This window comes from Calliphora vicina, chromosome 2, assembly GCF_958450345.1.
Source record: "Calliphora vicina chromosome 2, idCalVici1.1, whole genome shotgun sequence".
Lineage (NCBI taxonomy): Eukaryota > Metazoa > Arthropoda > Insecta > Diptera > Calliphoridae > Calliphora > Calliphora vicina.
The window spans coordinates 115,941,738-116,013,826 of NC_088781.1; the positions used below are offsets into that span (position 1 = coordinate 115,941,738).

Sequence of the window (72,089 nt, forward strand, 5' to 3'; positions counted from 1 at the left end):
ATTATTATTTTTTTTAAATCAATGTTATTATAGTTTGTAATTATGTTTGATTTTTCTTAAAAAAAAGCATGGCTGGTTTTTCTAATTTTTTTTTATATAAATTAATGTGTTTGTTAAACTTGCCATTTAAAGAAAAAGAAATACAAATTAAAGTTTACAAAAAAAAAAAAATTGTAGAAGTTTGTTTTTTTTCTGTTTTGTTTCAATAAAAATTATTTTTTTATACGAGTAAAAAAGTATATGTGAAATTGGATATTTTTTATAGATGGTTGATGTAGGTGTTGCTGTTAAAAGTTTTGAGGCATGGTAGATTAGTATTGTAGTAATGATTGATTATAAATTGAGAACAGTTCTGGGATACGAACAAGATATATACAGCCCAATTATGAATAAAAATTCCCCGGGAGTTTTTTCCCTTTTCTCATTTTTCCTATTCAAATTCAATGGGAAAAAACTCCCGGGGAACAAACTCCCGCGGAATTTTTTATTCATAATTGGGCTGATAGTGAATTTGATTTTGAAATATGTGTGTTAACTGAAAGTGATTCATGAAATTTGCTAATTTAAAACTTATTTTAAGTCGTATTAATATATGAATGAACGAATTTGAAAAAAACATTTCAACCATTCCGAGGGAACGTAGAGTCTTTGAAAATTTAAATTTTTATTAAGTCTTCTTACTACAAATAAAATGTATGGCTAATAAAATGATTCAGTCTAAATGACGAAATTTGTCTGCTATGCCTGAACAATTCTAGTTAGGGTGAAAAAAATTTGGTTATTTAACGTTCTTTTTCTGTGTCAACTGATTTTCAAATCACAACGAGTTTAGTTTTATCTGTTCAGAAATTATACTGTAATTTTAAGAAGAAAAAATATTTTAGAAATTCCCGATTAGGAACCCTACTCCTGTCACAGAATTCTCTGCTATCAAAAGTGAAGAGGAATTTATTCCGCAACTTTTCGTTTTCTAAATGGAATAGGCGTTTTTCAACAATTCCGTTTTTCTTAAATTTTAAACAATTTTAGCTTTGCTATGCAAAACGTTGCAAACTCAAAAACAGAATTATCAGGCCTGTCACAGAATTCAATTCCGTTTTTTGCTTTTTCAGAAAAATTAAAACGAACATTTCTTTTGGAATGAAACCACTTTCAGTTTTTAAAGTGGAATTTATATTTCTTTGTAATTATTTGTTTTTCTAAAATTTTTAATCAGTTTCTGAAGCAAAACTTCAAATTTGCTTTAATATAAAAAACGCTGTTCAAATTAAAATCAGAAATACAGAATTATTAAACATTTTTGGAATTAATAAATTACACGGAATCTGAGGAACCTCAAAAGAAATCGATCGGAATTGTAACTACGGAATTGAAACAATTCCGAACAAAATGTGTGACAGTCCTGTATAAATATTTCAGTATTAACATATCAAATGGAATCTGAAAAAGTTAAATCTAAATTGAATGGAATAGTTTCTACTGCAACGAAACCATTCCGAACGGAATGTATGAAAGGTCTCTACACCCAGCTAACAATAAACTTTGATATAAAATCAATAAGGAGAAGAAATCAAACCCTTTCTCAAGTGTTAAACACGTTGGCGAATAATTTTAACATTTCAGAATACCACAAGCGGAGTGAGTATATTCTCAATTTGAGTAATATATTTATTTTCAAATTGTACTCAAGAGATAGATATTTAAATTTTGGATTACAAATTGTAATTAAAATATGAGGAAAACGCTTTAGCTAGCGTTATATACCCCCTATTCTGTAAACCGAGTAAAGATTTCGTTTTTATATCGAATTCATATTTTTTGGTGTTCTGTAAATCGAATCCACAAGATTTACTCGTTTTACTTTCCTAGTAAATAAACTTATTCAATGTAAAAAATTAAAGAACATACATTTTTCAATTATTCGTTTTTGAAAATCGCTTGTTTTTGAAATCACTCGATTTAAAGAACGGTGGTATATGAACATTTGCTGTAGCGAACCTTTCGCGATACAACAATGTTAGATAAATTACAAAGAATATATTCGTTATTGAAATTCGCACCTGTTCTGTAAACCGAATCCGAGTAAGGTTTTCCTTTTTAAAACAATTTGTAAATTTTACATTCATTATACAAAAACATATACAGGCCTGTCACACATTTTGTTCGGAATGGTTTCAATTCCGTAGTTTTTATTCCGGTCGATTTCTTTTTATGTTCTTCAGATTCCGTGTAACTTATTAATTCAAAAAATATTTAATAATTCCATATTTCTGATTTTAATTTGACAAAGTTTTTAATATAAAAACCAAAGTAAAGTTTCTGGTACAGAAATTGATTAAAATTAGTAGAAAAACAAATAGATACAAAGAAATATCAATTCCACTTTGAAAACTGAAAGTGGTTTCATTCCGAAAGAAATTTTCGTTTTACTTTTTCTGAAGAAGCAAAATGCGGAATTAATTCCACTTTCGATCGGAATGGAATTCTGTGACAGGTCTGATAATTACACAGAAAAAAAATTTCTGTCAAAACTACATTGATTTAAACATTCTAACTGTTTAAACAATGTTCAGATTGATCTTACTTTTTTAAAATTTGTTGATTTTGTTTTGTAAATGGGAAAAAAAATATCTGGGGTTTTCGAATTTGTTCGAATCCGTATGCTTTATACATTGTATTTCGAAAGTGTTTCGTTTCGAATCGAATTACATAATAACTCCCCTGTATTTCTTTTTTCGATACTCTTCTCAGTGATTTTTAATTTCGTATGAAGTCACCAACAAAAAAATAAGTAAAGTCTGCGAATCATAGTAATTTTTAAAAACTCTACGGTTCATATCGAAAATATTTTAAACTACATGAATTATAATGAGGTTAAAATTAGTATAGAGCTTCATATGAAGATTCTTAAGAAGTTATAACAATATCAAGGGAATGTCTATTTTCAGCTCTATCTTTCGAAATAAATCCCATTGATAATCCGACGAGACGAATGTACTATTTAAAAATTACCATCAATTGCAGGCTTTACTTCTTTTTTGTTGTTGTAGAGTTAATGAGATGCCTAAAAATATGCTTCGAACTTTAATTATTTATTGAAGTCTTAACTGATGAATTTTGGTGTGATGAAAGAACAAAATTTTTCATTGAGATACTGCTATAAATTTGCAATAGTCTTTTTAAGATATTTAAAGAATATTACGAGGAATTCAAAAAAAGAACTGACATAATGAGGTCAGCCAAAACTTTGCCTTGTCGTTTTTGTCATCGATCCAGTAAAAGGCCGAATCATCGCATTCGATATCAAGTAAACTTATTTGAGATTTTGGCATTCGATATCGAACAAGAAAAACTGTTCGACTGTTAATTGGTCCTTCGAATCACTTAATAACTATTTTACTTAAAAATCTTGCATATTTCTTCTTGAACTAAGAATGATTTTAAATAAAACAATATAGTAGATCAAATGAGTTGTGGTTTTAAGGAACGATATGATTGCCTAAACTATTTTTAACTGATTAATGCAAGATTTTCAAACTACTTACAATTTTTTTAATTTAATTTAAAAACCAGCCATTTTTTTAAAAATATTTTGTATTATTTTAGATTTAAATCATAATATCTCATCAATTTTCAGTTTATTACGAGTTACAAGTAAATAAGATTGAAATACTTAACAATCTATAAGTATTTCTAAGTATTAAGTCTATTATTTCCCAAAACTAAGTTTATGTTAAATGTTTTGTTTTACGATTTTGCGATTTAAAACAAGAAAACATTAAGAAAATAATGATTCTTAATATTGCACATATTAAAACTGTTAGGCACAATTTAAATTAGGTATAAAAACATAATACTAGACATATACTATTTTTAACAAAATTGTATGTTTTTTTTTAAATTTATTTTAAAATATATAAATAAGTGTATGAATTTTTTAAAGCAACGGGACACAAAACATATTGAATTCCATTTTTATTATTTATTATTTGATCAAGCTATGAAAATTTATATATATATATTTTTATATATATTCCAACAATGAAAAAAAAAACGATAAACTTATAAAATTAATTAAAAATTACCAGAAAAAATAATAAACTTATTTTTCTATTTAATAAAAAAGAAAAGGTAAATGTAGTAGTTTTTTAAATGTTAATTAACTTAGTATTAAAGAAAATAAATTAATATTCAATAATATTAAATGAAAATAATTAACAGAGTTACACAGACAACCACAGAAAATAAGAAATATGTATGTGTTTTTGGAGAAATATTCAAACAAAAATTTAATAAAACAAATTATTTTGTCTACAAAATAAAAAGTTTAACTAAAATTGAAATCGTAGAAATTTTAAGAAGAAGGTTTAATGTTTATATTAGAGTTCGAAGTACCATTCAAAAGAAAAATTGGACTAAATCATAAAATGTATTAAAGAATTTTAAAAAAAAGTTTCAAAGAAATTCCATTGTAATTTCACTGAAACTTTTTGAAAGTTTAGAATGATCTCTAATAAATGATCTTTAAGAAACTTCTTTGAGCTCTCATAATGAATTAAACCTATTTCGAATAATTTACGATTTGATTTTGGCAATAACTTCATTTAAACAAACAAATAGGACTCTCAGTGACTATTGCAAAACAAACTCGTTTCTTTACAACTTAAAATAAAACAAACAAAAAAACAAATAATATTTAATAATTACATTCCTCCGCATATCTTGTTAAACAAAACAAAAAAATATACAATATTATATATTTAAAAAAAACACCAATTTTTCTTCTTTTTAAAATATTTATTTAAATGTTAAAAACGTTTTTTACTAAAAATTTTGAAAAGCAAACAAGTAAAACATAAACTAATTAATTAATAATTAAAACAAACATTTAGACTGTGCTCTCCTCTCTTCTTTACCCCCCTCCATTCTCTCTCACAAACTTTCTAAACCAACAATTTTTTTTGGTATCAAAACTGTTTCCAAACTCAGAAATCAAATCGAATAATTATTATAAAACAAGCATTTGCAAATGATCAAGTTTAAAAAAGAAAATAATAATAATAATATAAAAAAGCAGCCCCAAAAAAAAACATAAAATTTAATAATAAAATATATTAACAGAAACACTTTTTTATATACATACATACAATAATAATGAAACAATTATGGCCATAATTATACATATTGTGCTTTTTATGTGAATGTTAAATATTTAAAAATTATAAACCAACCAACAAAAAAAAATAAGTAATAATTACTGAATAAATAAAAGGGAATTATTGTAGCAATTTATTTATACATACCTATATTTATTAACGAAACTCAAAAACCAGAACAAACAATTAATAATTATTAGCAAATAATTAACAAATATTTTTAAGTAATTAAGTTGGAAACAAAGGTAGTTGTTTAAATTTTGCTAAAAAAAAAGTCCTTTGATTTTGAAATTCAGTGATTCCTACTATGTCTCTCTCTCTTTATAATAAGTGATCTTAATAATATGGTCCTTCGAACTGAATTTGATATAATGAGAAATATTTATATTACTCTCTTGTATTTCGGTCACTTTTCTTTGCCAATTGCTGTATTATGTTTATTAATTTCTTTACTGAAATTCTGTTAAAAATTCGCTTAATAGATGCCGTTCTATGTATTGGTCCTTTGAACCTAAGTTATAATAATAATAAATATGTCATTGTTTAGTATTTTGGTCAATCAAAGAACTAATTTTCTTTGGCAAAAGCAGTATTTTGTTCATTGATATCTTTACTGTAGTGCTGTTAAAGTTAACTTAGTATTAACTAGTTTAAAAACTAGACATTTCTTCTCTTTGGTCCTTCGAACCATAGCATACGTTTTTTTTTAAATTTTTAAAAATGTACTTCTTTCAAATAGAGCATATTTTCTATATTCTGTATTAGAATTTTTTTCTTGTTGGTCTTTTTAAAATATATGTAGGATTTGCCTAAATCTCACTAACAATTTAATACTTAAAATATTATATTTTTTTCAATGTTTTATATAATATTGAACTTCTCTATTACATCTTCTTATTGGTCCTACGAACCATTGTTTTCCCTTCAAATTTGTTTCCAACTTATTTTGTATATGTAAAAATAAAACAAAAAACCACAAATTAAATAAAAAAAATACAATACACAACTCAATTTAATCTAATCCTTACCACCACATCATGTTTTCAAAATACAACTTTTTTTAATTGTTAGGCTCTGAGAAATGTTACTGTAATAAATTTGCAAAACTCAAAAATAAAAAAAAGTGAAGAAAAGAATTAAATATTTATCTAAAGTATTAAATTAAATATCTACATATACTATTTTAAATGAAAAAAAAAACAAAAAATTACAAAATATATTTAAATTTTTAACTGTTCTCAAAAAAATATTTTTTTTTCAATACATATTTACTATACATACATGTTTCATAGAAAGTGAACTGAAAAATCCAAAAATAAATAAAGTTATGACGGTTTAAAGTAAAAAAAATGTTTGTTGGAAAAAGAAAATGTTTTAAAAAAAGCACAAAATAATAAAAGAAAAGTATTTGTTTTAGCAACAAAAACGAAAAAAATACATGTGGAATAATGTTACCAAAAAAAATGTAGTTTATATTTTTGATAAATGTTGTTAACCAGAAAAAAACTAACCAAAATTACACCATTTTCTCCCACAAAGAAGGCAAAATTAACAAAGAAAAAAGTAGCTAAAGGACTTTATTTCAAAACAAAAAGACAAGACAAGAGAGAAAAACGCATATTAGAAATTAATAACCGAAAGTGATGTTTGCATGTGAATGTTAAAATAAAATTAACTAAAATAATTATTTACCTATTCCCAAAACAACCGCAATAAATGTGAAAATTGTTAATAAGCAAGAAAAAAAAAACAAAGCTTCCTTTAAAAAAAAAAACAAAATTAAAACAAGAGAAGGAAATTTGCAAAAGTTTTTAGATTTATGAATAGGAAATATCTATGTATTTGAAATGAGAAAGAAAATTTTCAGCACTCAATTTACTACTACAGAAATGTATTGTTATATACAGTTTTTTGTATTTAACATATTTTTGTATAGAAAAATGTATAACGGTTTTTTCAATAAAAAAATTAGTTTTTTTCTATAAAAAAATGTGTGTATAAAATTTTTTTCTACTAAATTGTGTGCATAACAGTTTTTTATATACAAAAATGTGTGCATAACAGTGTTTTCTATTGAACAGTTTTTGTATAACAATTTTTTAAATAGAATTAATATATATATAACAGTGTTTTCTATAGAAAGATTTGCGTATAACAGTTTTTTGCTATAGAAAATTTTGTGCATAACAGTTTTTTATATAAAAAAAATTTTGTATAACAGTTTTTACTACAGAAAAATTTGTGTATAACAGTGTTTTCTATAGAAAAATGTGTGTATAATAGTTTCTTTTATAGAAAAATGTGTGTATAACAGTTTTTCCCAAAGAAAATTATTTTGTGTAACAGTTAAACTTTGTGTATAACAGTTCTTCTATAAAAAGAATTTTGTATAACAGTTTTTACTACAAAAAAAATTGTGTATAACAGTTTCTTCTATAGAAAAATGTGTGTATAACTGTTTTTCCATAGAAAAATGTGTGTATAACAGTTTTTCTATAGAAAAATTGATGTACAACAGTTTCTTCTTTAGAAAAATGCATGTTTAACAGTTTCTTCTATAGAAAAATGTGTGTATAACAGTTTCTTCTTTAAGAAATGTGTGTATAAATGTTTTTTCTACACAAAAAATTGTATATTAAAATTTTTTCTATAAACAAATTTTGTATAACAGTTTTTACTACAGAAAAATTTGTGTATAACAGTTTTTTCTATAGAAATATGTGTTTATAATAGTTTCTTTTATAGAAAAATGTGTGTATAACAGTTTTTCCCATAGAAAAATGTTTTGTATAACAGTTAAAATATATGTATAACAGTATTTGTATAAAAAATTTTGTATAACAGTTTTTACTACAGAAAAATTTGTGTATAACAGTTTCTTCTATAGAAAAATATTTGTATAATAGTTTCATTTATAGAAAAATGTGTGTATAACAGTTTTTCCCATGCTGGTATAACAGTTTTTTCTACAGAAAAATGTGTGTATAAATGTTTTTTCTACACAAAAATTTGTGTATAACAGTTTTTCTATAGAAAAATTCTGGTATAACAGTTTTTTCCCATAGAAAAATGTGAGTATAACAGTTTCTTCTATAGAAAAATGTGTGTATAACAGTTTCTTCCTTAAGAAAATGTGTATATAAATGTTTTTTTCTATAGAAAAAATTGTGTATTAAAGTTTCTTTTTTAGAAAAATGTGTGTATAACAGTTATTTATACAGAAAAATTAGTGTATATCACTTTTTTCTATATAAAAATGTGTGTATAATAGTTTTTTCTATAGAAAAATTCTGGTATAACAGTTTTTTTATTAATAAAATAGTGTATAGCTGTTTCTTTTATAGAAAAATTTGTGTATAACAGTTTCTTCTATAGAAATATTAGTGTATAACAGTTTTTTCTATAGAAAAACTTATGTATAATAGTATTTTTTTTATATTTACTATAGTATAAAAATTGTTTCTATATAATAATTTGCGTATAACAGATTTTTCTATAGCAAAATTAGTTTATAGCAGATCTTTTCTATAGAATAATGAGTGTATAACAGTTTCATCTATTGAATGATTTGTGTATAAACGTTTTTTTTTCTATATTTACTATAGATAAATTTGTGTATAACATTTCTATCTAAAGAAATATTTGTGTATCAGTTTTTTCTATAGAAAAATTAGTGTATAGCAGTTCATTTCTATAAAAAAAATTGTATATAACATCTTCTATTAAAAGATGTGTGTATAACAGTTTTTTCTATAGAAAAATGTATGTATAACAGTTTTTTCTATATAAAAAATGTGAGTATAACATTTTTTTCTATAGAAAAATTTGTGTATAACAGTTTGTTTTATGGAAAAGTTTGTGTATAACAGATTTTTCTATAGAACTATTTTTGTATAACTTTTTTTCTATACAAAAAATTGTGTATAAAAGTTTTTTCTATTGTTATACACATATTTTTTTTCCATTCTGGATTCTAAATATGTATTGCAAATTTCCCTCAAACGTTTTTCTCTTTAGTTCTTAAATTTACAAAACAAATTGCGATTAAGCTTTTGAAGCTCTTTTAATTATGTTTATCGTTTTTTTTTTACCAATTTTACTTATTATTAGGAATTTATATTAAAAATAATAATAAAACAAAATCTAAGTATTACTAGCTTAACATTTATAAATAATATTTAATTATGTAATTAATAAAACCAAAAAAAAATAAAATTACATATAAGTGAACTAGTAGTATGTTTTTTGTAGGTATTTTATGTATTTTACATGTTATGTACACAATCATATACTTACTTATTAAATATATATATATTTATATACATAAATACATACATAATACTAATATATATATTATACACTTACATACACACACCAATTTTTAAACAGAAACAAAAGAATTAACCCTAAAAAGTTAATATAAAATATGAAAAGTCCGTCAAAATATTTGAAAAATTAAAATAATTATAAATAAAAAAAACCTACAAATATAAAACAAAAAAAACATGTTGAGGAATTTTTAAACAAACAAGTATTTAGTATTAAATAATTAAAACAAAAAAAGAAAAACAGATTTTTAAAAACAAACAAATGCTTACGAAAATAATTGAAAATAAGAAAAACCAAACTAAACAATTTTATAAATAGAGAAAAAAGTTTAAAAACGTTTTATTTTTAACTAAACTTAATAAGAAATATTATGAAAAAATTGCAAAAAAAAATTAAATAAAAAATAATTGTTGTTCGAGTAGTATATTTTTTTAAAATCTTGCGCAATTAAAACAAAAACTAAAATTTCTCTAGATTTCTGAAAACCAAATTTTCAAATTCATGTTCTCTTTCTAAACACTTTCCTCACACATTACTCACCATTCATAAAACATCTTTAAACCAAAAAAAAAAAAAATACAATATTTACATACATTCATCTACATAAATATTAATCAATCAATCATCCTTCATCTTATAATTAAATTTATTAAGAAAAATCATTGAAAACCCCAACCAAACCAAACATTTATGGCAAAATATTAATAATATTAAAAATAAAAATAAAAAAAACGTTGTTGAAATCCTTTTTAGTATGTTGTGTAGTTCGATACTATAAAAAAAAATCTCTATATATAAATGTGAATTATAATGTAAAACAAAATGAATGCATTTTTACTTTTGTCTCTAAACTTAAAATCAGACTTCTCTATACCCATCACCACAATTCATCATCCAACACCACTTATATATATATTTATATATACATACATACATATATACTAAAAATATATAATTCACTACTCTTGACTGATTTTTAATATTATAACAAATATATATTAAATAAAAAAAAAAACAAAAAAAATTAAAAATTTAAAAAAATGTAATATTTTTAATCAAAGAAAATTACAACAAAAAAATGAAATATGTATTTGTAAATTTAAATGTTACCTATATATTTGTATTTGAAAAAAAAAACGCAAAAACAAAACTTAAACAAAAAAACAACACTATTTTTATATTGAAAAATTTCTGCAGAAAAAATAAATTTACACATTTTTTTGTTACCCCAAATGAAAAATAATTTTTAAACATTTTGGCAAGATTTTTAAGATTTAAACTTTCATATTCAATCACTAAAGTTCCTCCTAAAGTGTCGCCACTTGATCTTGAAAAGAAAATCTTACAATAAAACATTTATTGTTTAACATTCCATGGAATAAACGATATTTGATATTTGGATCTTTAAAAAAAAAATTCCTAAATTGCTACAAATCTTCAGGCCTTTTAATAGGAGTACCTTTGTAGGCATTGTATGTAAAATTACTTGACAGTTCTGATTACAGACCTTCAACGGAATAATCCTTCCTAGGTAGGCCTTCTAAACGATTTTGCAATGTGGCTGGATGTCCTTGTGTCTGAAAAATAAGATCTTTTGAAATGCTGGGTATTGTTATCGGTACGAATATAAATGCTGCCACTTTGACTAAACAGTGATAGAAAAGTTGATACGATCGTAAATTTTTGGTACTATTTTATATTAAAAAGTACCATAATATTCCTGCGATTCATTTGATACTTTCAAACTATTTTCAGTACATATTTGATAAATTTAAAATTCCTTTTGACCCAGAATGATTTTCTGTTATAGCTAAAGTATTTTATATAAAAATATTGTTTATAACCGTATTTTCTATAGAAAATCTTAAAAATTTCTATAGAAAATCTTCAGAATAACAAATTTTCTATAGACATTTTCAGTATAACACTATATTCTATAAAAAATCATCAGTATAACAGTATTATACGAGTACGTAGAAAATATGCAGTATACAAGTATTTTGTATAAGATCTTCAGTATAACAGTAATTTAATTTTTTAGTATAACACTATACAAAATCTTCTGTATTACATTACTTTATAGTACTTTTTGTATAGACATTGTCAGTATAACACTATTTTCTATAGAAAATCTTCAGTACAACAGTATTTTCTATAGCAAATCTTCAGAACAAAAGTATTTTCTATAGCAAATCTTCACAGTGTATTCTATATAAAATCTTCAGTATAACAATATTTTCTATAAAAATGTTCACTATCGACACTATTTTCTAAAGAAAATCTTTAGTATAACACAATTTTCTATAAAAAAATCTTCAGTACAATAGTATTTTATATAGGAAATCTTTAAAATACGAGTATTTTCTATAGAAAATCTTTAACACAATTTTCTATATAAAATTCTCATTAGAACACTATAGAAAATCTAGCTGAACAGTTGACACACTGTTCAGCTTGCTAAATTAAGAAGCCCCTAAAGTATGCTAATGTTTTTTCAACTTTCAAAAGATACTTTATATTAATGAACTGAAAATCTTGCATCACAAAAAAAATGTTTACAAATTATTTTTCTGAATGCTTTCTTTAATTTTAATTTTAATTTCCATAAAAAAAAGAGAATATGAAATCTTTTCTTTCAAATAGTCTGTTGGCTCCAAGTTCGAGTTTATAACAGAACACCAGGGTGGATTTTATTTGCTCTATAAAAGAAAACTAAAATTCGTATTTAAAATTTTTCATTTTCCATAAAATTTTAGTGTTTGGATATTTGTTGTAAATGGTGAAGTTTGATAAAATATATTTTAGATTTTCATACCTACTAGCTTTTACAATTAACGACATTTTCAGAAAGAGGCATCATAAAATTTAGCAAAAATATAACTATAACTGCAGGTACTTAACCAAAATGCCAGGTTATCCCACGTCTATTCAAGTATGTTTTAAGTCGACCTATGTATATTCTTCATATAGGAAGCTAGAACGAATAACGAATAAATCTTTAGATTTTTATAAATAGTTACAAAGGTACTCCAGCAAATTTACAAAACGTGACAGAAAGAGAGCCAAAATTCTCGAATTAAAAAAAAGCGTGATTGATTGTCCTTATGAAAGAAAGACAATGACTCGCGATTTTTTAATGAACCCGGACCAAGTTTCCGAACACACTCGTATTCATCGTATCGTATGATTATACGATACGATTTGTACACTCTGCAAGTCTTTAATAAAATTATTACTCGTAGATCGTACTTATAATAAGTAAGTCGAATAGATTTTTATGAAAAATAATTTTTTTCGAGGAACTGCCAGTAAATGTATCGTAGTTCGATTAAATTATTTGCATCTTTCTGTAATATTGATCTTGATTTTTAATGTAAAATTTATAAACGATGGGAACAAAGATTTCTGCAATTTGTTTAAGCATTATAAATCAAAACACTTGACTTTTAACATTTTGAATCTATTTCAATTTCGTCTTTAAAACAGTTGCATAGTCGGGGGAATTTAGAAGATCCCACAAAAAATGTTTAACAGCGTCAAATCACACGATCTCGGGGGCCAGTTCACATCTATACGTGAGATGATAGTGAAACCACATGTCGTTGGTGTCCATACCATCCAATTCAGGCCAAAAGAAGCTGGTATTCATCGAAAAGTGAAGGACCCATGTCAACGCCAGCTCAAAATCCAAACAGTGATTTTTTCAGGATGCCTTTTATGCTCCTGGATCTCATGCGGATTGGTATCGTCCTAAATTCGACAATTTTGTTTGTTGACGTATCCATCCAGTCAGAAAAGGGGTTCATCGCTGAAGATGATTTTTGATGAAAAACGAACAGAAACGAAACATCCATTTTGATAAAACTATTTTATCATTTGACCGCTATCAACTTTCAAAGTTCGGAAGTGCATATTGGAAGATCATTTATAATGTTGTTTGTATTTCAAGGAGTTATTATCTCTTCTGTTCTTCCTTTACATTCTCAAAGAAATGTGAGAATTATGGTGTTTATTCGTAAAATATAAGAAAAACATGACGCCATTTTAACTGAAAATAGCTTTTAATTTAGTGCAGATTTCGTTTACATTTTAAGTTGTCAAAACTTTTTATGAAAAAGCGACTTCATACCGGTCCGCAAGCTTGTGTTTCTACACTTAGTATATTGGTGGTGGGTATATAAGATTCGTCATAATCGAATTTAACACTCTTACCCCCATTAACACGAAGTCTGGTTAGGTAACTAGTAGTTATTTCAGACAGTTTTCATACTAAAATAATTTTAATCGACAATATAATTATTAGTTAACATATAACCAGACTTTGTGTTAATGAGTTCTGAAATTGAGTAGTGAACGTGAATTTTTAAAATTATTTTCAAGGAACATTAAACATTTTCTTTAATATTAAACAACAGACTAACTGAAACCTTCAGATGTAAAAAATACGTATAAAATTTAAAATGTTCATATATTTTTTCCTAAATTATCGATTAACCACAAACATGTATGGATAGTCGTCAAAACTCTATTCTTAAACCAACCATGGTGTTCTGTTCTTTATTATAACCTCAAACATATAATTTTCTCTTCAGCCTATTCTAATTCTGAATCTCTACTATTTTCTTTCCCTTTAAATCTATTACTTTAACTTGATCTCTTATTTAGCTTTCATTTTAGCCAAAAATTTAACAAAAATATTTACATAAAATATAAATATAAAAAAAAAAAATATTTCAAATTAGATTTTTTTTAGTAAATAAAAAAAATGTCTTTATTACAACAAACGTAAACATCTAGACTGCTTAAATAAAACAAAAATCTTAAAATCAACCAATTATAATTATTAACCACAACAAAATGAGTATGTGAAAAATAACATTTTTTGTATTAAAAACTTATTTTTTCAATTATGATTTTAAATTAACAAACAAAAAAAATCTTGTGAACATTGAGACTCGTTTAGGGAATTTTTCAAATTCGAAAAATTGAAAAAATGAAGCAAAAAAATTAAAAAAAAACCAAAAAACTTTTTTTAACAACTTGAAACTTTTTTATACATACCAAAACAAAACAAAAACAACCAAAAACACCATTTTATAAAAGCTGAAACCAAAACAAAACAACACAATACGGTTAACGGTAAAAACAAAATGTCTTCTTTAACGATATTGAGAATATCCACTCTTAAAAACATAATAAACAACAACAAAATAATAACGGAACAAATACAAACACTGACTCACACTTCTACTCTTTAAAACACACACACACCGAATTACAAACAAACAAAAACAAATACAAAAAAAATGAGTAATTAAAGTGAGACTTGAAAAAATTCACACTTGACACTTTTTTTACATGCTTAAATACGAAAAAAACAAAACAAACAATTCTAAAAATCTTTTTAAAAAAGTTAAGTTTTTATATTTTATTTTTAATTTCTTTCTTTTCCTAACAATTTTCTATAATTTTAATAACAAAAAACCAAACAAAACTTAAACATATTTTTATATGAAACTTGTAGTATTCTTAAAAAAAAAACATAAAAATTAAAAAAAAAAAAATTATATTAAATTACTGTTGTTGTTGGCTTTTATATATTACAAAAATAAAGTAAAATTATTAAACAAAAATCATACTTATTATAATTATTATACATTTATATACACTTTGCATTTGTATTTTTATTATTATTAAACAAAAACAAACAAACAAACAATTATTATTTTTTTATTTAGTAGTTGTAATTATTAAATATTAAATTTTAAGCATTAAATGTGTAAAACTTAACAAAAAACCAAACTTAATAAGAATTAAAAATCATTGCAAAACAAATCTATAACCTCTATACATATATTTTTTAAGCTGATATAAAATAAAAAAAAACAAAACAAAAAACATTAATAATTAAATGAATGAACAAACGCCACCGCTTAGTAATTTTTTTTATTTCTTAATAAATTGTGAAATATGTAATTTGAAACAAAATACAAACAATTTCCTGTGTCCACATGCGTAGTTAAGTGTTTTTTTTTATTTTTTGTTAAATTCAAATATTTTTCAATCAAAAATTTTAATTATTTAGTACTTTTCCAATTGAATTCATATATTAAGTACCATTATTAATTAGTTTTCTTTTGTTTCATTATCTTGTTATTACTAACTAAAAAATGTATGACGTTGATTTTTTTTAATTCACTTTAATTTTTTACTATCTTTTGTGCATCTAAGTATTGTCTATTATTGATTTTGATTAACTAATTATGATATTCTTTAATATTTTTTTTGTAGTCATAGTTAAAATAAATTTGTGTGTCATATTCAGTTCTCATTAAAACTTGCTGGGTACAAATTCCATAACATAAACTTTAAACTAACGGAAATAAGGGATTTTAAAAGGCTTTTTGGGATTTAAATCGTTGAATGGCCCTTAAGCCCATTAAGACTTTTGTATTTCTCCTAAAAAGTCTTTATTTAGTTTTATCAGTATTTATTTAAAAAATTTTAATTTAACTGTCTAATATTAAAAGAAATTAAAGTAATATTTTGTTTAAAAATATATTTTTTTATTTGTTCAATCTTTTGCTTTTACTCTGTAGCGATTTTATTAAGATATAATGTAGTAACGTATTTAACCTCAACGAAAACAAGATTAATTTTTATAAATATTTCATTTTAAGAATATAAGCATGTGAAAACTAGGATGGTATGAACCAAAAAAGTACTTTTTGTTAAAATAAAATGTACTAAATTATGTTTATGCCTTCTTAAGCCCTGTTTACATTGTCCCAAGTAATATGATCTGTCAAATGACTGTGTTAGTCTAAACGTAATTTGTAATGAAACCATTATAGTCTAAAGCTACCTATAGGCAGGCACGGTTACAAGTCAACCATTTGCGGGGAAAAGAAAGTAAAATTTATTTTACATTTTACTGTTTTTTTTCCCTTTATTATATTATAACTTTTCGGTTTTAGGGGCGAAAATTTCTTTTTGCACAAGGCAAACATGTAAAAGATGAGCAACAATTTAGATCTTAAACATTATTTTAAAGAAATTTTGAAAAATAATCTACTTTTCAGACCCAAAACATGATTTGAAAATATTTTTGAGAACGTCTTCTGATAATTGACTTTTTATATGGTTAGTGGAAGTTAATTTTGGTTGTCAAATTACATGCCGATCGAATTTTAATCAATCTGTAAACTTGATCAAAGAAAATATTTCCTAGTATTGGCATTGATCTTTATAATATTTTGTTCACAACAACATTTGTCAAAGAATACAAATAAAAAATTTCCAATACCAAAGTGTTCAATCAAGTATTAATGGAGTAAAAAAAAATTAGTAAAACATTTGAGCAAATGAAACATATTGAAATTAAGTCTTAGATTTTTATTAAAATCGTAGAACAAAAAGTTTGTTATTTATCAGTTTTCCAATTAATTCCTTCTAAGATTTATTTTGATCAGTATTTTTAGAAGTTTTAAATTCAGAAAAATCTTTTAATATGTCCCGTAGTTTCTTAAAAGTACTAAAAAAGTACAATAGTACTGAATTTTTCAACCCTGAACTAAATTAATTCTAAATAAAGATTGAATGAAAAATATGCAGTAACGAGGGTCAGAGGTGCTATAAAAATGCATGTTAATCTCGGAAATATTTCAGAAATTCTTGTAGTATTCGTACGGCGAAAAATTATGTTCAAATTTAAAAGTCTCTTTTTATAAAGACTTTGAAACTTCCACTAAACTATAATTATTTCTTGCCCACATTTATAGAATCATGGCATGACAAATTCAGATTTTGGAGAAAAAAGTACTCTTTTTTATACCCTTCACCTTCGTGGGAAGGGTTTGTCATTCCGTCTGTCTGTTGAAATCAATTTCCAAATCTTCAATAATTCTGTCAGACATGCTTTCGAGAAGTTTGTTATTTAAAATCAGCAAAATTGGTCTACAAATGGCTGAGATATAAGGAAAAAACCAGGACAACCTCGATTTATGACCTATATTTGGATTACTAAGTCATTAATATAGACAATATGGATATCTAATGATAGATATTTCAAAGAGCTTTGCAATGACGTATATAAAACCATAGTAAGTTCGACCTACAATGGGTCAAAATCGGAAAAATATTTGTCCGATAATATTTTGTAGAGCTCATCAAAATAGGTATTTGTTTGTGAGATGATTTCATCGTTGGAGTCAAATCTCTTTCCATCGAGCTATTTCTTGAGGTTTGGAAACAATAAATAGTCTCTAGGTTCTAAATCCGGAGAATAGGGCGTTTGAGGGAGCAATTCGTAGCCTAATTCATGTATTTTTGCCATGAAAACTGCACCCTAGCATTATCCTGGTTTTCTTGACCAAATGCGGTCGATGTTTTTTCAAATCTTCGTTGAATTGACCCCAATTTTTGAAGATAGTTAATGTGGATTACGACTTTATTGGCTGGCAAACACACCTTGGCCTTCTTTGTCGTCGATTGGTCTCTGGTGCGTTGTGGTGAATCCAAGTTTCGTCCACGGTTACAAAACGGCACAAAAAATCGTCCATATTGCGATTGAACAATGCCAAACACTCCTACGAAATTGTCACACGATTGTGAGCGGAACCCATTTTTATCATTCAAAATTGAAACCACTGAGCCATGTGAGATGCCTATGGCTTAGACAGTCTCTCGCAATTTCAATCACCGATCAGCCAACACCATATCCTGAAGTTGTTCAAATGTTCGGATGTAGAAACTTCAGGCATCTTCAGTGCTTGTACGGTCATAATGTAATTCAGTTTGTAAGACATCTGGGTCCTCACAAGATTCTAAGACGATCTAGCTTTGTCCGTCTGACTGTCTGTCGAAAACACGATAGAGTCCAAACGAAAGGAGCTAGCTGATTGAAATTTTCCACAATAGCGGTACTTGATTTCACCCAGTGGTCCATGATTTCAACCTAGCCCCCACACATATGTCCCTCCGGAATACAGTTCTATTGTGCGGAAATCCTGATAAAATTTTGCACAAATTAGTTCTAAGTTCTCTGAGATTATACTATAAAGTGTGGCAAAAATCGGGCAACATTTGTCTCCAGTCCCCATACAAGGTGCAACTCAGAAAATTACATTCAAAATAATTGTCTTATAATAATTAATATCGTGATGAAATTGGACATAAATAAGTTTTATATGAACCTAAATCTTTCTAGCAACTTTTGTGAGGATCGGTCTATATCAGAATAACATTTTATTGTCACATATTGATATAACACTTGTTTGCCATTGATTTTCCATTTTCTCCTCAAGTCACGTGGTAGTCTGCTAGCAGAAGGTGCTGTCAAACATAAACTAAATGACACAGCTTGTTGTAATTTTGACAGGAGTCAACTGCCAGATGACGGTTGATAGGAGCAGTATTGCTATTTCAGTTAAGAGACGGTAAATTCGAAATGTCGTATTAAGTAGAGGGTTATTTCACTGTTTTAGATATTCAGCAATTGTATAGCGTACGAGAGTAACTTACTTTTATAACGAATAAAACTTGAGCTCAACTTAAATTAAACTTTCAATATATATTTTTACTTTATACTATTTTATTTTTTAATTTCATATTTTATTACAACGTCGTACATTTTTTAGTGATTTATAACATTTAAACCTAAATATTTTTTTTTAATTCAAATTGAAAACTTTATTTTCAACTATATTTTAAATATAAACAAAAGATATCGAAACAAAACACGAAATTTTAAACATTTACAAGAAAACCAAACTAGTCATTTCTTTTAAAGTCTAAATTAAATTTTAATTAAATAATATTAACCATTATTATTATTATGTATTAATAACGTTATGTTATAATGATTTCTTTTTAAGTTTTTTTTTGTTATAGTTAAAATTATTTAAATTGCAATAATTGCGTAGTAATACAGGGTGTTATCGAAAAAAAAAAACAAAAAACAAATTAAAGAAAAGAAAAATCTAAAACATTTTTGTTTTTTTGTTAAAACAGTTAATTATTTTTATACATTTAATATGCAAAAAAAAACAAGAAAAAGAAGCTAAAAATATATATATATATTTAAAATGTTTTTTATTTCTAATTTCCAAAACAAATATAAAGAATAAAACTCAAAACCCCACCTTTTCAACGAAATAAAATTTTTAACATTTTAGGTTTGAAAAACTGTTTTTTTTATTTTAACTCAACACCCTTTAATTAACAAAACATAAAAAAAGCATGAAAACTTAATAAAATAAATAAATATATTTAATAATAAAAAGGCATTAAAAACCCTAAACAAATAAATGTGAAAATTTTTTAACTTTTTAAAACGACATTTCTAAAAGCCACTACTTTAGTCCCTTAAAGGTTTAATTATTAAAAAGAAAAGTATTAATAAATTATAATAATAATAAAACAAACAAACAGAAATTAAATATTAAATTAATATGAATTAATTCAATGTGTGTGAACTTAGATCAAACATGAATATTTTTAAATGTTTATGGTTAAAAATATAATAATAAAATTAAAACTAAAACATAAAGAGCAATTATTAAATTAAAATTTAAAAAATATAAAACAAAAAAACAAACATATTTTGCATTTAGTCATTGTGTATAGATTTTTATCATTATTATTATTATAATATTATTTTTTTAATAAATAAAAACCAAAAAAAAAAAAACAAAAACTCATTAAACACAACATAAATGTGAACGTTATTATTGAATATTATTATAAAAATATATTATTGGCAAAAATTAAAAAAAAACAAAATCATACAAACATACATATTTTTTATACCTTAAAATAAAACAAAAATTCACATAAATAATAATTATTATTACAAAACAAAAAACTCATTATTATTATTAATTATTATGTATTATTATTTATACATTATTATAATTATAATTATTATTATTACTAATTAATATAATATAAATTTGTCATCAAGCAAAACATCATTAAATCACATATTAAATTTTGATATTAAACATAAAACCAAACATCAAGAAAATAAAACTAAAACAGTCTTTTTTAATGCTTAGGGGCCACAATTTTCCAAAAAGAATAAATAACATAAAATAAAATAAAAACTTAAAAATCAAGATCTTTAACAAAGTCTTAACAAAAAAATATATATATAATAACATAATAATAATACAACAAATAATAATAATAATTAAATACATAATTATAAATATTGTAAGTATTTCTATTTCCATCACAATAAAATTATTTTGTTTTTTAATAAAACTAACATCTGAAATTGTTTCATTTTATTACAACCGAGAAGAAGATTTTTCTATATTCGGCTATGACGAATTTGGCTACGAAAAGAAGAATTACAACACGAAGAACCCAGCAGTTCTAGGAGACAGTGCCGTACTAGTGATTTTACCCATCATTTAGGGAGCTAGTTACTTCAATAGCCACGTGACTAGTCATTTTAACAGGGCCATGTCCTAAGCAGGGGATCAATTGTCTCTTTTTGATTACAATACGACTGTCTAATAGCGGGTCCAAAGTACACAAGGCATTGGCTTCACATACTGGTTACATAGCGCCAGTTACCTTACATTGTAACTGGTTACTTGATCAGCTACTTGAAGAGTTATTTTAACATGTGCATGTCCTAAGCAGGGGGTCAATTGACCCTTTTGATTACAATGTGACTATCTGATAGCTGATCGATAGTAGTCAACGCTTCTGATGGGTAAAATAAAGTGCAGTACAAAAAAAGTTTGAAGTGACTTCTCCATAGGTTACTAAGAGACACTAAAGTGACTATTGACTTCATGCTATATTACATGGGATATCAGTATACTTAAGCAAAAATAAAAATAGACTGTATGAGAATTATATCAACACAATTTGTAAAAAAAACAGTTTGTACGAATTACTCACAAAACGTTTAAAGTGACTACACTCCAGATTACTTAGATACACTTAAGTGGCAATTGTCTTCACGCTAAATTGCTTGGGATGTATAAAGTAACTAATTGTCTTGTCTCTGCACTACAAAATGCACACACGTGTCAAATCACCAAAATATATAAATTGGAGTCAGCCAAGTGAAAAGACATTTTATTATAAGTCTATAAGGGATACATTGACTACTTGCTTAACTGCTGGGATATCATGATCATGATCAAGTTTTTGGATAAAAAATTATTTTATTTCTCAACATAGTCTCCTTTGAGCTCTGTACTGACAGTAAGCTCAAAGGAGAGTCCTTAAGCTCAATAGGCAGTCCTTTTTTTGCACGGGCTAGCTGATCTGTCTACTGTGGATGTCAGAAAGCACTGAACCCAATTTCACAAAGGGACCAATTTATGGACCCAAGTGAGGAAACTGTTGAACATCTCCTCTGTCTTTGCCCTGCTCTATCGGGGGTTCGGACGGCCACAATAGGCAGTCCTTTTTTTGCACGATCTAGCTGATCCATCTACTGTGGATGTCAGGAAGCACTGAACCCAATTTCACAAAGGGACCAATTTATGGACCCAACCTCCTTTGAGCTCTTAGCACTTTGTCCAACGTTGCTCCAATAAAAAGAAATATCTAGGTCATCAAAAAATATTTTGTGAGATGATTTCATCGTTGGAGTCAAATCTCTTTCTTCAGGTTTTAAAACAAGAAATAGGGCGGAGTAGGGATAACTCATGGAGTTTTGCATTTTAAACTGCACATGTGTGTACCCTTTTTGTGAACCCGATTGTGAGCAAACAATAAGAAGGCTTTCCGCAAGAAGGCTGCAGTCTTGCGGAAAGCTTTCTTATACCCAAGTTATCATTCAAAATTGAAACCACTGAGTCATGTGAGATTCCTATGGCTACCACGATCACATGCACTTTCAATCTCCGATAGGCCAACACCATATCATGATTTTTTCAATTGTTTCGGGTGTACAGACATCAACTGTACGTCCAGACGGCTAAAGAACGAATTTCTCGACACTTGAAAAATGTGTTTAGACCAGCGGACATCACATTGTATTCTCATGCCCAGAACATCAAGAACGTCTGATTCCACAAAATTTACACCACCCATAAATACAGATGAAGCGACACTGAGTCTTGCGAGCGTTGAAAGCGACCCTATTAGCACGACCCCATTCAGAGATTGTCAGAATGTCCCGATTAAGGGAATCATTAATTTGCTTTACTTTCGTAACAGATTCTAATGATATTCGCGATTGTAATTGTTTTTTATGGTATTAGAAATATTTAAACAAAAATCAATCCCAAAACTCATAATCGTTGTTGATGTTGCCGAAAGTTATTTCCTGTAAAAGAAGATCTGGTTGATAGATTTATTGCAGGGCAGACAATATTTGGGCAGGTGGGACTCGGGTCGTTCCAGCGCACGATGGGGCCAACGACCAGTTTTGAGGCAACAAATCACAGGAAACAGCTAGACCTTTAAAACTTCGCACATATGATAATAATAAGTTTCTAAATCTTCAGTAAAAAATTTAAGTCTATCGGGCAGTGCCACGCCTATTTCCAGTAGGTGGATTAAAGTGCAACTGCGGATGAAGATCACTGGAAAATAATAAGTTTCTGACTTTCAATTAGGTCGCATAAATGTTCACCAAAGACTTTAGTAATCATTTCAAGTCTATCCGCCCACTGCCACACCCACCTCCAGTGACAGGAAATATATGCATGGCAATAGGCGGATCGTGAAATTAAGCGAGGAGCTAACTAGTTATGGACAAATCGCCCTAAAATTAGGTGGCATGTTTTCTGTGTATATGAAACTTATTTGTGTTGAATTTTATTTTAATACGAACATCTGTAAGAAATCTATGCTCGTTAAAATGATTTTTGGAAGTGGGCCTTATATGGGAGCTATGACTAATTATGGACCGATCGTTATAAAATTTGGTGACATGAATTTTGTATCTATAGAACTTATTTGTATTGAATTTTAATGGAATACCCACATTTTTAAGAGATATATGCTGGTTAAAGTGGTTTTCGGAAGTGGGACTTATATGGGAGCTATGACTAATTAAGGACCGATCGTCACAAAATTTGGTGGTGCGATTTCGGCTTATATAGAACTTATTTGTGGTGAATTTGGTTTGAATATCTATATAACTAAGATTTTTATGAGAGCTTAACTATTTTCATATAGGGCAATCGTATGGGGGCTAGGAGAAATAATGAACCGAGTCTAACCAAATGCAATAGGCTTTGTCCCTGGGACAAGAGAAATGCTTGTACTAAATTTTGTTGTATTATCTTTAAAATTGCAACCTGTAGTTTAATTACAAGGTTTACATTGACAGAAGGACAGGTGGACGGACGGACATCGCTTAATCGACTCAGAAAGTGATCCTGACAGATTGGTACACCATAAGGTGGGTGTTGGGGCAATATTTTTGCTCGTTATAAACATCAGCACTAACCCAATATACCCTCCCCACTATGGAGGTTTAGGGTATAAATATCCAATTTTTTAAGTTATACGCTATCTGGAAATAAATTTTTATAAACAGCGGCAAATGGCGGCAGATGGTTTTTCCAAAAAATTATAGTACACATTATTACCTTTCCCCACACATATATTTTTTCACGGATACGCTCGGATAAACAAAGTTCTATTCCAAAGAATATATGGACGACAGCAAAAATTTCACAAAAAAGACAAGACAAGTTGACACAAAAAATTATTTACTACATCTAACTTTTTTTTGAAATTTTAAATAACATTTTAATTTAGACACCTTTACAAGTGTTTTCCATTTTACAAAATTTTTATAATCTTAAAAGTTTTTGTTTGACGACTAAAATTCCTTTGTTGTTTCATTATGATTGAATGTCGGAAAATGTAGCAAAGCAAAACTTGGCAACTTTGGCAGCTCGCCATGTCGCCATGAGTTGCCACCTGACTTTAATTTTTTAATATTTGAGTGTTTCAAAGTGTTAAATATAAAATTCCGTTATTATTATTTTTAAATGGTTGACTTGAAAAAAGGACTTTTTGCCGCAAACCCTGTCATTGGCCCCATCGTGCAGCGTGTCGATCCGGGAACGCATACATGTTATTGTTATAACAGATCCACTGTTGTCGAAAGTTCTTTCATGAATGATAGACAAATTATTAATTATTTATTTACGTTAGTGACATTGGGTAACGGGAGCTGGATAAACTGTTCCACCTCAGTCCGTCTTAACCAGAGGTCAATGAAATAATGTGCAGTATCTTAAGGGTTTGTCGAGTTAGGGCCGGAAACGATCAGTTTACGATAGCAATTAAGGATACTGAAACAACCGGCTCTCAACTATGCAAGAATGGATCGTGATTGCCTGTGGAGTTCCCTCTGACTATCCGGATCGCAGGGGTATTTCCATACAATTGATTTGAATGTTGCTACAATATCTGTATTCATGACCCAAGAGGTACCAGCGGCAGCTTTCAGAACCTTATTTATGTTCTTCATCTTCAGGTTGACGTAGGTGGCGTAAGAGGAAAAGATGTAGGAGACTGCCTTCCACTTACGAACTTCCTTGCTGCAAGAGGTGAAGAGGGGCACTGTTAATTTTATTTTCGATAACATAGATTTGCGTTTCTGTCCGTAATGGTGGCCAGAAACAATATTTCCTCGACACTACCTTCAGATGGTTGACAATAGAGAAGAGAAATATCAGGGACCATTAAATACGGAATTTTGAGACACTACCTTCAGAAGGGTGATAATGCTAGATTGTCAGAAAATTGAGGCACACATACAACGTGAAACCTATGTAAATGCGACAGGTTGAATCAAGTACTCCATTTCACTAACATCTGGACTTTGGCTGGTTTCCACCGATCTCATTGAGTGGTGTGGTATTATCAAAACCGAATTATATAAATTCTACTTGAATACATGCGTCCAGCGAGAATAACTTGTTGGCTCTTCAATAAAACACAAAAATATTTTTACCTTAACGTTTGAAACGACTCATGATAGAGCAGGAGTCATATGTTCAATCTTAACCTACAGAATTATGAATTAATTTTAGTTTCTACATATTCATAATATATTTGTAATTCATCCACATTAAGGAAATTACTACATATTAACAAATATATGTAGTATATTGCTGATTTTAAACTAAATATTTACTATAATACTCTAGTGATTTTTATCTCTCAACTGATAACAATGTGAATGAAATGATTTATTTACTTTAATTATTTTTATTTAATATTTTTACAATGGTAATATAAACATTACGACCAGCAATTTTCATTTAATAAGAATTTAATTTACCCACCTTATTTGTTGCTTTCAGATAGAAACGCAAACAAAAATTTTATTTTGGACTTTTATCAACAGCAAAATGTTTTTTTTAACTTTCAACCAAAAAGAATGACGTTGTGGCCACACTTTTTAAATAAAAACGAATAATTCTTATCTGTAACAGCTATTCCGGAATTTAGTATGTATGACCAATGTTTTAAATACCCTACAGGTAAAGTAAAATTTGTTCAATTGATTTGTAACAGTCTGATAGGTGTGTTGCCATTTAAATATTCATATAATTTTTAAGCAATAAAATCAATCATATGCAATTTTTTTATTACCAGAACCATAATATTTTGACACTTATTGGGTGGGTTGTCTAATAAAAAACACACCCTTCACACCTCGTGAAAAAAATGTTTATTTAATTGATATTTTTTAAGACATAAAACCAAAGCAGATGCGGCTCTTACGGTAGTATTTAAAAGGGGGATATATATTCGAAATTTACTATTTATAGGTTTAAATTTCTTTTGGGGTTTTATAAATTTTGAACATAACAAGGTTCTTGAGTGTAGGAAATTTTCGAATTTACAGTCTGAATTTTGGACTCAGATCAAATTTTTTAGATAAAAGAAGTGTAGATGTTTTGGAAAAAAATTATGTAATGTATAGTTGAACTGTTTCGTACTCAGCCTACTTGAATCCACAACAAAAAATTATAATTTATAGACTAGACGATAGTGTACTGGACTATCAATCCAAGGATTGAGGGTTCGATTCCTGCAAGAGACTCTGGGTGTTTCTGCAGACAAGCAAAAAGCTTCGCAGTTTGTGTTTGTTTTTTTAAAAAAAAAATACAGAGCAGTCAAATGTGATGGAGAAAGCGGACTTGCCAATAATTCTAGCCGAAAATGAACTCGTTCTTTTTGCAAGGAAGATCCGATCTATCAATTTGAATAACGCCGATATCAATCTTAACGACAGACCCAAATATATGGGTAAGTAGAGCTTAAAACTGAATTCTTCGAAATAGCATTGAAATGAGTTGGGAAGACTCCGAAAATCATCACACTCAACACTCTATTGTTTGTCCGATTCTACTATGGGTTTATAATTTGGTAGCTTATTCTGGAGAAAAGAAGAGTTGTTGTACAAGGAAGTATAATAAATACTTAGCGGCAACCCAAATGTCTTCATATCAATCACGATATTAAATTGAGCTTCCAACTAAATATCATTGAATGGATGAAGAAGACAACACTCGGTCTTTAAACTGTAGAGTTCTCTACAGTAGGGTTTTAGTTTAGTGAATGTTCTGAAGAAAATTAAGGAAGTATTGGATAACTGACTTCCGATCCATCATTTTGAATTACACCGATATCAATCTTTGCGACAGATCCAACTATATATGTATCAATCAAGATATTAAGTTGAGATTCCAACTGAATGTGTAAAAAAGGCGACAAAAGGCCATTGGGAAAAGTTGGGAGAGACTCTTTACTTGTTCAACTCCCATATTGTTTGTAGTTCAAAATGATCTACCTGAAAATGCAACAAAAGTTACAGAGAATGATTCTGATAACACTATTCTTCCGCATTATATATACTCCAAAATTTACTGTCACTGAATTTGATAGGTTTGTTTATATAATTTCACTGTAGGTTTATAGTTTGGTGGCAAATAACCTGACTATGATAACAGTACTCTTCGCAGGTTGCAACGAGCCATCCAAGCCATCTTTGTGTGACTTTAATTTTCTGGCCTGCTCTGGACAACTGAATTTAACAATAGGATATTTCTGAGAGTGCTGCAAAAGGTAATAGAAAATATGCTCGATATATAGTACCAGCACTCTTCGAACAACACCTTTAAATATGCTAAATAACTCTGAATCTTATTACTGCTGGATTTGTTAGGGAAGGAGGTGGTAATGAAAATGTTTTACATCGAAATGGAATGAACATACCAGCTGCCATTGATACTGAAGAATCCTACTTAGAGTTACTTACTGATGCTGTCCGTGAATTCTTAGTAAAATTGTCGTAGATATTTTGTTAATTAAGAAAGTTGTGTACTGGTTGGGTTTGAATGTTGTCTTCACAACTATCGTAATATTTATTACGACAGTCGAACTTGGAATCCTTGTTCTTGAGACCAAAACTGCCAGATCTTAATAAGATGACCGAGCTCATGCGACATACAGTAGAAGGCTTGAGCAGATGAGCTTCAGTACTTCATCTTAAGTACTACCTTGTGAATTCTTCCAGAATAGGAATTTGTATGGATATATCTACTCAAAACAAGACCTCCAAGTGAGTTCCATTTACAGAGAAATCTTCTTGAGAAGAATGTTTCTTTTTGGAGCAACGGATATGAAACGAGGATTACAACGCTACCACTGTTTCTCGTTGTTGAATAAACGAATTATCTTCATGGGAACAGCTGTCTTCAACGAAGAGTCTGAGATATTAATCATTCAATTAAAGCATATTATGAGTTTTATAACGATCTCGAATTATTTTTACGATTTGGGGATCTCATCGTCCCATTGTATCGCAATTTTGCTATATATCTAAGTGTATTAAAAGAGACTCTCACAAACACCATAAACTTACAAACTTAGACTCCTAAGTGGGTGCAATGCACAGCAAAATGTTATTGAGTAGAATAAGTGCAAAGATGGAAACGATCAAGAGAGCGTTGCCACTATCAACGGTTGCCGAATAAAGGAATGATCAACGATGTGTCTGAATTATTCCATATTATAAGTTTTATTAAGATCTTGAATTGTTTTTATGATAAAGATTCTTCTTGAACCATGATCATTGCATAGCATTGGACCAATAAATCGATTTGAATAGACTCTCACAACCACCATACATATCGATTCTTCGTAGATCTTCACGTAGCTAGTCGCAAATTTTCTCATAATTGTTATGAAAAAAATCGAGATAAAATTGCTGAAAATTAATTTTCAACTACATTCCAAAACATTTATAACTTATCGCTTGTAGATGTTAATGAAGATTTAAACAACACTCTAGTGAAGTTTTTATTGGATAAAATATAATAAATTTGGTAACCTATCTATCCATACATACCGATTCCTCGTAAATCTTTCTGAAGCTGGTCGCTAATTTCCCCTTAGTTGTTAGGGAATATATCGAGATATGAATGATTAATTGAATACTTTTTTTATTGTATAACTTAATGAAGATTTGAATTTCCAGATATAAGAACATTTATTTTTAATGCATGCAATTTTGAGAAAGAGCTTTATCAAATAAAAATCAGTAGGTCAGGAGACAATCAACTGATTTGAAATCATCAAGAAGGGGTCAAAAGAGAAGTCAAATAACTATTATCCTTCTCCGTGGCCTATAAACATTGAGACAATCTACTGAAGACTGAGACAACCTACTGATTTTAAATCAGCAAGAAGGGGTTAAAAAATAGGTCAACTAACTATAAGACTTCTATGTGGCCTATAAACATTGAGACAACCTACTGAACTTTTAGCCTTCTCCGTGGCCTATAAACATTATATCAAGCTTTTTGGTGAAGATTTTATCAGAAAATAAGAAAATTGATAAAAAATAAGATAATTGGGAAAACGCTTTATCAAATTAGAATTAAATCTGACCTGAGGTCAGGAAACATCTTACTGATTTCAATATTATATTTCGTATTCTAAACTATTACTTGTTGGTTATAGCTAAATAACCGATCATGTTCGGCTGTGAGTGCCGACTACTGTTTTAAAGTACTCGTAACTTTCACTTAAAATAAAAACCAATTTATTTTTAATTATATTATTTATAATCACAAAATTTGTTTAACAATGTTTTATTAAATTTTTAAATTAAATTACTAAATAACTGTCATAATGAGTGCATTTACAATAAAAATGTGAAAAAAAGATCAACAAAAAAAAAACAAACAAAAATGTTTATGAATAATTTATAATTATTCACAAAAAATACTTTAAACTTCACAAAATCACTCAATCTTTGTCATTTCTCTCTCTGGCTCAAAACAACACTTAATGTTCGCCGCATTCGCGCAATTCACGATTGCCCAATGGCAAGGGAGGGCGGAAGTTGTTGATCACTTTGCCATTCATTTCATTGCAAGGACATTCTTCTTTGACATCATAGCAGTTCATATCACGCATGGCCTCCAATTGGTCGTGGGAAACCTCAATGGGTGTTTTGAATACCAACCAAATGACACACTCGGAGCAGGGAGGTGTGGTCAAGGAACCTTCATAAGTCCAGTAGGTGGTTGTGCTGGGCAAAAGTTTGCCAGGATCACAGCCTTGGGGCAAAGTGATGCGATCACCCTTGTGTTTGACAAACTGCAAAAGGCTAGTAATTTTGTTGAATTCCTGATGATGCATGCCGGGCTGGAAATTGTGTAATAGGAAACAAAATTAAAAAAGATTTATTTAAGTTTAAAGATAAAATTTGTATTACCTTTAAGAAAACACCCAATACAGCCAAACCATCAGGAGCGGCAGCAGCTTCCTTGAAACTAGCATATTTAGTGGTATTCCAATGTACCAAATGCAATTCTCCAGCATATGCCTCACCATCAACGGTGTGCTCTGAACCCTTATAATCGCTGCAACCCCAATGACAATGGAATTGTTCCAATTTGTAGATATTCTCACCCAAGGGACCACCAGTCAACTCTGATTCGTTGCCATCAACATCTACACGCCAACAGTAACCGGGATTTACCAAACTCTTTGTGTGTTCTGGCACATAATTCCATTTCAAAGGAGCCACTTTCAAATCACTGCCTCTTTTGCAGATATTTGTATCAATGTCAACGGGCGATTGACGGGTACCGGTTGCTTCGGGAAATTCAATGAACCATTTGTCGGGTCCTAAAAAGAAAAAAATTAAGAAGAAAAATTTTAAATAAATACTCAAAAAAATAGAGTTGTTATTATTGTTTTAAAAAGTTAGTTCTTAAGATAATTAATAAATTTAGATTCTTATCAGTTTTTAGTTCAAAATTCCCATTATTAGCAGTGATTTGTTTTATAACTTTATAACAATTGTAATTTATTAAGTTCTAAAACTTATTTTCTTATAAATCAAACAAGTAGCTAATACCTTTTTTATCAATTATGCCATAAAAAAACTAATTTAGTCATGAGTTTTATTATTATTTATTAAGGGGACAATTTGGTTATCATTAAATGTTGAGGGTGATTTGAAAATGACCAAGTTTTCTTTAGAAAAAAAAACTAGAACCTAAAAATACCCGTATATTTAGATACCAGTTCAATAATATATTTTAAGTACTTTTGAATTAACAGACATTTCTATCATGACAGGGTATTAATACATCAAAATGTCAAGACCCAGGGCTTAAAAATAACAAACATATGACTGGTGATAACATTTTGTACCTTTAGTTTTATATATTTATATTTACAATTAATATATTTATATGTATATGAACGTTAGAGACGTTAATATTTAATGACCATTTGTTTTTGTATACCCAGCTATTGTTTTATAAATTTTATCGCAAATCTTTCTGTTTGTTTGCCATAATTGATGACACGAGCTGTTTGCAATAAAAAAAACACACAATTTCTTTAGTCAGTTTGACTGACTAACCCCCAGTAACACGAAGTCTGGTTATGTATTAACTAATAGTTAAACTGACAGTTTTCATACAAAAATATTCTTAACCGACAATTTAACTATTAGTTAGGCCATAACCGGTCTTCGTGTTAATGGGGGTAAGTAATATGTTTTCAGTCTCACTGACTGACTGATTGAATGTTTGTCTGTCCTACTGTTTTATCCGATCGCCTGACTGTGAGCATTTTCATTCGTTTTATGATCGTATGATCGTGATGATACTTTCTTAGCATGCATACAGAATATCAAATGAATTTTAATATAAATAACAGAATGTGGCAAATTTAATATGCATTAAGGAGTTTAAAATAAATATTAAATAATATTATTTTATAGCTTTTATATCTGTTGCATTGTTCTTTATTTTATTCATATTTTTAATGCATAATTTCTTTTATTTTACTGCTTAATTAATGCATATTTTTTTATAAGGGCTGTTGGTTGCAACTTCAATATGACTCAGTATCGAAATTAAATTATTTATGGTCACACAAGTTGTATGTTTATATAAACGTGACTAAATGATTTTATTAAAATCTGTGAAATAAATTGGAATTTTGTAGAGATAAGAAATAAATCATTATATCTAAATCTTAAACTTTCTGAGTCGATTAAACGATATCTAACCGTCCGTCCGTCTGACTGGTAGGCTGTCAATGTAAACCTTGTTCGAAATTTTGAAGATATTTCGATCAAATTTGGTAAATAAATTTTTCCAGCACAAGGACAAATACTATGGAAACTGCCTGAAATCGGTCCATTATTTCACTTAGCACCCATATAAATGTCCTACCGAAATAGGACTTTATCGGTCATAAATGTTTTATATATACGAAAGTCATGTCACCTTATTTTATGATGATCGTTCCATAATACAGGGCAACAAAATCGAAAAAACAATTTCGATTTTTGACACAATCGATCAAAACACAATTTTGATGTATTTGGAAACACAATAGTACAAAAATGTTAAATTTTTTTTTATTCTATGGAATAAAAAATCATTTTATGATGATCGATTCAAAACACAGGGCAACAAAATCGAAAAAATTTTGTAGGCTTTTTAAACCACTACACAATTTTGAGGTATTGTGGTTCCAGTAGTACAAAAATTGTAAATTTTTTTTATTCTATGGATAGATTTTTTTTAAAATTTTTTTTTTCTAAAATTGTGAATTTTGTTACATTATGTAGAGAAACATAATTTATGATAACTCAAAAAGGGTTCGAGCGACATTATTGAAGTAAACTTAGAAAGATTTCTATTTACATAGCCTTTAATCCGTTTATATATTGCGTTTTAATCGGCTCAATAGTTTCAGAGTTATATTAACAAATTGGAGCAAAAAATATATGGTTTTACGTGAAAATAGCATCTTTTGTGTTTTAAAAAACACATGAAAAATCGAAAACAGCAAAATTGTTCAGGTTTATTGCTTTATAGCAAAGCCACATGTAATAGGAATAAAATGAAATATCGATTATAAAAATCGATTGACTCTTTACGAATTTATTCACAATTAAGTGAATTCGCTCATTTTCACAAAATTTGACTTTTTTGTTTGATATATGTACATACAATTAAGTAGTTAATGTTCTTCTTTCGATTGATTGAATTTTGAAAACATTTTTCCCATGCTATTTATAAATTCTCACATACATATACATTGCGTTTTAATCGGCTCAGTAGTTCCGCAGTTATAAAAACAACTTCAAGCTAAAAATATATTTTTTATGTAAAAATATAAAATTTTTTTGTTTTAAAGAAATCATTAAAAATCGAAAACGTCAGAAATTGTTTAGATTTATTGATTTATCGCAAAGCCACATGAAATAGGAACAAAATGAGATATCGATCATAAAAATCGATGGATTACTTTCGAATTTATTTACAATGAAGTGAATTCGCTTATTTTCAGAAAACTGTATGTGCGAACAAGCCATAGGCATAGAGCGTAAACTCTCCTGTCAAAGACCTAACTCAGTTGTCAGAAACCTAAGTGGAGAAAATGTATTAGTAGAAAAAACTATGTGGAAACAAAAACAACACTCGTATGTGTGATTATTTTGAGTAATTATTTTGTTTGAGTTTTTTTCGAGTTTCCGCTCTATGTTCTCTATGAGTACAAGCGTGTACTTTGAGTGTAAATTTTACATGTGTTTTGTTATTGTAACAAAAACAAAACCCATGTAAAATTCATTAATTTTAAAAGAAAATTTTTCTGCTCATTTATTCAGTGTAGGGTAGAGTTTCGTGTTCGGTTTTAACCGAAACCTCGGTTTTTCAAGGAATAAAACCGAAACCGACAATTATTCTTCGGTTTTCACTTTTAATCTATTTTCAGTAGAAAAATTCAAAATTTAGAAATGAAAACCAAACTTTTTCATCCAATTTCTCTAAAAACAAATCAAAGTAAAAGTTTATTAAAATTTCTGTAAATTTTTTTAATTGATTCATATGAAGGCTAAGCAATGAAACATGTTAATACACAGCCTCATTTAAAAATATTGATTATACGAGTATATCCTGACAATTAAACTTCAAACGACTGTTTATTTATTTAATTTTTATACCCTTCACCTTCATGAGAAGGGTTTGTCATTCCGTTTGTAATTTCCACAATATAATTATGCGACCCTATAAAATATATATATTCTGGATCCTTATAGATAACGGAGTCGATTAAGCCATGTCCATCTGTCTGTCTGTTGAAATCAGTTTTCTGAAGACCCCAGATATCTTCGGGATCCAAATCTTCAATAATTCTGTCAGACATGCTTTCGAGAAGTTTCCTATTTAAAATCAGCAAAATCGTTCCACAAATGGCTAAGATATGAGGAAATACCAGGATAATCTCGATTTTATACCAATTTTTGTCCTATATCTGGATTACTAAGTCATTAATATAGACAACATGGATATCTAATGATAGATATTTCAAATACCTTCGCAACGACGTATATAAGACCATAGTAAGTTGGACCTACAATGGGTCAAAATTTTTTTTCACAAAAAAAAAAAATTAAAAAACAAAAAAAAAAATTTTAAATTTAAAAAAAAAATTAATTAACAATTCGAAAAAAAATTTCCAAAAAATTAAAAAACAACTGGAAAAAAATTTTTGTTTACCTAAAAATATTTAAAATTTTTATTTTGAAGTAAAATTTGGTGAAGGGTGTATAAGATTCGGCACAGCCGAATATGGCTGGCTCTCTTACTGGTTATACCCTTCACTATGAGTGGCAGGGTATATATAAGTTTGTCATTCCGTTTGTAATTTCTACATTTTTCATTTGCGACCCCACAAAGTATATATTCTGAATCGTTATAGATAGCGGAGTCGATATAGCCATGTCCGTCTGTCCGTCTGTGTGTTGAAATCAACTTTCTGAAGCCCCCAAATAACTTACATACACGAATGATACATCAATATCTCCGAAATTCTTCCCGTTCGGTTGCTATTTAAAATCGAGAAAATCGGTCACCAAATGGCTGAGATATAAGGAAAAAACCAGGACAACCTCGATTTTTGACCCATATATGGATTACTAAATCATTAATATAGACAATATGGATATCTAATGATAGATATTTCAAACACCCGTGAAACGACGTATATAACACCATAATAAGTTGGACCTACAATGGGTCAAAATCGTAAAAAAAATTTTTTAACCCGAATTTTTTATCACCAAAATTATTTTTCACTAAATATTTAAAAAAAAATTCTTTTAAATTTAAAAAAAAAAATTATTAAAATTAAAAAAAAAAAATGAAAATTTTAAAAAAAGAATAATTAAAAAAAATTTTAAAAAACAATTTCGAAAAAACAACTGGAAAAAAAATTAAATTTTGTTTACCTAAAAATATTTAAAATTTTTATTTTAAAGTATATTTTGGTGAAGGGTATATAAAATTCGGCACAGCCGAATATAGCTCTCTTACTTGTTTTTAAGTTAGTTTAGACTTTTTGAAACAAATTATTGAACATGATTTAATAAAAAGGTAAAATAGAACTAAATGCCAGGAGTTTAAGTTTAAGTTTTAACAATTTCTACACCTTCGAAAATAATTTCGAAATTTACATAAAAACCATAAATGATAAATGCTATATACAATTTTAGAGCTTCTAAGAGCCAAATTCACCTATTTTTATATAAAGATAAAGTTTGGTTAGAAAAAATTGAAAAATGCACCTGACGAAATGATAATGAAATGATGGTTGGACCAATTGCATATCCCACAACTTTATTATTGTATTTTTTATAACATTCGTAAATTTGTAAAGAATGTTATCTCTTCAAAAAAAAAAAGTATTAAGACCAAAATATTTATAACAAAAAAACGAGACCTTAAAAAAATAATACAGCATTAAAAAAATCAACACACTTAGAAAATAAACATAAACGAAATTAGAATATAATAGAATAATACGTAGACCAAAAGTTGTTTGTTGTCTTTTGACAAATAATAAAACAGTTAGATACATATGATAGATACGCGTACGCGAACGTATCACGTGCTGCAGATATGAAGAACAAAATATAAAAAAAAACCTGGTACTATATTCGCGCATTCATGTGATCAAGAAAGTAAAGAAATAAACAAAAACAACAATACTATATATAGTTAAACAAAAAACAAGATTTAAATACCAACATGATAAAAACAATTAGTTATATTATATATTAAATAGAAATAAATTAATTAAAACTTTAATGCATCATAAACCCACCCGAACATAATGTACTATTTTATGGCAAAATAACATTCAGCAAGACACATCAATAACAAAAGAATTATTTTGTTGATACAAAAAAGTGAAATTAAATGAAATGTTTTATTTATCATAAAAAATAGCTTGATAAAAAAGCTACTGCGATATTTTTAAAGTATTTAAGTAACAAATTTGGCAAAAAAATATCTGCCGATCCCATGCCTAAAATTCATTACAACCAAATTAAATAAAAATATTTCGATACAATTTATGGGAAACAAAAAAAAAACAAGTAAGAGAGCTATATTCGGCTGTGCCGAATCTTATATACCCTTCACCAAATTATACTTCAAAATAAAAATTTCAAATATTTTTATTTAAACAAAATTTATTTTTTTTTCGAATTGTTATTTAATTTTTTTAAATTTAAATTATTTTTTAAGTTTGAAAAATTTTTTTTTGTTTTTTTTTTGGAGAAAAAAAATTAGGGTTAAAAGATATTTTTTCCGATTTTGACCCATTGTAGGTCCAACTTACTATGGTCTTATATGCGTCGTTGCAAAGGTCTTTGAAATATCTATCATTAGATATACATATTGTCTATATTAATGGCTTAGTAATCCAGATATATGTAGGTCAAAAATCGAGGTTGTCCTGGTTTTTTCCTTATATCTCAGCCATTTGTGGACCGATTTTGCAGATTTTAAATAGCAAACTTCTCGAAAGCATATCTGACAGAATTATTGAAGATTTGGATCCCGAAGATATCTGGGGTCTTCAGAAAACTGATTTCAACAAACAGACGGAAAGACAGACGGACATGGCTTAATCGACTCCGCTATCTATAAGGATCTTTAGATCGGAAAATTATATTGTGGAAATTACAAACGGAATGACAAACTTATATATACCCTTCTCACGAAGGTGAAGGGTATAATAAATCTTAAAATGATAATGTAGTATATAAATAATTCTTTAAATGAGCCATATGTATTTATTTGAACATCAGAGATTCGTGTAGCCGAACTATATTTTCTTTAGCTGATTCAGAAATCTTCCCCAAAAGAGAGAACGGGATTAATTTAATGTTTTCAACTGCATTTTTAACATTAGATTCAGATGATGTTATGCGAAATAAAGATAGCTAATCTTAAAAGCGATCTATTTATAACTTTTAGACAATGTAAACTCTTCTTAGTCCCACAGATGGCAGCCTTTATAAAATTCAACTTAGATAATAACTATTACTAATTATAAAAGTTGTTTAAAGAATGAACTACGATCTTTAGCACTTTTTAATATTTTGCCGAACCCAAAGGTGTGTGAACAACTGTACTGCGTTCAGACATTATGTCTGTTTATCAGCTGTTTACGAAAAGTTTCTCGGAAGTACAGTAAAGGAAAATGTGATTCATTTTACATTTTGTAGCTACATTAATTTCAGATAATAATAGAAATATAGAGTATTATTTGAGAGCTTTTTGTTCTCTTATCAAAATAAATGTTTTAACAAAAAAATTATATGTCTTGAGTTATAAAATATTTATATTGATAGATATTCCACTGGCATCCCACTAAGAGACCAAAAAGCTCTTAAAGTAATAGACCAAGCTTTCTGTTGAGCAAAAAAAAAAAAAAAATTTAAAAAGGGCCCCTTTTGGAAAAAAAATTCGATTTTGCCAAAAAAAAAATTAAAAATTGTATATCTTGAGTTACAAAACATTTATTTTGCTATATATCCCACTCGCATTCCACTAAGCGACCAAATAGGTCTTATAGGAATAGACCCAAGCATTCTTTTGAGCAAAAAAAATTAAAAAGGGCCATTTTTGAAGAGAAAAAAAGTTAAATTTTGCAAAAAAAAAGTCAAAAATTGCATGTTTTGAGTTACAAAATATTTATTTTTATAGATATCGAACTCGTATCCGACTACGTGACTAAATATGTCTTCAAGGAAAATATCTAAGCTTTTTTTTCAGCAAAAAAGTCCATTTTGAAAAAAAAGTCAACAAAGTATTTGATTTTTCAAAAAAAGTCAAAAATTGCATGTTTTGAGTAACAAAACATTTATTTTTATAGATATCGAACTCGCAACCCACTACGTGACCAAATAGGTCTCCAAGGAAAATATCTAAGATTTTCTTTGAACAAAAAAAAAATTAAAAAAGAGTCCATTTTGAAAAAAAAGTCAACAAAGTTTTTGATTTTGCAAAAACAGTCAAAAATGTCATGTTTTGAATAACAAAACATTTATTTTGATAGATATCGAACTCGCATCCCACTAAGCGACCAAATAGGTCTTAAAGGAAAATATCTAAGCTTTATTTGAAAAAACGGTCCCATTTTAAAAAAAGTCAAAAAAGTTTTTGATTTCGGAAAAAAAAAATTTTATATTTTTTTTAAATATTTTTTTGAAAAATTGGAGAAATAGCTATCTAAACTATTTGGGACACATTTTGCTAAGAACAATAGGTAATAATGCCAAATCACATGTTTGGCCAAAATGTCAAATTTTATAACCGATCTTATTGAAAAATTGAAATTTGCACCTCGGTGCAAACTTCATCCCGATCGGAAGACATCGATTTTAAAAGTTGGTTCACTTGACGAGAAATCCCCCATATTTAATGACTTAGTAATCCAGATATAGATAAAAAATAGGTGAAAATCGAGGTTGTCCTGGTTTATAGTATATCTCACCCATTTGTGGGCCGATTTTCTCGATTTTAAATAACAATCGAACCGGGTCTATAGCGGATATATTGACGTATGAGTCATGTATATAAGTTATTTGGGGGCTACAGAAAGTTGATTTCAACATACAGACGGACATGACGCCGCTATCTATAACGATCCAGAGTATATATACTTTCTGGGGTCGCAAATGAAAAATGTAGGAATTACAAACTATTCCCTTGCAACTCATGGTGAAGGGTATGATAAGTCTCTCAAATTGTCGAATAAAAAATGTTCCAAAAATTACACATAGGCCTTTTTCCAGGCAAGTTTGCGATATATGTAACAATGTATGTTTTCAAAACAATTTGAAACACTTTATTATTTATGTAACATTGAATATTTTTATTTTAATTTTCCATAATTGAGAGCAATATCTTTTTATTGTGCCATAATATTTATGTTTATTTTGGCTAATATTTGCTTACATAATATTCAAAATATTGTGGAAAATCCAAAATCAATATTTATTTTAAATGAGGAATTTCTGATCAAAGCATTCTTACAACAAATCGAAATACATATTTCATTATAGTATTATTTAATTATGGAAATTATTGCAGCAAAAAAAAAAAAGAAAACAAAGAATTATAAAATAAAACAAATGTAAAAGCAACTAAACCACACATTGGAAATAATATTGACGTCGGCTGACAAATGAAAAAAAAAAACAAAAGGCGCTGAAGACGAAAATTGAGCGATTAAGTGACGTTTAAATAAAGTACAAAAGAAATGTATGTAGAAGAATTATGGGTAGTAAAAAGAGAACAAAGGGTGGATTGATTCAATTATACTAGTATGTAGAAGAATATGAGAAAAAAAATTAAGGTTTTAGTGTAAAAATTCTTAGGTATGACTACACCATTTTCAATTGTGTTTCAGAAGATTTTAATTGTATTTCAGAAATATCCAGCTGAATTTTAGGAATTTCCAATTATATTTCAGAATTTCTCTAATTGAATTTCAGAAATTTTCAATTGTATTTCAGAATTTCTCTAATTGAATTTCAGAATATTCCAATTACATTTCAGAAATTCGATTGGCATTTCAGAAATATCTAATTCTATTTCAAAATTTTCCAATTGTATTTGATAAATTCCTATTTGTATTTCAGAATTTTCTATTTGAATTTCAGAATTTTCCAATTGTATTTCAGAAATTTCAATTTGTATTTCAAAAAATTTTAATAGCAAAAATGTCTGAAATACATATAGATAATTCCGAAATACAAATAGAAAATTCTATACAATTGGAAAATTCAGAAATACATTTAGAATAAATTAAAACTTCTGAAATACAAATGGAAATTTCTGATATACCATTGAAAAATTCTGAAATACAATTAGAAAGTTCTGAAATACAATTAGAAACTTCTGAAATATAATTGCAATATTCTGAAAAACAATTAGAAAATTCTGAAATATTATTAGAAATTCCTAAAATTCAATCAGAATGTTCTGAAATATAAATGGAAATTTCTGAAATTAAATTGGTATTTTCTGAAATACAATTGGAAATGGTGTAGTCACAAAACAAAATGTTTAACTCAAGGAAATCTTCTTAAAGTCTTAATAAATATAGTATAATGTAGGGTATTATTTATTCGTTATAGTGGGTTATTGGTCCACTTCTTAAATGTTGAATGTTATTTTTAGATGTCAACAAAAAATTAAAAATTTTTATTTAATTAACACACAAGTAGTTATTGATTTTTCAGTACAACAAATAATTAAGAAATTTTTATTGATCCACGAAATTTCTTATTGATTTCAAACAAATACCACATGAAAATATGTACAATATGCAGATACAAATGTATATAATATACTTCTGTATTTACATATGTTTGCAAGAATGTATATAATACATTTATTACCCCTTGTGCAAACTGTTGAAGGTTTTTAACAACAACAGCAAGAGCAACATTGTAAATTTGCACTTGCCAGGTTTCAACAAAGTCTAGCAACAATGTTGCTCAACATTTTAAAGCATGTGTCTCCTATGAAAGTCTCGTTATTTATATTCTTTCTATATAGTTTTGCTTGTTCTCAACTTGTGTTTATGTTATTATTGTTATTTTCTCCTCTTTAAACAATAGAAATTCACATTAGTCAATTATTTATTTATTTATTTTTTGGGGGAAACAACAAATAATAATAAAACAAAATAACCGTTTAATAGGCAATTTAATAATTGAACATTACAAAATTTTGTATGATCATTTTATAATACTCATACGTACATGTAGACTGACAGACAGCCTAGCTGAGCTCCCATATTTCTATCTACATATAAAAGTTGCTTCTAATGATGGGGGTTGGCATTATAGAGCGTGTTTGTGATACAAAAAAAAAAGTTGTAATAATAATGAATCTTCTCATGCTATTGCAAATAATATACATTTAGCAATCTATAATTTAATGTATAATCTGATAAACGTCATTTATTAATGTTTAAGTGAAATTTCCTCTTAAACATAACTATAACTATCAGGAAAACTGATTATGTGAGACATAAATGCTTATTTACATTTATGTTGATAAGAAAATGAGATGAGTTTTTATATTAAAATGAACTGAATGATCGCGAAAACAAGTTCATTTGTATACACTTCATCATGAGTGGTAAGGGTATATAGAAGCTTGTCATCCTATTTGTAATTTCTACATTTTTCTTTTGCGACCCCATAAAATAAAAATATATTCTGGATCGTTATAGATAGCAGAGTCGATACAGCCATGTATGTCTGTAGAAATCAACTTTCCAAAGCCTCCAAATAACTTACATACATGATTGATACATCAATATATCCGCTGTAGTCCCGGGAAATCTATTTAATGACATCCATTTCATAGACCTTTCCAACGACGTATATAACGACATAGAAATTCGGATCGGCAATGGATCAAAATTTTTTTCCCAACCTTTTTTTAACATTAATTTTTTTCAACTAAAAGTTTTTTCAATATTTATCTTAAAGTATACTTTGGGAAGGTTATATAAGATTCTCTATATACTCTATTACGATTTAGGTGAAAATTGGGTATTCGGAATTCGATCCGAATACTGACCGAAACTTTTATAAAGAAAAATGTTAAAAGATATACAAGGTTACTAGCGTTTTTATCCCGGAAATTTCGCGGGAATTTTGCCAATTTTTCACTACCCGATTCCCGGAATTCCCGACTAAAAACCCTGGGAATTAAAAACTGACGAAAATACATAGAAAACAAGTTAGAACTCTATTTTTTTCACCAAAAAACAGTGAACAGTCTTTTACAGTTTTTTTCTTATATCTCGGCAATAATAGACCGCTTATTATTATTATTTATTTGGGTTTTTTCGTATGAAAACTTAAAAAGTGAATTTATTATTTATAGAATATATTTCTTATTGAATCATTCTAATTTCTTTAAATTTCTTCTTCAAATCCATAACAAAATAGCTTAAAAAATGTATTAAATAATTAAATTCTTCTTCAATTCAAATCTATTACAAAAAGGCTTAAGACAATTTTTTCGATTAATTTTGTAAATGATTTGATTTAACACAAAATGTAATCATTAAAAGTTTGAATAAATTCTGTTATTAATTAACTTTAAAATTAATTCAGTTTAAACAAAGGGTTGGATTTATGGAATGAAAGGCTGATATTCTTTAATTACGGATTAAGATTTTTGTGAATTAAGCTCAAATTTTATTAATTAATTCGAAGCTCTGATATTTAATAATAATAATAACACTAAGTTTTTATATGAAATTTGGCTATAATATTCCTAATTTACAGTATCGTTATATATTTCGGGAATAGCAGGGTACCCGGGAATGTAGAAAAAAAATTCCCGATTCTCAGGAATCAAAAAGGTCGGGAAATTAAAAACCCTATAGGTTAAATATTCATCGCAGACCTTCAAAAGTATATAAATACTGGGTCCTTATTAAATTCTAAGATGATCTAGTTATGTCCGTCCGCCTGTCTGTCTGTTGAAAACACGATAGGGCCCAAACGAAATTGAATTGAGAATTATTTTTTTTCATATCTTTGATTTCTAACTAAATTGCAAAACCCAATCATCTCTAAATCTATTGAGAATACTCTCTAACATGCTCTATTAACCAAAAATCTGTCCAGCATTAATTTTAATTCTTAATTTATTATATTTTTTTTCTCTAAAATTTAAAAGTCAAGCCCATTTGCTCATTGCACAAATACTTAATTGGCCATTCAACAAAATTGTTTTACGATGTTATTTAAAAATTCCATTTGTTAAAGCCGATTTTTTTCCACTCGTAACACATTTCTTTTAATTGCAAAAAAAAAAAATTATTAAAAATCACGTTTTACTGAGAATGAGAAAATTTATATAATACAAATTGGTAACATGTTTAAATTTGTATTGTATTTACGAGAATTTCTAACTACTGAAACTTCTAATTGTGTAAGTACTTTCAAATTAACAACGCTTATCGTTAATTATTATAATAAAATTTTACAGTTAATAACAGATATAAATTGTAAATGACATTTTGAAATATATTTCACAACTGTATTTGAATGAATTGAATGTTAAAATTGTTTAAAAAAAAACGAAAAGTTATAAATAAAAGGGGGATCGAGTCAAAATAAATATTTAAATAAATTATTTGTCACGATCAGTCAAAACTTGATATCTTCTTTATGAAAACTACATGTTTTTTTTGCACGTGACTGTTCTTTCCCCTTTCGCTTAATTTATTCTATATTTCTAAGTATAAATCCACTTTTAATCTTGTTTTTTTTTTATTAAGTTTTAAATTAATTGTTTTGTGACTAGTACAATAAAGTTTAATGTTTTTAAATTATAATTTATTCTTATGAATAACTATGGATTTCTATTATTATAACTATTTCCAATTTTATAGGAAATGCAACAGATTAAAACGTGTTTCCTAGAAAACCACACGATTTGTTAAGTACACGGTAAAAAAAAAGTTGTCAGATCTATACGGAAAAATGTGTCTCATATGATTGAGAAGTAAAATGATTGGGGTTGTTAATTTAGTAGAATTGTGCATCAGTGAAAGAAAGTCCAAATAATAGTGTCAGTGGCAGTGTCTGTAAAAATTATCAGCTGTTCACTGCCAATAAATAAGAGCTAAAAGCTAGATTAGCCGATCGTAATGTATACTTAACGGAACGAAATAGTTGATCGTTTTTGTTTTGCGTAAAGTAGTTAAAGCTCTTTTAGTGACAATATATAAAGTCTGAACCTGTTAAAAATAAAATTCCCTTACGAACCGTCTTGACTAGCCATCAATTTGTTCACTCAGCGTACAATTTTGTTTGCAAACATGCATTTGACTTGTTTGGACACCTTTTGTCAATGTTATGTTCCTGTCCACACGAGAAAAATTCATCTATGGGCAAGAAATTGTCCGCTATGTAAACAAATTAATGGCTTATCAAAACGTAGGGAAAATTACATTTGATGTCAGACATAGCTGTGCGAACAATTGTTCTGACATCGACAAGAGAGAGAAATTCTAGTGCGGACAAGAAATTGTTTAATGTGTAAACAAAGATGTCTTGTAAACAAGATGTCTTGTTTAGACAGGGGATTAGGAACGCTAAACTTTTAGTGTTCCGCAGTGATACAATACTCTTAATAATTAATATTAATTAAGATATTTTCAAACATATTTTAACAAAATGTTTAAGCAAAATAAATATGTGCAATTTATTGAACTTAATCAATGACGACTTTTTAACCAAATTTGGCAAATACATATACATTTTACCACATTGCTTGCATACGTCAGAATCTGCAATTAATATAAAATATGAATTTTTATACCAATTGTATTAACATTTATATGCTAATGAGACGTTCGTTGGAATTGAATGGTGGTGACCAATAAGTACATGATCGCGTATATATTGAAATTCCACAAAAAAAAGTAAATAAACAAATTCGTAAGAGAGCTTTGCAAAATAATTTTTGGCTACAAAGAAAATTAATCTTGAAAGTTGTGAACAAAACGTGAGAAAAAGTTTCAAATAAGAGACACTTTCGGTTGTCTGTGGCGGAGTACAGTGGAGGGGAAATAAGGAAATCATGATACGTTGATGTTTTTGAAACTTTTGATAATATAGGAAATATTAAGTGGGTGCTTTTTTCCATATTTTTATATTAATAACCCTGGTAACTCTCTTTGACAGATTGCTTTCGTTATACGATACTCATGCCTTACCCCAGGTCTCCACGTAGCAATATTTATTGCTGCAATTGTCAAATTTGATTGCGTCAATGAAATTAATGTAAAATTTCTTCTTTCTATGATTCAGTGCGTTTAATTCATACATATTTAATTTATTTAAGTACCAAAAGTAAAAAAAAACAAAGAAATTAGTGAAAAAATCAATCAACACAAAATATAAGCAAAATACACATCAGTTTTTCATAGAACTTTTCGCGTTGAAAATTTTGTATTTCTGACGAACGTTTTCTCCACCTAAAGCAATCAGCAATTGTTCTGCCGACGTTATTGCTTGTGTTTACCAATAAAAATTGGTACGTGGAGACCTAGGGTTAAGTTGAATTCGAGCCATGCCTACTTAATGTTACCAAATGAGTTTTCATGAGTTTATGGGATTCGATATCGAACAAGAAATCGAATACATTTTATTATAATTTCGATATCAAAATTATTTTTTTCGATCTCTAATTTTCTACCGGTCATCTATGAAAAAGACAGTCAGCATGGCCAGTAAACAAGTTAGTGTAGACGGGATCTAACTTAGATATCTATTATAATTAAGGTATTTTCAATACAAACATTATCAAAAGAACTTATCTTTTTCATTACTCACTTCTGAATAAGTTGAATGACTTTTCAATAAGATTTCTTTTAATAACATCAAAAGGAATTTTTCAATAATAATTAATCTTTAATTAATGCTGAACTTTGCATTAAAATGATAAGCTATTTGATGGTAGGAATAAAAAGTTGCACAAAGCATGATCTCTTTAAAACGTAAATAATTCATAATAAATTAAATTATAGCCATATTATTTTCAAATAAAGATAACAAGCTGGACATGAAATCATTAAATTTCACACAACTTTAGTAATAAAATAAATAGAATTTCGATCTTAAAACATAAGTAGATAAGGAGCTAATCTTACAGAATATTGACTGCAGAGCTGTGAAAATTAACTAACTCATTCAAATGTTCATAATTTTATTCTGAATTAATTCAACGATTCATGAATTTTATTTAAATAGAACTCTTAGAATGAAGCAAAGAAATTAGATGTTGGGAATGGATTTATGAAACGAATGGCTGACAATTTTTAATTCCGTATTATGATTTAAGTAAATTAAGCTCAAATTGAATTAATTAATTCGTAGCTATGGCTTAGATTTCAATTTACCAAAATTTAATCATTCAGTTGAATGAATGAATATTACGTTTTATGAATTAGTTTAAATATAAAGAGCTAACGAAATTGTTTAATGGAATGTACTGTTGAAATATTTAATTAAGATTATAGTGAATTAAGCTTAAATTGAATTAATTAATTCGAAGCTCTGGTTTGAATTACCTCAAGCCATAGAGAACATAGAGCGGAATCTCGAAAAAAACTCAAACATAAAAATTACTCAAAAAGTTACACATACGAGTGTTGTTTTTGTTTTCACAAAGTTTTTTTTACTAATACATTCTCACCTCTTAGGTTTTTGACAACTGAGTTAGGTCTTTGACAAGAGAGTTTCCGCACTATGTGTTTTCTCTATGCCTCAAGCATTTAAATATTAAAATTTTAAATGTGTTGGCAGTTAAGCATTTTTATACAATTCAGTAAATCTAATATATGGGGAATTTCATGTCAAGTGAACCAACTTTTGAAATCGATGTCTTCCGATCGGGATGAAATTTGCACCAAGGTTAGCTCTATTGGATAGTAACTCAGACACAATTTTTCAACAACATCGGTCGAGAACTCTCTGAGTTATAGGGGGTAAAATTTTGACAATTTGGTCAAACAGGGGTTTTTTCTTATCCATGTAACTTATTACCTATTGTTCTTAGCAAAATGTGTCCCAAATAGTATAGATAGCTATTTCTTCGATCTTTCGAAAAAAAATATTTAAAAAAAAAAATAAAAAATTTTTAATATTTTTTTTCCGAAATCAAAAACTTTTTTGACTTTTTTTTAAAATACGTCCTTTTTTTTTTTTTTTTTTTTTTCTTAAAATAAAGTTTAGATATTTTCCTTGAACACCTACTTGGTCGCGTAGTGGGATGCGAGTGGGATATCTATCAAAATAAATATTTTGTAACTCAAAACATAAAATTTTTGACTTTTTTTGCAAAATCAAAAACTTTGTTGACTTTTTTTTCAAAATGGACCCTTTTTTAATCTTTTTTTTTAGGTCAAACAAAAGCTTAGATATTATCCTTGAAGACCCTTTTGGTCGCTTAGTGGGATGCGAGTGGGATATCTATCAAAATAAATATTTTTTAACTCAAGACTTACAATTTTTGACTTTTTTTTTGTAAATACGATTTTTTTTCCAAATGGGCCCTTTTTTTAAAATTTTTTTTGTAGTCAAAAGAAAGCTTAGGTCCATTCCTTTAAGATATTTTTAGTCCCTTAGTGGGATGCGAGTGGGATATCTATCAAAATAAATATTTTGTAACAATTTTTTAATTTTTTTTTGCAAAATCGAAATTTTTTTCCAATATGGGACTTTTTTTTAAAAATTTTTTTTTGCTCAAAAGAAAGCTTAGGTCTTTTCCTTTAAGACCTATTTTGTCACTTAGGAAGATGTGAGTAGGATATCTATTAAAATAAAAATGTTGTAACTCAAGACATTCAATTATTGACTTTTTTTTTGCAAATTCGAATTTTTTTTTCAAAATGGGCCCTTTTTTAAAAATTTGTTTTTAGTCAAAAGAAAGCTTAGGTCCATTCCTTTAAGATATTTTAGGTCCCTTAGTGGGATACGAGTGGGATATCTATCAAAATAAATATTTTGTAACTCAAGATATACAATTTTTGATTTTTTGGCAAAATCAAAAACTTTTTTGACTTTTTTTTAAAATGGGCCCTTTTTGTAATTTTTTTTTTTGCTATAAAGAAAGCTTAGGCCTATTCCTTTAAGATGGTTTTGATCGCTTAGTGGGATGCGAGTGGGATATATATCAAAATAAATGTTTTGTAACTCAAGACATACAATTTTTGTGTTAAAACATTTATTTTGATAGATATCCCACTCGCATCCCACTAAGGGACTAAAAATATCTTAAAGGAATGGACCTAGGCTTTCTTTTGAGCAAAAAAAAAATTAAAAAAGGGCCCATATTGGAAAAAAATTTTGATTTTGCAAAAAAAAATTAAAAAATTGTATGTCTTGCGTTACAAAATATTTATTTTGATAGATATCCCACTCGCATCCCACTAAGGGACTAAAAATATCTTAAAGGAATGGACCTAAGCTTTCTTTTGACTACAAAAAAATTTTAAAAAAGGGCCCATTTGGAAAAAAAATCGTATTTGCAAAAAAAAAGTCAAAAATTGTAAGTCTTGAGTTAAAAAATATTTATTTTGATAGATATCCCACTCGCATCCCACTAAGCGACCAAAAGGGTCTTCAAGGATAATATCTAAGCTTTTGTTTGACCTAAAAAAAAAGATTAAAAAAGGGTCCATTTTGAAAAAAAAAGTCAACAAAGTTTTTGATTTTGCAAAAAAAGTCAAAAATTTTATGTTTTGAGTTACAAAATATTTATTTTGATAGATATCCCACTCGCATCCCACTAAGCGACCAAGTAGGTGTTCAAGGAAAATATCTAAACTTTATTTTAAGAAAAAAAAAAAAAAAAAAAAAAAGAGAAAAAATTTTAAAAAAAAATCAAAAAAGTTTTTGATTTCGGAAAAAAAATATTAAAAATTTTTTATTTTTTTTTTTAAATATTTTTTTTCGAAAGATCGAAGAAATAGCTATCTATACTATTTGGGACACATTTTGCTAAGAACAATAGGTAATAAGTTACATGGATAAGAAAAAACCCCTGTTTGACCAAATTTTCAAAATTTTACCCCCTATAACTCAGAGAGTTCTCCACCGATCGGAAGACATCGATTTCAAAAGTTAGTTCACTTGACATGAAATGCCCCATATAAAAATCTCGTGTCACAATGTTAGTGTTTGAACTCCTCCGAAACGGCTCAACTGATTTTTATGAAATTTTGTATGTATGCTTGGTAGGTATGAGAATAGGTCGTAAAGTATATTTCATACCGCTAGGTCATGATTTATTTTTTTATTTATTTTTACAAATTTTTTAAAGTTTTTTTTTCGCATTTTATTTATTTGGCATTAAAAAATATTTGGCATCAACCGACCCTCACCCATCCGTTTCTTAGCCGATATTTAAGTATTTTGTATGAGCAATATCCAAATATCAATATTTACCTATTTTTATGAAATTTTTAACATATTTTTGGTAGGTACGAGAATATTATATTTCATATCGCTAGGACATTAGGATGTCCCTATCCACCCATTTTTTAAATATTTTTCGCAAAAAAATTTTGTTTGTATTTCTCTTCATTTGGCATCAAAAATACCTATAATGCCAAATTCACTTAGAATACATTCGTTATTTTTTATTTAACAACCAAAATATTCACTAGAAATAATTTGTATGGCAGAACAACGTTTGCCGGATCAGCTAGTTTGTTTATAATTTCTTTATTATTAATTTGTGATCCTTTGTTTGGACATCTTTTGTCAATGTTATGTCCCTGTCCACACGAGACAAAGTAAACAAATTGATGGCATGACAGACGACAACTTATATACATATAAAATAACATTTATTTCACCATCAGTGCCACTGTTTTATACATATGAGTTGTCAAAATAATAAATGGATCATAAACTTTGAAGCAAAGTTTTTTAGTTATTTAAATTATGAAGTCAACATTTACGAAATACCTAATGTATTAACAAATTTAACAGCCGTCTTAAATGCTTTATTTTAAAATTATATATAGGTAAACATTTGTATTAATTATTATACCCTTCACCTTCGTGAGAAGGATGTATAAGTTTGTCATTCCGTTTGTAATTTCCACATTATAATTTTCCGACCCTATAAAGTATTCTGGATCCTTATAGATAGCGGAGTCGATTAAGCCATGTCCGTCTGTCTGTCTGTTGAAATCAATTTTCTGAAGATCCCAGATATCTTCGGAATCAAAATCTTCATTAATTCTGTCAGACATGTTTTCGAGAAGATTCCTATTTAAAATTAGCAAAATCGGTCCACAAATGGCGGAGATATGAGGAAAAAACCAGGACAACCTCGATTTTTGACCTATATGTGGTCATTAATATAGACAATATGGATATCCAAAATCGGAACCCGAATTTATTTTTCACCAACAAAAAAAATTTAAAAAGACCAAACAAATTTTTAAAATTTAAAAAAACAAAATTTTAAATTTACAAAAAAAAAATCGAAAATATAAATTCGAAATTTTTTTTTACAAAAAATTAAAAAAAAAAATTTTGTTAACCTAAAAATATTTAAAACTTTTATTTTGAAGTATAATTTGGTGAAGGGTATATAAGATTCGGCACTGCCATATATAGCTCTCTTACTTGTTTAGAATCATTATGTATGTAATGTTTTTTTATGGAATTGAGTTTGTGATTCCCGAAAATGATTCACATTAAATATATAAATAAATTTAGTAGCAACAGTGTCAAACAAATTGAATATTTGCAAATCATTGTAATCAACATTTTTAATAAAAAAATCTAAGTTTGACATTAATCAATATCTATTGGAAAATATTCGAATATATTGCGAAGAGTTTTCTTTAACCATAATTATTATAAGCTTTTTTTGAATTAAACAAATCGAATAATGTTCGTATTAAGTTTCAATCAGGACATCTAATTAATTAATTTAAGCTTAATTAACTGAAATCTTCCTTAAAATCATTCACAATTAAATAATTATTTAGTTTCATTCAAAGATAAATTTAATGATTCAATGAGGAACTAATTTCTATAGGAATGAATTCTATAAAGAATGAATTCAATATATATGAAGTAGTAAGAAATTAAGCCTTAGAATTAATTCGTAATGCATGTTTTAATGCAGTAATTAAAATCTTAAATTTGATTTAAAGAATTTAATTAACCAATAATTCTCTAGAAACTTTGATCTCACTCAATATATTTAGTCCTGTAGAAATCTATGGACTGATGATACATATCCATTAAAGTAGCTACAATCAGCTAATTACGTTACGTTAAAAATTAGTTGACAAATCAGGCCTTTTATTACATTTAATTAAAAAACAATAAATCAAGTACTTTACATAAGTTTCTCATAATTAAAAATTAGAACACTTGTGTTAGCCGTTTGAAAACTTTTCAAATCACTTTTTAATGACTAACATTACTGTCGAAAAACGTCAATATTTTAATTAACTTTTTTTCTAAAGATCTTAACTTTGTAGTACGAGTCTTATCGTGATTTCGATAACGTGTATTAGTGTTCAATTTAAAATATCTAGTATGAACTAATTTCAAAAAAAAAACAATGTTTAATACTTGAAATTAGTAATTGTTTCTGTGATTTTTGTTGAGATTAAAAGAAAGGGTATTTATATTTCCAACAATTTAAAAATGAGTTTTAATTAGAGTTCTGGAGTAATCAAACATTCAAAATCAGGATATAAATTTTGAAAATGGTAGACTATGTTCAATGATTAAATTTTTGTTAATTTAAATATAAATAATCCAAATTGCATGAAAATATTTGTTTTTGTTTTTAATCATTTACATAATGTATTGAAAAATATTTTCTAAAGCAAATTGGTAGTAGATTTGAATGGAAGAAAAATTTAATGATTCGATATATTTAATTAAGCTAAATTACAATAGATTTTAATTGAAGACAATCTGAAAGATTCAATAAGGATTTAATTCTATAAAAAAAGAATTCTTAAAGAAATGAATTCAATACGTTTAAATTACTATTGAATTAAGCCTATAAACTAATTAGTAATTAATGGTTTAATATAATTATTAGAAAATCAAATATGATTTTCATTCCAAATATGTCACAGATGTCATAGAATTCCATTTCCACGAAAGTGGAATTAATTCCGTATTTTGCTTCTGGAATGAATATTTGTTTGTAGTTATTGTTTTTTCCCAAATTTTTAATCAATTTCTTTACTAGAAACATTACTTTTGTTTTAATATACAAAACGTAGTCAAATTAAAATCGGAAAAACATAATTATTATAATGATTATAATAATCGTAGTCAAATTAAAATCGAAAAAACATAATTATTATAATTATGTTTTTCCGATTCCAAAAGTAATGTTTCTAGTAAAGCAATTATTTAAAAATTTGGGAAAAACCAATAACTACAAACAAATATTAATTCCAGAAGCAAAATACGAAATTAATTCCACTTTCGTGGAAATGGAATTCTGTGACATCTGTTACGAAAATATTTGGAATGAAAATCATATTTGATTTTCTAATAATTCCATTAAACCATTAATTACTAATTAGTTTATAGGCTTAATTCAATAGTAATTTAAACGTATTGAATTCATTCCTTTAAGAATTCATTTTTTATAGAATTAATTCCTTATTGAATCTTTCAAATTGTCTTTAATCCAAATCCATTGTAATTTAGCGTAATTAAATATATCGAATCATTAAATTTGTTTTCCATTCAAATCTATTACCTATTTGCTTTAGAAAACATTTTTCAATTAAAAAAAAACAAATATTTTCATGCAATTTGTATTATTTATATTTAAATTAACAAAAATTAAAAAATTATATTTTGGGATGTAACAAAATCCAACGGAATCTGAAGAAGCTAAAATTAAATCGATTGGAATAATAGCTATGAAATTAAACCATTTCGAACGAAATGTGGCCTGATAAAAAATGTATGTATGTAGGACATCCATATACGACCTATTCGGAACAGCTTCTCCTGTTCAAAATATTTTATTTTAAATATATTTTGCTCTTCCGTCCGCGTTTTTGGAGATAGGGAAGTAGTTCAGTGACAAATCGTTTAAAACCAGTGATGGGCACTCAAAGCCACCAAGGGCCGAGCGCATTTGACTATTCAAATGTAAATGGTTCCTATTTTTCGTAAATCTGTTATACTGTCTACTTTTTTAGAGGGCCGAAAAATATGACAAAAATTTTGAAAATAGAAAAAGTTTTAATTGCACTAAGTATTAGTAATTTGTGAATTTTTTTTTCTGAAATATGACATAGATATTTCAACAAAACTTTTGAAAAAACTTAAGTAAATTTGTTGCAAGAAATAAAAAATAGGAATATAGACAAAACAGTTTTACACAATTTTTTTTATAGAAAAAACTGTTATACACAAATTTTTCTTTTAAAAAAACAACTATACTTGAATTTTTCTATATAAAAAAACTGTTATACAAAAATGTTTCTATATAAAAAAATGTACACACAATTTGTTCTATAAAAAAAGAGTTATACACAAATTTTTATATAGAAAAAACTGTTATATATTAATTTTTCATTACAACAAACTGTTATATAAAATTTTTGTATAGAAAAAACTTTTATACACATCTTTTTGTATATAAAAAACTGATATGCACACATTTTTCTATAGAAAAAACTGTAATACTTAATTTTTTCTATAGAAAAAATATGTTATACAAAAATGTTTCTATATATAAAACTGTTATACACAAATTGTTCTATAGAAAAACTGTTATACACAATTATTTTTATAGAAAAAAACTGTTATACACATATATTTTTACAGAAAAACTGTTATAGAAATATTTTTCTTTACAAAAAAAAACTGTTGTACACAAATGTATCTATAGAAAAACTGTTATACACAAATTTTCCTATAGCAAATCTGTTATACACAAATATTTCTATAGAAAAAACTGTTATACACATATATTTTTACAGAAAAACTGTTATAGAAATATTTTTTCTTTACAAAAAACTGTTATACACAAATGTTAATATAGAAAGAACTGTTATACACAAATGTATCTATAGAAAAACAGTTTTACACAAATTTTCGTATAGAAAAACTGTTATACATAATTATTTTCATAGAAAAAACTATTATACACAAATAATTCTATAGAAAAAATTGTTATACACATATATTTTTACAGAAAAAATGTTATAGACATATTTTTCTTTACAAAAAACTGTTATACACAAATGTATCTATAGAAAAAACTGTTATCCACAAAAGAGTCTATATAAAATTATTTTATATGTGGTCAACTTTGATGTCCTGTAGCTGGACCTGCATTCTAAAATGTCAGGTTCTAGTCTATGTTTTTTATTTACATTGTTTTACAATCAGTCCAATAATAAAATAGGAAGTTGATATTTTTACAGGGTCACATAACTTTTTTCTTTGTTACCATTTCCTTCACTTGTCAAATTTTTAAACTGACAATTTTAACGGAAATTTTACTGTCTACTGTAGAAAGTGTTAATTTGTTCAACTGATCTCGTATTAAAAACAATTATGTACATGGAAAAACTTCAATACAATGACTGCATCACACAATTGAAACAAAAACAAGTTTTTTTTGTTTAACAACAACAACAACAAAAATCCAGAACATTACACAAATTTATTGCAATCAAAAAAATTTAATCACACAACATATAACATTGTTAAAGTCTGTTTTGTAAAATATATTTTCAATTATTTATTTACTACAACTTTCGGGAAGTGAAATTGCACTTTGGTGAAAAGACACAAAATAAAAAAAAGTTCAAACTGACATCCATTATACGAGTTTTACTACAAAACTTACACACATTCGAAATACAAAAAAAAAATATCGATCACGAGACTTTTGTTGTAATTATAATCGAACTTAAAATATTACACTGCAATCGAAGTGAAACAGGCACGAGTTGGAATATATTCATTTAAAAACAATAACAATATGAACGTGTTTAAATGCGAAAAACGAATACTACAACAACAACAAGTAATTCTTATTTGTAAATAAAAAATATAAACAGAGATTAATTTAGAACGAGAGAATAAAAAAGCACCACTAAAACTTTCATAACACTCTAATTTTTAAAAAAAAAACTACTCTATGTAATCGAACTTAGCTTAAAGTAAACACTACTCTTACCATTTTCTTGAGTGTAACCCCAGTGATGAGAGCTCATATTTAATGTAAAAGTTTATATAAACGAAACAAAAAAACAGCGAACTTTGAATTGAAAACCGTTTCAGAGAGATCTGTAACAAAAGATCTTCGCTAGAATAGACGACCGTTAAATCGTTGGAATGCTTTGTTTTTTTAAAGATCGAACGACCGTTAAAAGGTTTGTTTAAGGAAAACTTGGTTGATTAAGACTTAAGTTTTTTTCAAACGTTGTGTACTGTTAGTCTGCTAAATGAAGACTGAAAGTTGTCTATATCGCTCGATACAGAACAGAACAAAAAAACAAAACAGTTTTAGGCGTAAGTGAGTGAAAAGTGTTTACGAGTACCAGACAAACATACAGATATATGTACATAATATGTATATATACATATGTATATGAAGAATATAAGCTGTGCTGTGTTGTTGTCGTTGCTTATGGTGTTGATGTTGCGATTGCTGTTGCTGCTGCACAGTGGTTTAGAACACTTTTTATTTTGGAAATAATTCGATAGCTAGTGAACGATATCTTAACTCTTAGGGGTTAAGTGGTCACTTTTCTAACCACCTTTTCTATAGTCTTTAAAACATAGTTTATTGGCATTTTGTTAAACAATTAAATTTTTTGAAATCATTGGTTATGTTTTTTTGCAAAACTTTGCCGTCAGTGTTTTTAAGAGACTTTCACACATTCAATAAAAACCGACTTCAGTGTTGCTTAACTATTTCGTTTGTTTTATTGAGAAAATTTATTGAAAATGATTTTATTCATGATGATTCCAAACAAATTTATACGCTACGAAAATTTGTATCATAATTATTTTTAATGCCAACAGCCGCCATTGGTGGTTAATAAACTAACCACCCTATTCCATAAAAACCTCGGAATTGTTTTTTTTATTTTTCATTATAAACTAATCTCAATTAAAATAAAAATGAAATTACAATGCACTCGCGATAATATGAACACCCCAATATATGAACAGCTCAAAATATGAACACTTTTTACTTCCATAGGGTACTCTAAAATATGAACTTAGTTCTTATTTTAAAAAGTTTTTTTTTGTTTTTTTGACGTATTTTATCTATCTACACAGAATTGAAAGAATTGAAAAAGTGCAATATTTTTGAAGGACGGAGTTTTAAAGTGACATATTTTTGAATCTAATTGAGATATTGACTTTATTTTTTTTTGTAAGAACAAAAATTAACTTATCTAAACAAAACAAGTAAGAGATCTATATTCGCCTGTGCCGAATCTTATATACCCTTCACCAAATTATACTTTAAAATTAATTTTTTTAAATATTTTTAGGTAAACAAAATTTAATTTTTTTTTAATTGTATTTCAAAATTTTTTTTTCGAAATTGTTTTTTAATTTTTTTTAAAAAAAAGTATTTTCCAAATTTTTTTTTTAAAAATTTATGACAAAAACATTTTTTGATGAAAAAAAATTCGGGTTAAAAATTATTTTTCCCGATTTTGACCCATTGTAGGTCCAACTTACTATAGCCTTATCTACATCGTTGCAATGGACTTTGAAATATCTACCATTAGATATCCATATTGTCTATATTAATGACTTAGTAATCCATATATAGATCAAAAATAGGTCAAAAATCGAGGTTGTCCCTGTTTTTTGCTCATATCTCCGTTATTTATGGACCGATTTTGCTGATTTTAAATAGCAAACTTCTCGAAAGCATGTCTGACAGAATTATTGAAGATTTGGATCCCGAAGATATCTGGGGTCTTCAGAAAATTTATTTCAACAGACAGACGGACAGACAGACTGACGATAAATGGAGAACACATCAAGGTTTCCAAAGCTGCTTTCCGTTTTCTGATCCCAGCTTTGGGATTTTAGAACATGTGGCCCAAAGTTGAAATTTTGATAAAAAATAGGTCAAATTCCGAAGGACGTAGGGGCAACATATTAAAAAATGGGACATTTGTTTATACCAAAATGTTCCCCGTAAAGATACCTTACAGAAAAACATAAAAGTGTTATATTTTCTTAAATAAAGTTTTTTTTTAATAAAAATAGAATTAAGTCACCTTTCGCCCAAAAACAGCAAAAATCCACAATTTTTTTAATATTTAAATTAAAAGTCGTTTATTTTTGGATCCATAATAGATATTGATCTCAAATCTTTTGTATATTATTGGTAACTTAGTTGTCTAACTAACTAAAAAAAATTTATTTTTTTAAAAGAACGGGCCAAGGTATGGCCCTGGAGCATTTGTAGGATCCATTTTAATAACTTAAGCTCGAATACTCCTTGGCTACGGTCACGTGAACCAGATGGAACCAGACGTTTAGAAATGCCAGATTTATTTCCAAAAAATTTTGATTCTGCCCCACTGTGCACTGTTTTATTTTATAATATCTAAAGAATTATCTCTTTTTGTTCAAAAGATATTTGGGCCGAAACATTTTTTTTGAATTCTTGGCAATCCTTTTTTCGGTTATTTTGATGTAATGGACTTGCCTAGGTTCAGAAATTTTTTAAAAATATCTGTTGTAATTTCCATAAAAATTTAAAAAAAAAAATATATAGTATCTGATTTATTCAAAGTATTGGCCATTGTTAGCTATGACATTTTCCCATCTTTCTGGCAACATATGGATTCCGCGCCAAAAAAAATGCTAATCTTTTGAGGTCAAGAACGTGTCAAGCCAATTTCCGATACTCTGTTGTGAAGTGAATCGTATCCCAGACAGAACGTTCTGTATCGATCGAAACAAATTGTAGTAGGGCGGGGCAAGGTCTGAACTATAAAGCGGATGAGGCCAAACTTCCCAACCAATTATTTGCAATAGTTTTTAACAGGTATTGCAACATGTGGCCTAGCGTTGTCATGATGAAATATTACGGTTTCATGTCTGGACGCATATTCGCTTCAAATGAATTACATAGTTGTGTTCGGTAGAGGTTCCCTGTGATGGTTAGGACAGATTTCAGCACTTCATAATAGATAGGAGCCTTTTGGTCCCACCAAATACAGATCATTACCTCAACGTCATGGATATTTGGCTTTGGTCGATTCGGCTGGTTGGCTGGGCTTCACATACGATCTCTTACGCTTTGGGTTATCGTAATGGATCCATTTTTCATTTTTCAAAATTAATTTCTTTTGTCTCTCAGCTTCAATTCGTATTTCCCTACTTTTGGATAAATCCTGCTGCTTGCAAACGTTTTGAAATTGCACTTAAATGCCAAAATTCCTAAAACTGGAAAAATATGTTAAAAAAAATGTAGTTTCTTACAATCCCATGTAAATACAAATCAACTCAGAAACATCTCAGCACTGACTATATAAAATTTCATTAATATATCTCCAATCATTCACGAGTTATCGAATTATTTCCAAAATAAATAGTTTCTAAACCACTGTGTGCCGACATTGTTGCTGTTCCTCTTTATTTGCATGTTTGTTTGCTTTTGAGACCCGTGTTTAAAGGCAGCTTTATTGTTGCCCGCCAGACAGACAGACGTATTTACTATATACCCGGTTTTTGTTGAACTCGACAATACGCAATAACAACAACAGCAACATTAACATTAACGAAAAGCTGACGTTTAATGTGCATAAATAAAGATGCGTGCGAGACGTAGGACAGGTTGACTTGCATGAACCTTAACGAAAATATAAGGTTTTTATTTGTATTTCATATTTATATGCATTGTTTTTCGATTTGCTTTTTGAATATCTTCGCCGTTTTCAAAAAATAAACTACTATTGTACAATACTTTCATTTGAAAATGTTTAGCAACATTGTTGCCAAGCCATTTAATTCACTTTCTTGTTTATGTTTGTTTTTTTTTGCTATTTATTATATTAACATAAAATTAGATAATAACAATTTAAATGTTAAGGGTATTCATGGCAATCTGCATGGAAATTATCTTTATGAATTAGTTAGACTGGGTTGCTATTGAAAATCCGGAATTTTTTTGAACAAAATCTGGATATGTGTCAGTCAAATATGTTAATAAATGAAAACTATTTTTGTCCATCGAAAAACAATTATTTTTTTAACATGATAACGGTTTTAAACAATCAAATTTTTCAAAAAAAAAATTTTTGTTTCAACAAAAACTTTTTCAACCTTTTTTTATCAACGACAAAATTGTTTCACCCAAAAAATATTTTGCCGGCACAGCAGAATTTAGCACTCTAACTTGTGCTGTAATAACTTTTTTAATCCGTTTAACGCATTAAATAACTTTCATACATTAGTACCCCCTAAATAACTTTCATACATTAGTATATCCGATATAATCCCGGTTCAGTTCAGTATTAAAATCAAGAAAATCGGCCCACAAATGGCTGAGATATATGTAAGTAAAAAACCGCGACCTCCTCGTTTTGTAATCTATTCTTTTATCTATATCTGAATATCTAAGTCATTAGTCATTAATGATAGATATTTCAAAGACCTCTCCAGCGACGTATATAACGCTATAATATAAACCGGTTTCGGGTTTTAAATAATAACCGGTTAACCGGTTTTTTTTGCAAAATATTAAAACGCATAGTAATAAAAAGAAAAAATGTTTTATTTATTAAAATATTAGATATTAAAACCAAAACAGCTCCTGAAAAAACATTGCATAAGAAAAAAGAGATCATATAATTATGATAAAGAATTAACATGTATTCTAATAACAAAAAATAAGCCTTTAATTCTAATATTGATTACTCTTTTAAACTTCACAAGGTCTTCGGGTCAAATTTGACCCATTTTGAAATTAAAATTGAATTTTTTATAAAAGAGATTGGTTGATATTTTTGATATTTTATGAATTGTAGTTAATTCCAATGTCAACAACTATGTTAGATTTTTAGAAAAACAAATTGGCAAAAAAATATCTATACAATTTTTTGCACTTAAGGTCATTGAGTCATATTTGACCTGGAGCAAAAATCTTGAATTTTTGTTACGCTCAATTAAGTTAAATGTTTTCAGAACTAATATATATCTATCTATTTTCATCATATCTGCTGAACATTATACATGTATGAAAACTGCGATTCCCCGGTTAGATACCAAAGCAATGTTTTTCTTATCCTTCATAAGGTCTTAAGGTCAAATTTGTCCCATTTTGAAATTAAAATTGAATTTTTTCAAAAAGTGAGTGACTTTTATTAAATTTCAAATGTCGTTAGGTTTTTAAAAAAAATTTTTCAAAAAAAAATATATATTTTCTAATTGGGTCAAATTTGACCCGAAGATCGTTAACGTCAGTAAATTTGAACCCATTATAAAGGCTAAAATAATCTCTTAGGAATAAAACACAGTTTAAATGCATTGGAGTAGGTATATCGATTTTTTTAAAGTTAAAGTTTTTAATACACTAAGAGCCATTATTACAAACCGACTTAACCAAAAAAACCGGTTAAACCCGGTTATTAAAAACCGGGCCGATCTCCCTAATATATGTATACTCTTTGGTGTAGGGTATATAAGATATAGCTCTCCCACTTGTTGTTTGTAACGTCATTTTGAAATTAAAAAACAAATGTATCAATTAATTGAATTTTATAGGCCAGTTGAAGTATTCAGGGGCGAATTCTAATCATACGTCTGCTTGGTTAATCAATCAACACAGGCTCTATTTGTGGACTTCTAGCGTTTAAATTGTTTTCAATCAAACTCATATGGATAAGAAAATTTAAGTTTCATTTATATTTTGGAGAGACACTTTTCCTACAAAGTCGTTTACACTCGATATTTTATGATTGCTTCCGCGAGATTCCGATAAGGCATATGATAATATGACTTTAATTTCCCTGTAAATTTTTTCTTCATTTCGAAGATATTTAATTAAAAATATTTTATTAAATAACAAGTGGATATTTACATACATATGTATTTAGTATATTGTTAATAAGTTGTTAATAAGTTAAAACATGTGTAAAATGTTTGTTATAATTAATTTTTATGTGTAAACATTTGTAAGAAGTTTTATAACAATAACAATTAAAACATAATTGAAATAATATTAATATTCTAATAACAAGATATATTCTATTATAATACTATCAAAATACGATTACTTATTATTACTAACAATTCAGAATATGTCATTGCGATCCAATGACCGATCCTCACAAAATTTGTTAGAAAGTTATATGTTAATTACACTGTCCAATAGCATTTTTGGAAGAGACTAGCTACCCTATAATTCTGAAAGGGTATGTTGTGTAGATATTTTTGTATAACCAACTTATAGTCCAGCTGGTCTGAATTTTTTTTTACAGTGGGTCAAAGTTTTAATTTTTTGATCGAAGGTAACATAATTAAAAAAAATGTTGTAAGTTAATATCTGAGAGAATTCTTATTGTCAGAGTTATATTGTGGAATTTTATGGGGATCATTTTTGTGGAAGATCTTAACCCCCTATCTCCTCTCTTTAGGGGTCAATTTGACCCCCTTTTTCGAGAAAATCGAAAAAAGTCCTTTCAAAAAGCACATTTAAGGATTAAATATTCTACGAAATTTTTTGCCGAAAAATTTCAGTGGGGATCACCAAAGTCACAAAAGTTGTAAATAAAGCCCTTTCACATTTTTTTAAAAATATATCCAAAAATCCAAGTATGATCCGAAAGAGCTGAAATTTAAAATATAAATAGTCCTTAAAGAGATCTACAAAATATATACATGTGTAAGTTATCTCTTTTAGTTCAAGAGATATTTAGGTTTATTTATTTATTTTTTTTTTTAATTCTGCTTGATCTTTTTATACAATAAAATTTCGAATACAATAAAAATAACATGCTAATAGTTATCTCATCCCCGTAAAAAGTTACACTCTTTTACATTAAATTTTTTCCCAAAAAAGTCCCTATATTTTTTTCTTTTGAAGAAAAAAAATTTCTTCGGGACCATGATACAATAATTGTAGAAGGTAGAATCACTAGGGAGAGTTTTCAATACTTAGCCCTATAACGTCAAACTTTAATTTTGATTTTTTTCATATTTTTTTATATTTTCTTTTGTTTGACGTTACAAGAATTGTATAATTAGAATTTATTTTCTACTGAGTGTACCTTATGTTGTTGTATCATGTTCGGGACTATATAAAATTTGTATATGACCCGAAAAGAGAACTTGATGCAAAAGCGTGTAAACTTTACACTGTAAAGTAAAACTTGGCTCACTTAAGTGAACCTAGTCGCCTCCAGACTTATCCAAACTTTTCCAATTTAAAAAAAAAAAATTGATTTCAGTAAAAAATTATAAAAAGGCAAAGCACAGATCCTCGAAAAGGCATCATGCTTGTATAGCCCTATATCTTATTTAAATACATACAAAGGTATTTTGCTATCACACGGTAAATTATGATCTATTCAACATGCCCTTTGAGAATTATAGGGTCGCTATTCCGTTTCAATCAAAAAGTCTCAATTTGTTATTATAAGACAATTACGAATGTTCAAGTCATTTTCTGAGAAGGACCTTGTATGGGGACTAGGGACAAATATTTCACGTTTTCGCCATACTTTACAGTATAATTTCAGAGTACTTAGTACTAATTTGTGCAAAAGGATTGCCGCATAATCAACACAAATATGACTGCTCAAACAGTATTCCGGAGGAACATTTATATGGGGGCTAGGTGAAATCAAGGACCCATTTTCAAGACCAAACAAACCTGGAACTTCAAGCACTTCATTAAAATTGTTTCTATTAGTTAAATCATAAATAAGAAAACCATGTAAAAAATGTTTCAAAGCCATATTCGAGTCCAAAAATAATCGATTTTGAAAATTGAGAAAATGTGGAATTTTTTTTTTAAATGCTATTACTCTTTGCTTCCTAGAAAAAAAATTTCTTAGTGGACTTATAAAGCTTTTATATATTTGTTAAAGGTTATTCAACAAGGATAGCTTCTAAATATAAAACACACAAAAATTAGATTTTCGCATATTTTGGAATCTCGTCCATATATGGTCCGGGGCTGGTAAAAGTATAATATGAATGATTTATCATACATCTTAGAATCTAAAACTGTTGGCCATTTTGGAAACTCAGCTTTGGGATTTTAGAACACTTGGAGTAAATGTAAACTTTTAATAAAAAAAAATAGGTTATATTCGGAAGGGCCTGGAAACCCATATTATCATATATTAGGTGTTTTCTATTTGGAAGCTATCCTTGTTGAAAACGAATCTTATGGTGGAGCAACAATTTTTATTTAAAAAAAATTAAATTAAAAAAGTACCAAAGTATGTGTAGTGCAGTTTGTTCCCCTTTTTACACGTTTGTAATCGAATTTCAAATAGTGGGTTAGTTTTTGAAAGATTTTATGATTTTCTATTTTATTTTATTAGTTCGTTAATTTTAGATAATAAATGTCATGTTTTACCCCCTTTTAGAGCTCTTTTTTGTCCCTCGTGTAGAAATAATTTTCGAAAAAGTTCCTATTAATTATCAGTAATACGTACTATTTGAAAATAATAGTCCATGGAATTTTTATTGAGAAAATATATTTTGATAAAAAAGTACCAAAAGAGAATACAATTTTTAGGCCTAAAGAATTCGAATTTCAAAAAAGTACCAAATAGATTTATAGTCTTTATTGATCTGAGCCAGTTGTATTTCTATGTTTATTTATTTAAGAGATATACACTAATTTCAGGTTTTCAGGTACAGGTTTTACCCGTGGTTGTTTTATCCCCCTTAACAACCAAATTTCCAAAAATCCCTTCTTAGTGAATCTACACGCTGTAAGGAACTCATTACCCGAATTTCAAGTTTGTAGCTTTAGCGGTTTGGGCTGTGCGATGATGAATGAATCAGTCGGTCAGTCACGTTACTCTTTTATATATATACTAGATTGCATATCAGTTACTTATGTTAAAGTTAAAATTATCTATATTTATTATGAGATATTGTTCAATCTTTCGCAGTTACTACATTTGTCTCTTCGCATTTAAACATTGAGCTTGAAGTTCTTTTCTAACCGGTCAAGCATTGTCTATTAAATAATTACGATAATTACGGCACAGCAGAATTTAGCACTCTAACTTGTGCTGTAATAACTTTTTTAATCCGTTTAACGCATTAAATAACTTTCATACATTAGTACCCCCTAAATAACTTTCATACATTAGTATATCCGATATAATCCCGGTTCAGTTCAGTATTAAAATCAAGAAAATCGGCCCACAAATGGCTGAGATATATGTAAGTAAAAAACCGCGACCTCCTCGTTTTGTAATCTATTCTTTTATCTATATCTGAATATCTAAGTCATTAGTCATTAATGATAGATATTTCAAAGACCTCTCCAGCGACGTATATAACGCTATAATATAAACCGGTTTCGGGTTTTAAATAATAACCGGTTAACCGGTTTTTTTTGCAAAATATTAAAACGCATAGTAATAAAAAGAAAAAATGTTTTATTTATTAAAATATTAGATATTAAAACCAAAACAGCTCCTGAAAAAACATTGCATAAGAAAAAAGAGATCATATAATTATGATAAAGAATTAACATGTATTCTAATAACAAAAAATAAGCCTTTAATTCTAATATTGATTACTCTTTTAAACTTCACAAGGTCTTCGGGTCAAATTTGACCCATTTTGAAATTAAAATTGAATTTTTTATAAAAGAGATTGGTTGATATTTTTGATATTTTATGAATTGTAGTTAATTCCAATGTCAACAACTATGTTAGATTTTTAGAAAAACAAATTGGCAAAAAAATATCTATACAATTTTTTGCACTTAAGGTCATTGAGTCATATTTGACCTGGAGCAAAAATCTTGAATTTTTGTTACGCTCAATTAAGTTAAATGTTTTCAGAACTAATATATATCTATCTATTTTCATCATATCTGCTGAACATTATACATGTATGAAAACTGCGATTCCCCGGTTAGATACCAAAGCAATGTTTTTCTTATCCTTCATAAGGTCTTAAGGTCAAATTTGTCCCATTTTGAAATTAAAATTGAATTTTTTCAAAAAGTGAGTGACTTTTATTAAATTTCAAATGTCGTTAGGTTTTTAAAAAAAATTTTTCAAAAAAAAATATATATTTTCTAATTGGGTCAAATTTGACCCGAAGATCGTTAACGTCAGTAAATTTGAACCCATTATAAAGGCTAAAATAATCTCTTAGGAATAAAACACAGTTTAAATGCATTGGAGTAGGTATATCGATTTTTTTAAAGTTAAAGTTTTTAATACACTAAGAGCCATTATTACAAACCGACTTAACCAAAAAAACCGGTTAAACCCGGTTATTAAAAACCGGGCCGATCTCCCTAATATATGTATACTCTTTGGTGTAGGGTATATAAGATATAGCTCTCCCACTTGTTGTTTGTAACGTCATTTTGAAATTAAAAAACAAATGTATCAATTAATTGAATTTTATAGGCCAGTTGAAGTATTCAGGGGCGAATTCTAATCATACGTCTGCTTGGTTAATCAATCAACACAGGCTCTATTTGTGGACTTCTAGCGTTTAAATTGTTTTCAATCAAACTCATATGGATAAGAAAATTTAAGTTTCATTTATATTTTGGAGAGACACTTTTCCTACAAAGTCGTTTACACTCGATATTTTATGATTGCTTCCGCGAGATTCCGATAAGGCATATGATAATATGACTTTAATTTCCCTGTAAATTTTTTCTTCATTTCGAAGATATTTAATTAAAAATATTTTATTAAATAACAAGTGGATATTTACATACATATGTATTTAGTATATTGTTAATAAGTTGTTAATAAGTTAAAACATGTGTAAAATGTTTGTTATAATTAATTTTTATGTGTAAACATTTGTAAGAAGTTTTATAACAATAACAATTAAAACATAATTGAAATAATATTAATATTCTAATAACAAGATATATTCTATTATAATACTATCAAAATACGATTACTTATTATTACTAACAATTCAGAATATGTCATTGCGATCCAATGACCGATCCTCACAAAATTTGTTAGAAAGTTATATGTTAATTACACTGTCCAATAGCATTTTTGGAAGAGACTAGCTACCCTATAATTCTGAAAGGGTATGTTGTGTAGATATTTTTGTATAACCAACTTATAGTCCAGCTGGTCTGAATTTTTTTTTACAGTGGGTCAAAGTTTTAATTTTTTGATCGAAGGTAACATAATTAAAAAAAATGTTGTAAGTTAATATCTGAGAGAATTCTTATTGTCAGAGTTATATTGTGGAATTTTATGGGGATCATTTTTGTGGAAGATCTTAACCCCCTATCTCCTCTCTTTAGGGGTCAATTTGACCCCCTTTTTCGAGAAAATCGAAAAAAGTCCTTTCAAAAAGCACATTTAAGGATTAAATATTCTACGAAATTTTTTGCCGAAAAATTTCAGTGGGGATCACCAAAGTCACAAAAGTTGTAAATAAAGCCCTTTCACATTTTTTTAAAAATATATCCAAAAATCCAAGTATGATCCGAAAGAGCTGAAATTTAAAATATAAATAGTCCTTAAAGAGATCTACAAAATATATACATGTGTAAGTTATCTCTTTTAGTTCAAGAGATATTTAGGTTTATTTATTTATTTTTTTTTTTAATTCTGCTTGATCTTTTTATACAATAAAATTTCGAATACAATAAAAATAACATGCTAATAGTTATCTCATCCCCGTAAAAAGTTACACTCTTTTACATTAAATTTTTTCCCAAAAAAGTCCCTATATTTTTTTCTTTTGAAGAAAAAAAATTTCTTCGGGACCATGATACAATAATTGTAGAAGGTAGAATCACTAGGGAGAGTTTTCAATACTTAGCCCTATAACGTCAAACTTTAATTTTGATTTTTTTCATATTTTTTTATATTTTCTTTTGTTTGACGTTACAAGAATTGTATAATTAGAATTTATTTTCTACTGAGTGTACCTTATGTTGTTGTATCATGTTCGGGACTATATAAAATTTGTATATGACCCGAAAAGAGAACTTGATGCAAAAGCGTGTAAACTTTACACTGTAAAGTAAAACTTGGCTCACTTAAGTGAACCTAGTCGCCTCCAGACTTATCCAAACTTTTCCAATTTAAAAAAAAAAAATTGATTTCAGTAAAAAATTATAAAAAGGCAAAGCACAGATCCTCGAAAAGGCATCATGCTTGTATAGCCCTATATCTTATTTAAATACATACAAAGGTATTTTGCTATCACACGGTAAATTATGATCTATTCAACATGCCCTTTGAGAATTATAGGGTCGCTATTCCGTTTCAATCAAAAAGTCTCAATTTGTTATTATAAGACAATTACGAATGTTCAAGTCATTTTCTGAGAAGGACCTTGTATGGGGACTAGGGACAAATATTTCACGTTTTCGCCATACTTTACAGTATAATTTCAGAGTACTTAGTACTAATTTGTGCAAAAGGATTGCCGCATAATCAACACAAATATGACTGCTCAAACAGTATTCCGGAGGAACATTTATATGGGGGCTAGGTGAAATCAAGGACCCATTTTCAAGACCAAACAAACCTGGAACTTCAAGCACTTCATTAAAATTGTTTCTATTAGTTAAATCATAAATAAGAAAACCATGTAAAAAATGTTTCAAAGCCATATTCGAGTCCAAAAATAATCGATTTTGAAAATTGAGAAAATGTGGAATTTTTTTTTTAAATGCTATTACTCTTTGCTTCCTAGAAAAAAAATTTCTTAGTGGACTTATAAAGCTTTTATATATTTGTTAAAGGTTATTCAACAAGGATAGCTTCTAAATATAAAACACACAAAAATTAGATTTTCGCATATTTTGGAATCTCGTCCATATATGGTCCGGGGCTGGTAAAAGTATAATATGAATGATTTATCATACATCTTAGAATCTAAAACTGTTGGCCATTTTGGAATCTCAGCTTTGGGATTTTAGAACACTTGGAGTAAATGTAAACTTTTAATAAAAAAAAATAGGTTATATTCGGAAGGGCCTGGAAACCCATATTATCATATATTAGGTGTTTTCTATTTGGAAGCTATCCTTGTTGAAAACGAATCTTATGGTGGAGCAACAATTTTTATTTAAAAAAAATTAAATAAAAAAACACAACATAAAATAGGAAAAAAATACTTTTGAAAAAAGTACCAAAGTATGTGTAGTGCAGTTTGTTCCCCTTTTTACACGTTTGTAATCGAATTTCAAATAGTGGGTTAGTTTTTGAAAGATTTTATGATTTTCTATTTTATTTTATTAGTTCGTTAATTTTAGATAATAAATGTCATGTTTTACCCCCTTTTAGAGCTCTTTTTTGTCCCTCGTGTAGAAATAATTTTCGAAAAAGTTCCTATTAATTATCAGTAATACGTACTATTTGAAAATAATAGTCCATGGAATTTTTATTGAGAAAATATATTTTGATAAAAAAGTACCAAAAGAGAATACAATTTTTAGGCCTAAAGAATTCGAATTTCAAAAAAGTACCAAATAGATTTATAGTCTTTATTGATCTGAGCCAGTTGTATTTCTATGTTTATTTATTTAAGAGATATACACTAATTTCAGGTTTTCAGGTACAGGTTTTACCCGTGGTTGTTTTATCCCCCTTAACAACCAAATTTCCAAAAATCCCTTCTTAGTGAATCTACACGCTGTAAGGAACTCATTACCCGAATTTCAAGTTTGTAGCTTTAGCGGTTTGGGCTGTGCGATGATGAATGAATCAGTCGGTCAGTCACGTTACTCTTTTATATATATACTAGATTGCATATCAGTTACTTATGTTAAAGTTAAAATTATCTATATTTATTATGAGATATTGTTCAATCTTTCGCAGTTACTACATTTGTCTCTTCGCATTTAAACATTGAGCTTGAAGATCTTTTCTAACCGGTCAAGCATTGTCTATTAAATAATTACGAGTATGACAATATTCCATGATCGTTTATTATGTATTTAAAAAAAATACTGATTTACCGGTATTTTTAATTAAGAAACATTGTTACAAAATTACGATCAACCGCATATTCATTTGAATTATTGTAGTCAAACCCTCGTCTACTAATTAATTCTATTACACATGCACCATTCAATTACAATTTTATTGTATTGTAGTTTTTCCCATCCATCAACAATGACATAAACGAGCAGTTTTCATTATTTAACTGATTATTACAATTAAGGTTTTTCAATTTAATTTAAACATACTAAATGCCACTAATTTGTAAATATATTAGTTGTGCAAATATTTTGAAATTTATAACTCAATTGTTGAAACTTTTTTTCTTTTTTACTATTTTTCAATGCGTTCACTAATTTTCACATTTGTTTTCTTTTGTTTTGCTGTCGCGTTTTGCTTCACTATTTAACTCGTAAGTGACATTCATCAAATAGTTGGTTGACTTAATTTAAATTATCAATATTTGTCCAAATGTTTTTCATTGATCAATAACAAATACAAAAAAAAAAAAATATGATAAAATCGTGTAAATATATTTAAATGATTAGACCGTTTTTTTCCATTGTGTGGAGGCATCGAATTTGAATGACATTGCTTATGATGATTGTCACAATTTGTTTGTCCAATCATTACGTTTCCTTATGATTTTATTTTTCGCAAACAAATAATTTCTCAGTTCTTTCGAGATCAATTTAATTTGTGTGCGAGTTTATTTGATTATCACTAATATCAAAATTATACTCGTAAAAACAGTGCGTCACAGAGTACAAGTTAAATCGCAAACATACAATCGAGTGACTTCGATAGAAGAACAGATTTAATAAATATGTATCTTGAAAATAGACTTAAATGTTTAGCGACAAACTTTTTCTACTCTTATATATTAGCAACAAGAAACGAATGGATACTCAGAGTTTCAAAGGAGAGAATTTCATCAAGGTATCAAGGCTTAAAAGGTTTTTCACACACCTCCAATGTTGCGGACTCAGCTCTCATGCTGTAAATTGTTTTGGAACTAAGAAAATAGTTCAAGGTTGAATTTTTCTTTATTGAAAGTAAAATAAGTTTAGACCCAATTAGTTTACGAAAACTCTAAAATTAAAAAAAAAAAAAAAAAAAAAAAAAAAAAACACAAAAAAAAATTGGCAATAGAAGAAGAACTGGCTCTTTTAGTAACTCAGTATTTTGTTGGATATTCCTTGTTCTCTATTACTGCTCCACAGCGTCGATCCTTCGTGGTATAATTTTGAGTCCGTATTTAGAGTTATACAATTTTCCATAGGTTTTCTATTGGATTGAGATCTAGCGATTTGGGTAGCTCACTTCTGAACACGTACCTCATTGGATTGTAAGCCCTCGATTACCAAACTAGCGTATGGAGGGCCTCTTTTCCTCTGGCCCTCTTATAAATTTTCTCCCATCACTGCCTCTTAAATTGTATTTGGTTTAATCCGGAAAGAGAATAGGGACCGAATTGCAACATTCGATATCGAGTAAAACCTATCGTAATTTTCTTATACGAGATTATGGCCTTCGATAAAGAGCAAGAAATTTGTTATATTTTGTTATTGGGTTTTTGACTTAAAAATGCGGGATTTTTTAAAATTTTTTAGATTTTATTTTGAAACATTTATACAATACAAATTTATTCAAAGTATTGGCCATTGTTAGCTATGACCTTTTTCCATCTACATTTGTATTCCGAGCCAAAAGAACTGCTCATCTTTTGAGGCCAACAACGAATCAAGCCAATATCGGTACCAAAGTGAAGCCTATCCCAGAGAGAGCGTTCTGCTTCGATCGAAACAAATAGTAGTCGGACGGGACAAGGTCTGGACTAAAACGCGCGTGAGGCAAAACTTCCCAAACACTTCATTATAAATAGTTTTTAACATGTATTGCCACATGTGGCCGAGTGTTGTCATGATGGGATATTACAGTTTCATGTCTGGCCGCATATTATGGGCATTTTTCGGTCAGTGCTCGCTTCAAACGAATCAGTTGTGTTCGGTACAGTTTCACTGTGATGGTCTGGCCAGATTTCATAGGACCCTTTTGGTCCCACCAAATACAGAGCATTACTTTAGCGAAATGGATATTTGGTGTCGATTCGACTACTATAGTATTATAGTAATGGATACATTTTCATTAAAACGTCATTTCTGACATGCAAAATCTTCTTTCAAAGTCTATCGGCTTCAATTCGCATGGTACCCAATTTCGCGTAAATCTATCTATTAAATTAATTTATTTAAAACTCTGCATTTAGGCACGTGCGTTTGTCTGCTGATTGAATGATAAAACAAATTAAATGAAAGATGTTAAAAAAGCTAAAATATAAAACAAAACAAGTAAGAAAGTATGGTCGATCAAGCCCGACCATATAATACCCTCCATTAAGTAAAAGAGCAAAAACATTTTTCTTTTAAAATTTCAATAATTTATATTTTTGAGTGATTTTTGGAAGTGGGCCTTATATGGGAGCTATGACCAATTATGGACCGATCACCATGAAATTAGGTCGTGTGATTTTTAAGCGATTTATGCACGTTAAAGTGATTTTAGGAAGCGGGTCTATATGGGAGCTATGACTAATTATTAGAGTATCCGAAACCGAAAACCGGTCAACCGGTTTATTATACCCTTCACCTTCGTGAGAAGGGTATATATAAGTTTGTAATTTCTACATTTGTCATTTCCGACTCTATAAAGTATATATATTCTGGATCCTTATAGATAGCGGAGTCGATTAAGCCATGTCCGTCTGTCTGTCTGCTGTCTGTCTGTCCGTCTGTTAGTTGAAATCAAAATCCGTCCATAAATAACGGAGATATGAGCAAAAAATCGGGACAACTCGATTTTTGACCAATATCTGGATTACTAAGTCATTAATATAGACAATATGGATATCTAATGATAGATATTTCAAAGTCCATTGCAACGATGTAGATAAGGCTATAGTAAGTTGGACCTACAATGGGTCAAAATCGGGAAAAATATTTTTTGACCCGAATTTTTTTTCATCAAAAAATTTTTTTGTCATAAATTTTTTTTCAA

At 27.9% G+C, this 72,089-nt stretch overlaps 1 protein-coding gene across 1 annotated transcript; it reads right to left on the bottom strand.

The window, feature by feature from the left end:
- Window positions 1-29,537: 29,537 nt before the first annotated feature.
- On the bottom strand, window positions 29,538-55,272 carry CAH1 (carbonic anhydrase 1). Its single transcript, XM_065500973.1, has 3 exons — window positions 55,082-55,272; window positions 30,217-30,632; window positions 29,538-30,146 (listed from the first exon to the last, which is right to left on the bottom strand). Exons 1-3 carry the CDS (start codon window positions 55,116-55,118, stop codon window positions 29,784-29,786), a joined length of 816 nt encoding a protein of 271 aa, XP_065357045.1. The 5' UTR covers window positions 55,119-55,272; the 3' UTR covers window positions 29,538-29,783.
- Window positions 55,273-72,089: the final 16,817 nt, after the last annotated feature.

What these genes read in the sequence shown, in the direction of transcription:
- CAH1 (XM_065500973.1), bottom strand. Translation starts at nt 55,118, where the DNA reads ATGAGCTCTCATCACTGGGGTTACACTCAAGAAAATG. An exon ending in GGGTTACACTCAAGAAAATG is followed by an intron (nt 30,633 to 55,081) that starts GTAAGAGTAGTG and finishes TTTTCTTTTTAG; the next exon opens with GACCCGACAAATGGTTCATT. An exon ending in TATTGGGTGTTTTCTTAAAG is followed by an intron (nt 30,147 to 30,216) that starts GTAATACAAATT and finishes CACAATTTCCAG; the next exon opens with CCCGGCATGCATCATCAGGA.